This window comes from Mobula hypostoma, chromosome 4 (genome assembly GCF_963921235.1).
Source record: "Mobula hypostoma chromosome 4, sMobHyp1.1, whole genome shotgun sequence".
Classification (NCBI taxonomy): domain Eukaryota; kingdom Metazoa; phylum Chordata; class Chondrichthyes; order Myliobatiformes; family Myliobatidae; genus Mobula; species Mobula hypostoma.
This window is the reverse complement of record NC_086100.1, coordinates 183,523,647-183,595,735: the sequence shown is the minus strand read 5'-3', so window position 1 is coordinate 183,595,735 and position 72,089 is coordinate 183,523,647. Positions and strand designations below refer to the sequence as shown.

Genomic DNA, 72,089 nt, shown 5'->3' with positions numbered 1-72,089 from the left:
GACATCAGATAATAGGTTAGGCTGGGTTTATCCTATCTGATGCATGAGAGGCTGAGCAGAGAGCTGTCAGAGGTTTGTGAAGTTGTCAGGGGCATAGATAGGGTAACCAGTCTGACATCGTCATTCAGGTGCCTTGCCGTTCAGCGTGGGCAACCATGTCTCTCCATCCTTCATGGTCCCTGACCCTCGCAATTGTAGTTGTTGCCTCCCCTGTTTCTAACCATGATGTTATTCCATCTATCATCTCCATTCTCTGTCTGCCTCTGCTTCTTTTTCCTTCCAGCTTTCCAGGATGAGAGGGCAGTCTATTAGAAGGCACAGGTTTAAGGTGAGAGGGAGAAATTTAAAGCCAGCCTGAGGGAACAAGTCTTTCCACAGAGGATGGTGGATGTCTGGAATAAGCTGCTAGAAGTAGTAGAGGCAGGTACAGTTCCAACGTTTGAAAGACATTTGGGTAGGTTCTTGGGTAGGAAAGGATTAGGGAGATCAGGGCCTGATGAGAACAAATGGGATTTGTAGGCAGATGGTAAATTAGTAGTGGAGGTAGGTATCAGGGTCAAAGGGCCTGTTTCTTTGCAGTTGTTTTCCCTGTATCATGACCCTGGATTCCCCTCTGGGACACATTTTGCCTGCTTTCGCACTTTTGCTCTTACCCTCCTACACTGGACAGGATTTCCAGTGGTCCGAAGTTCCTGCCCTGCCAGCCTTCCCATTGAACCTCCCTGCACTAGAACATGGCACACAGAACAGTACAGCAGAGAAAGAGACCATTCAGCCCATTGTGCTTGGACCAGCCTAAACGCATCCCATCCGCCTACACATGTTCCAAATCCATCTGTTCCCTGCCTGGTCATGTGTCTGTCTACATGCCTCCATAACACTGCTGCCATGTCTGCTTCTATTATTTTCCTAGGCAACATGTTTCAATCACTTACCACTCTGTGTAAAAGAAATATACTGTCTCCACATTTCCTTTAAATTCCACCCCCCTGACCTCGCCTTAAACTTAACCCTCTAGTATTTGACATTTCCAACACTGGGGGAGAGAAAAAGACTCCATCTACCTCACCTACACCTCTCATAATATTATACACTTCTATCTGTTCACCTCCCCGCCTCCAATGTGTTGAATTGTTTACTCAATAACAAAGAACGCGAGCTATGATTATGGAGGTTCCCAAACTGGAGTCCATGGACTCCTCAGTTAATGACAGGGGTTCATGGCATAAAGATTAGAGCATTGTAGCACAGGTTAGTTTCATCCTGCTGATGCTGGTGTGACGGCAGTAGTACAGGTGTTGCTGTAGGCTCCGAAGTGAGAGGTAGAAATGTTCCAGGTTCATATGTATCCCTTCTCCAGCTACTCTACAACATAAGCTAACCTATTTTCTCTCTTGCTCATTTCTAAGTTAGGATCTTCAACCTGAAGTGTTGGTCTTTGTCTTTGCATGGATGCTGAGGGATTTTCACCATTTTTGGTTTTTTTTTGGTTCAGATTTTAATTTAATTACTCTCCATACCGTTTGTTCAGATTGATTAGCTCCGTCTATTGTTTTAGCGCTACGACTTGCCTTGATTCTCTTCCTTAATTTGGCAAGAGTGTCACCATCAGTTCGCTCTGAGGCAGAGGAGTCCAGAGGAATTTAAAGTCATTGGCTTTTCAGAATTAGGATCAGAATTATTATCACTGACTTAAGTTTAAGGGGGACATAAGGGAAAACTTCTTCACTCAGAGGGTCATGCATTAGATAGAGTAGAATAGAACTTTAAAGTCATTGCTCTGGACAAGAATATTGTGGCGCTACTCCAGTCCATGCAAAACAGATATTTACAATGCAAACACGAGGAATTCTGCAGATGCTGGAAATTCAAGCAAAACGCATCAAAGTTGCTGGTGAACGCAGCAGGCTAGGTATCATCTCTAGGAAGAGGTACAGTCGACCTTTCAGGCCGAGACCCTTCATCAGGACTAACTGAAGGAAGAGCTAGTAAGAGGTTTGAAAGTGGGAGGGCAGTTTCAAATCTCTTACTAGCTCTTCCTTCAGTTAGTCCTGACGAAGGGTCTCGGCCTGAAACATCGACTGTGCCTCTTCCTAGAGATGCTGCCTGGCCTGCTGCGTTCACCAGCAACTTTGATGTGTGTTGCTATTTACAATGCATGCGGTTTGGCTTATTAAAAAAAAATCCCATATTTACATGCAACAAGTGACTTTGATAATGCAAAACACTCAAAAGCCGTTGGCAAGCAAAGGGTGGGGTGTAGCATTATTCAGCTGCATACCAGCCCCTGGGATGAAGCTGTTTTTCAGTCTGGCTTGGTTAAGATGTTTTTGTACTCCTACCAGATGGCAGAAGATTGAACAGACAGTGTCTGGGATGGGATGGGTCTTTAATGATGTTAAAGGCATTGAGAGTTGTAGGTTGTCTCCAAGTCCAGTAGTTGAGTCTCAGTGCTGTACTGAACTGCCCTAATCAGAATCAGAATCAGAATCAGGTTTAATATTTCTAATATTTAATAATTAGATAATTAAAATTTTAATGTCACTGACATATGTTGTGAAATTTGTTAACTTAGCAGCAGCAGTAAAATGCAATAGATGATAATATAGAAATAAACAAATAAATTGATACAGTGAGTAAATATATGTATATTAAATAGCTAAATTAAAAATAGTGCAAAAACGGACATAATGAAAAAAAGTGAGGTAGTGCTCATGGGTTCAATGTCCATTTGGGAATCGGACGGCAGAGAGGAAGAGACTGTTCTTGGATCGCTGGGTGTGTGCCTTCAAGGTTCTGTACCTCCTTCCTGCCGGTAACAATGAGAGGAGGGCATGTCCTGGATAATGGGGGCCCTTAATGATGGATGCCACTTCTCTGTGACACCACTCCTTGAAGATGTCTTGGATACTATGGAAGCTAGTACCCAATATGAAGCTGACTAATTTTACAACTTTCTATAGTTTCTTTTGCTCCTGTGCAGTAGCCCACATACCAGACAGTGATGCAGAATTATTGTCAGAATGCTCTTCACAATACCTCTGTAGAAGTTTTCAACTCTCTTAGGTGACAAACCAAATTTACTGTTGGAGTACTTTGTGATCTGTCTTGCTGCATCTAGAGTACAACATTCTCATTCTGTCTGTCAGTACGCTGTCTATCGCACGTCAGTAAAAGTTGGCCAACAACTTTTGAGGCAGATTAGCTCTCCTTAAGTGTCTCAGCCAGTATAGCCACTGTTGTGCCTTCCCTACTATCAAGGTTGTGTTGATGGATCAAGAGAGCTCCGTGGTGACGTTCTTGAAACTGGAGATACTTTCCCTGACCTCACCATTTATTAATTGTAGGGCTTGTTCGGGACCTATTGCCATCCTGAAGTCAATTAGCATTTCTTTTGTCTTCTTAATGTTGAGTGATAGGTCAGAGAGTGGAACGAGCTGCCAGCACAGGTGGTGCATGCAAGCTCGACTTCAACATTTAAGAGAAGTTTGGAAAGGTACATGGATAGTAAGAGTATGAATGGCAATAGTCCGAGTGCACGTCACTGGGACTAGGAAGTTTAAATAGGTCAGCACAGACTAGATGGGCCTAAAGGCCTGTTTCTGTGCTGTACTTTTCAATGATTTATATGATGTGAAATTTGTTGTTCTGCAGAAGCAACACATTGTAAAATTGGTGTAAGTTACAGAGATAAATACATAGTGTAAAAGAATTGAACAAAGAGGGAGTGTTCATGGACCATCTAGATATCTGACAGCAGTATGGAAGAAGCTGTTTTTGAATCTCCTATAGTTCCTCTCTGATGGTAGTAATGAGAAGACGGCATTTTCCCAATGGTGAGTGTTCTTTTGAAGGGACAGCTGTACAAACCAGTAATGCTTGGATGCAGATTTGAGTGCATGCATACTTTAACTTGTCACGTGCTTTTGTTTTAATATGATTATGGAGCTGGGCATATTCTTGCCCAGAGTTACTCTTGCTTTGAGGTCAGAAGACATGAGCACCTTCAGCCTTGAAACTTCCCTGCCTTGCCAGTTGTAGGCTCCAACATTTGTGTGACTGGGCCCCAGGATTACACTGGATTTTTCAGATAATATAAAAATTATTGATTTTTGGGGAACTAATACGCAAAGTAAAGCTTTTAGCAAATTAAAAAATAGACAAACAATATGATTAAATCAGTCCATTAAGTAAAACGTTGACCATCGCTTTTCAGAGCCTCATCTTGTTGCAAGAGCTATGGGGGTTGATGGGAATTTTTAACCATCATTGGAAATAAAAGTTGGGTAGAGATTTTAAACAATATAATTTCATTTCAATCAGGTGTGGTTTGCTGAAATTTTCTGCCTGCAACACTGCATACAGCAAGAGTAATAAGCATTTGAGTATCTCCTTCATCTATGCATATTTTTATTAAACATTTACAGTCAAGCTGAGAATTACTTCAACATCCCTTATTTATATTAGGCGAGTGGTGTCACTGATTTGAAAGTGTATTTTTCTATTATAAGCCAACCACTGACTTGTATGAAAAGTGAATGATTAATTTCTGTTTGAACAGAGATTATACAAGAATGGTTTTAGTTTAGTTCTTCATTGTGACAGTTGGGCAAATATAATAAAATAAGGCCAAGAGTAACCCCATTAGGGTCTAAATTTATAAACAATGAAATTTTCCGCTTTAACTGAGATCATCCTATACGGTATAGGCAACTCAAAAGCAGGGAATTTTAATCACTTGAGTAAGGTCTGAAGTAAGTAAACACTTGCCCTTTTATATTCTTGTCAATTTATTTTCAGATTATATTTAAATACATGCATTTTAAAACTAATTTGAAATTCTGTATCAATCATTGTTTTATGTAAGGCGCCCCATAGTTAAACACATCTTTGATTCTGCTGTTATCGGGTAGTGGCTAGCATAACACTATTACGGTACCAGTAGTCATCGATCGGGATTCAATTCCCGCCGCTGTCTGTAAGAAGATATCTGTTCTCCCTGTGACCGCGTGGGTTTCCTCTGGGTGCTCCGGTTTCCTCCCACATTCCAAAGATGTACGGGCTAGGGTTAGTAAACTGTGGGCATGCTGCATTGGCACCAGAAGCGTGAAGACACATATGGGCTGTCTCCAACACATCCTCATGTTGGTTTCGACATAAGTAAGGCATTGTTTCAACGTTCTGATGTACATATGACAAATAAAGCTAATCTCTCTTTTAGCAGTACGAGGGTAAAATGCTTGGTACAGCTGGCTCTTATAATACAACACAGCTGCTTTGGTCAGGTCTGGTGACACTATCTCCATATAAGTTAATTTTTTAAGATTTATTGAGATACGGCAATGAGTGGGCCCTTCTAGCCGTACCACCCAGCAATCCCCTAATTTGATCCTAGCCTAAACACGAGACAATTTACAATGACCAATTAACCCACCAACTAGTATGTCTTTGGACTGGGGAAGGAAATTGGAGTACCTGAAGGAAACCCATGTGGTCATGGAGAGCAAGTTCAGACTCCTCACAGTGCAGGTATTTCTTCCTATTGTAAGATAAAATGAACATTCAGGGTTCCAATCATATTGTCAGTCAGTTTACCTTCTATCTAATTAATGAATTAAAACAGGCACATTGAACCAAAACATTATTTTTGTGTCAAGGTTAATGTAATCTCCTCTCATTCCTGATGCAAGTCACGTTGATCAGGATTACGACCAGCTCTACTTTTTGTTTTTCTTTCTCTGAAATGGAGTTTCTTGGCCTAAAGTTCATGGGCTGCAGTCAAATTAGTTCTCATTCAGTACATTTCAAAATCCCTGACAGATCAATGCAGTTCACAGTGTCATGTGTCACCTTAACAAGTGAGCATAATCTGGGGCTGCACAGTAGTGTAGCAGTTAGTGTAACACGATTATGGCGCCAGCATCCTGGGGTCAATAATGCTACTGTCCGTAAGTTTGTACATTGTCCCTGTAACTGTGTGGGATTCCTCCCGGTGTTCCAATTTCCTCCCACATTTCAAGGACATACAGGCTAGTAGGTTAATTGATCAAATTGGGCATCACTGGCTCATTGGGCCAGAAGGGCCTGTTACCGTGTTATATCTCTAAATAAATAAATACATCGTATAATCCAGACCCTTTCAGTAAACTTCACTCAATAACAAAGCCTTGCCAATCAAATATGCATGTCTGTTTCAGACACAGTAGGCTACCGGCAGGCAGTTTCAGTAATTGTACACTGCTGACTCTGATCACATTCTACATCTCCCTGCCTTAAGCTAAATGTCAGGCTGCAAATCATCCAGTGTACAGGAAAGAGGTGGATCAGTCCCAATTCCAAACCAATTACCAATGCTCCCAGAGGACTGTGGTAGCAGTTAGAGCTGACGGAAAATAAAACTTCACAGACTTTTCTGTGCTGGCCCGGTGTGCAAAACTAAAGGTGGTCAGAAAAGTGGGAGCTCCGGGTTACGAAATTTCACATAGTACTCCAGCAGTTGATGCACAGGTAAGGATCACGTATGGCTTTCATCTTTGTGGTTATTCTGAACATAATGCAGAGACAAAGACCAAATAGAGCAGGGTCCAATGCAAAACAATGGCAGGAAGACATTTATGAGGACAACCTTAAGCACAAAAATTCATTATTTAGGAAGAGTAAAATAAAAAATGACAATTCTCAAACAAATATCAAATATTTTTAAAGCAATTAAATCTGTCCTGAGTAATTAGAAAAGTTAGGCTAGTCAGAACAGAAATTGAATGTTTAAAACAGTGTTATAGTAAGATCATAAACGTAAGGCCATTCAGCCTATCAGGAATGCTCTGCTATGATCATGGCTGGTTTACTATACTTCTCAACCCTATTCTCTTGTCTTCCCCTTACTAATCAAAAATGGGCAAAGAAGTGGCAAATGAAATGCAATGTTGGAAAGCGTATGGTTATGCGCTTTGGTAGAAGAAATAAACGGGCAGACTATTATTTAAATGGAGAGAGAATTCAAAGATCTGAGATGCTACGGGACTTGGGAGTCCTCGTGCAGGATACCCTTAAGGTTAATCTCCAGGTTGAGTTGGTGGTGAAGGAGGTGAATGCAATGTTGGCATTCATTTCTAGAGGAATAGAGTATAGGAGCAGGGATGTGATGTTGAGGCTCTATAAGGCGCTGGTGAGACCTCACTTGTAGTACTGTGGGCAGTTTTGGTCTCCTTATTTAAGAAAGGATGTGCTGACGTTGGAGAGAGTTCAGAGAAGATTCACTGGAATGATTCCAGGAATGAGAGGGTTAACATATGAGGAACGTTTGTCCGCTCTTGGACTGTATTCCTTGGAGTTTAGAAGAATGAGGGGAGACCTCATAGAAACATTTCGAATGTTGAAAGGCATGGACAGAGTGGATGTTTCAAAGTTGTTTCCCACGATGGGGGAGTCTAGTACGAGAGGGCATGACTTAAGGATTGAAGGGCGCCCATTCAGAACAGAGATGCAAAGAAATTTTTTTAGCCAGAGGGTGGTGAATCTATGGAATTTGTTGCCACGGGCAGCAGTGGAGGCCAAGTCATTGGGTGTATTTCAAGCAGCGATTGATAGGTATCTGAGTAGTCAGGGCATCAAAGGTTATGGTGAGAAGGTGGGGGAGTGGGACTAAATAGGAGAATGGATCAGCTCATGATAAAATGGCAGAGCAGAGTTGATGTGCAGACTTCTGCTCCTTTGTCTTATGGTCTAAAACCTATCAACCTACGCTTTAAATTATTATTGCTGTCTGTGGCAATAAATTCCACAGATTCAACATCCTCCGGCTAAAGACATTTGTAAATTTAATCAATAGAGCTTTAGAGTAGTTAGAGCTGGAGTGAACAGAATGGTTCGAATAATTGAACGGTGATGTAAACTTTTGAACAGTGTCAAAATAAATATGACCGAGTTAAAACATACACTTAGTGGTGTCTGAATTTGGTACACCTGTACACCTCATTAATGCAAGTATCTTATCATGTGGCAACAACTTAATGCAAAAAGCATGCAGATATTGTCAAGAGGTTCAGTTGTTGTTCCGACCAAACAACAGAATGGGAAGAAGTGACATTGATTATGGAATGATTGTTGGTTTCAGATGGGGTGGTTTGAGTATCTCAGAAACTGCTGATTTTCACTCACAATAGTCTCTAGTGTTTATGTACAACAGTGTGAAAAACCAGAAAAAAAATCCAGTGAGTTGCAGGTCTGTGGGCAAAAATGGCTTCTTAATGAGAGAGGTTAGAGGAGAAGAGCTAGACTTGTTCAAGTTGACAGGTAGGTGATAATAACTCAAATAACCACACTTTACAACAGTAGTGTGCTGAAGAGTACCTCTGAATCTCTGACGCACAGCACATCAAACCTTGGAGCGATGCGCAGCAGAAGGCCATGAACATACACTTAAAAGCCATTCTATTAGGTACAGAAGGTACCTAACAAAATGGCCACTGAGTGTAAATATTGACAAAGCTGGGTATCTGAAATAAAAGCAGAAATTCTGGAACTACACAGCAGGCCCTTTCCCTTTTGTCGACACAAAATCACTGTTTTTGCCTTTTATTTTCTGCCTTTTAAAAGTTAATTCTTATTTTGATAATTTCTGGTGAGTGGTCATTGAATTGCAGCATTAACTCTGTTCAACGACTATTAACTGTTCCTCTCTTTACTAATGTGGTCTGACCTGCTTTTTTCATTTCTGGATATGCTGTCCATCTCTAACCACGAGTTCAATCCTTTTCCTTAGAAAATGCTTAAAGCTGAATTAAACTTTTCTCAGCCATGGTGAAACATTTGGCCTTGAGATGAGCTTCAAACCATATATTGATGTCATCATTAAGATTAACTTTGAAGAACATAGAATAGCACAGCACTGTACACCTCATATTCTGACGAAGGGTCTCGGCCTGAAACGTCAACTGCACCTCTTCCTATAGATGCTGCTTGGCCTGCTGCGTTCACCAGCAACTTTGATGTATGTTGCTTGAATTTCCAGCATCTGCAGAATTCCTGTTGTTTGAGTTTAAAAACACCTCATATTCTGTCTGGGTTGTCTCCAATCCGACGGTATGAACATTGACCTCTCTAACTCACATAACTTCTCCGCCCTCTCCCTTCACTTATCTTCCATTTCCCATATTGGCTCCCCACTCACCTCTTTTTCTTTCATTTCTGTCCCCCAACCTTCTTAGTCTGTCTTCTTCCCCCTTCTTTTCCTGATAAGGCTCTCAGCCTGAGATGTCGACTCCGTTCCTTTCCATCTCTGTTCCTCCAGCATGTTGCGTGTCAATATTGTGGTGACCTCTTAACCTGCTCCAAGATCAATCTGACATTTCCCTGTCACTTAGCCCTCGATTTTATTTCATCCATGTGCCGATCTAAGAGTCTCTAAGATCTTTGAAGCTTGTGGGACAAAGCACCTGTTCCTGCGTTGTACCATTCTATGTTTCGTGATTCAGTCCATCGCTAAGCACTCTAACTTTGACAGATATGCCATTGAAAATGTCCCGACCTGGTAAGGCCACACCAGGAACACTCCCCAGTTTTGATCACCTTATCCAATAAAGCAAAGCAGCATTGGAGGCAGTCCAAAAGGAATTCACCAACTAATTCCTCGGAACAGAGGCTATCAAGAGAGGCTGGGCATGTTGAGTCTTTATTTTTCAGAGTATAGAAGAACGAGGGAAGACCCTTTTACAAACATAAAGAACCCAGAGGAAGCATAACAGAGTAGATGATGGGATATGTTCTCAAATGAGTGAATTTCAAGGGAAGCGGCTGGTCGTTTAAAACAGTGGCACACAGGTATTTTTTCTTGCAGAGGGTGATGAATCTCTGGAATTCTCTACTTGCTCATTGGCTCATTATAATAAGTTAAAGGGCATATACAACTGGATGGTTCTTTAAGGTTGTTACAGCCAGGGTTGATAATAGGGATAAGCTCCCATACCTATTAAATGCTCCCAATGATGTGCACCTCAAATAGCCTCCGACAACCACATCCAAATCCTGGCCATCACGTGGGCCTTAGCTATCAAATCCGATGGATCCATTTCTATTGATGGGGGAAGAGGCAAAGGTGGGTTGCTGACACCATAAAACCAGTTGCTTCAGGGAGATGGAGCTTGCCAGCCATGGTTGACAGGTCATTTAGGAGAAGAAAAACTCTGATCTCAAACCTCTGCTGCCTTCAGGCTATGCCCACTCATGGAGAAGGCTTTGGGAGTAACCCTAATGTAAAAATCCAGAGCTGGAATCCCTAAGGCAGTCCTACACTGATTTGTAACTCTGAGTGGCAACTTCTACAACGCTGCCTGTGCAAAACTGTATCGGTCTCTGCTGCCCATGATGCTCATCAGCCACTTGGAGAGGGGGAGCCTGTTACATGTGCAACAACTTGCTCTCCATAACATAACGCCTGGCTTGCATATCTAGGATGCAACATCCGTAGTTGACCCCAACCAATGAAGTGCCTCAACAAGTAGATACATTGTTGAGGATCATGGGGGTCTGGCATAAGGAAGCTATAGATTAGCTATGGTGGGACTGAGTGGACCGCTCTTTATAATTTCTCAAATCTTGAATCCCTGTGAGTTTTGTGAAATGTTCCCTTCTTCGTGTCCTATGGGCATTACCTGAACTGCGAAACATTTCCAGCACCCCACATTTTCAATTCAGTGCAATGTAATAGAACCGGAATAGATAGAACTGGACTAGGACATTGGAGGAATAGTTGGAATGTAGAATAATTAAGAGTCAAAAAAGCAGTTCAGGACACCCTGCTTTGCATGACTTATGAAGTATCATTCTAGGTTGTCTTGGGCCTGCAGGGGAGGCCCTGCTTCTTATCCGATCTTCAGTGGCTACAGTTCTGCTTGTTTATTCATCCTCTAGCCTTGCTGGAGTTGATGGAGAAGTTCCTGAGAACATAGATACAGTACAGCAATAAGAATTTTCCCCAATGTTTGAATAATTCTCTCATTGTGATGATTTAAGACGTGCATATTCTCTAAACGTGTGAGCCGTAAGCTGTTCCCCAAAGAATCAAGGAGATGTCTGTTCTCTGTGTAAAAATGAACAGGCATATAAGAAAGGTGCGGATTTCATGGACTGCCACATCAGTGTTGGCCAGAGGAGCAGTGGGATCTCACCTTCTATCAGACAACCTATGTGGAGTGTTAAGACCAGCCTGTATTACCAACTCATAATTACCACTGAATGGAGTAACTGCCCAGGTTTTCATCATATCTTTAGTTTCAGACTCCTTTTAAATAACTTGATTTAAAATCCTCCAGGTACCAAGCTGCAATTTGAAGTTAATAATTAGCCCAGGGTATTTGGCTTACTTGTTTTATAAAGAGCCTGAATTGCCTACAACACCCTCATCCACTTGTTTCTGCTGTTCCTTTAAGTTTGGATCATAATTCCTCGAGGTTCACTTTTCCATCAGATTCCATCAGATTCCATCAGATTCACTTTTCTCATTGCATGCTCCAGAGGCAAAAATCAAACCTAATTTACAATGACAGTGGTAATGGAGATGCTTCCAACAAACTATCTACGGTGTTAATGAGGTGATGTAAGCCCTCTAACACAGACAAAATGCTGGAGGAACTCAGCATCTATGGAGAGGACTGAACAGTCGATATTTCAGGCCGAGACCATTCATCAGGACTGTAAGTCCTCTTGTTTCGTTTGTAACCTGATTCCAGTGAAACGTCTGAAACACGAGCATTATTTTTGTCTTTATAATATTATAGAGCAATATAGCATGGATGCATGCCTTTTGGGTCTATGTGTCCATCTTCATCATGGTGACCATCCAGTTATTCCCACTTTCCTGTTTCCAATTCCTGTACCTCAGTGCCCTGACTGTTGAAGGCTGTTTTCACCATCCTGTCTTCATAAGCTTCTGTGTCTCCTCTTCAGTTCTAATGATGAGCCTCTGACCTGAAACGTTAACTGTTTCCCTTCCCACAGATGCAGCCAGCCCTGTTGAGTATTTCCAGCATTTTCTGTTTTTGTTGGAATCTCTCAACCTGTATGACATTGGGATGTGTGGGGTTGGGTGGGTACTTAACCCAGAACACCCAGAGGAAACCCACCTGTGAGAACAGACAAACTTCACACAGCCAACGATCAGGATTGAACCCACCTCTCTGGAGTTGTGAGGCAGCAGCCACTGTGTCACCCAATGCTAACACAGGAAAATGCTGGGCTCATTCACTCAGAATCAGGTTTGATATCACCATCACCAACATATGTTGTGAAATGTGTTGATTTTGAGGCAGCCGTGCAATGTAACACATAATAATAGAGAAAACTTGCTGCGAATTATGGTAAGTATATATATTATAGGAGCGCCGACAAAAATCAACAGCAATGTAATTACTTCTAACGTACACTTAATTCCCACAGCAAACAAATGGCGACATCGTATCCCTTGACAGTCTGGGTGAATTATGACTATTAAAATTCAGGAGTCCTTACAATATATTAAATAGTTAACCTAAACAATTATTGGAAAAATAAAAATAAAATAAGTAGCGAGGTAGTTGTTTGTGTATGTGGCCTGGTTACACAACAATGCTATTAATAAAAACGCTGGAGACGGGAGCGAAGTTTCATGGTTCCTTACTGGCAGAATCCGAACTCGGCACACATGTACATATCAATGCACGCCTAACAGCGCATGCTCAATACGCACCTAACAGTGCATGCAACGACGTGATATTACAACATAAAGTAGCCCCTTATTATACTGCAGGCTATATGGTACACTCCTCCCCTTTTATTTTAATAGTGTATCAACTGCTTTTTTTTACTGGGGCACTATGCTAAACAAATATGTTTACCCTTAACATACAAATACCTACCATTTGTTTACTTAGTAACTTAATAATATCAAATTATAACAAAGTAACATAATAATATCAAATTATAACAAGCTTTTTTTTTAAATTTTGGTCTAAGACCCATCTATAACTCAAGCCTCTTGGGGGGGGGGGGTCTTCTCTGCCTCTCTGGGTAACGTCTGACCTGAAACGTTTGCTTTGGGGAATGAGTCTCCACAGGTACATCAGGTGGGTCCTTGGGTCCTCAGCACTGATGACAGGCTTATCTGTAGATGAGGCTGATGTGGTCACATCAAGAGTGTTTGCTTCTACGTCTGGGGAGTCCGGGCAAGATGTTGTTGTGTTTTTCACCTGAGCATCCAGGATTTGATCCACATGTCGTCTCCATACGTTCTCTCCCACCTGAACTCTATACATCAGTGGCCCGTCTATGGCGGAAATTGTACCCGGCTGCCACTTTTCAGTCCGGTAATCCTGTGCAAGAACTGACAGTCCCACACTGAAGCTCCGTGTTGACTTAGCATTCAAGTGTTTGAACTGTCTGTACTCTACATCACGCCGTACATTTAGTTTGAGAAGATCCATGCGGGACCTCAGGTTCCTGTTCAGAAATATCATCGCTGGAGTCTGATTAGTGGTTGCATGTACTGCATTACGATAGGCAAGGAGGAAGTTGTCTATCTTGTGTTGCAGTAGTCAATTTTTGCTGTCTATTGCCTTGATGGCTTTCTTGAATGCCTGCACAGATCTTTCTGCCAAGCCATTTGTGGATGGATGGTAAGGGGCTGATGTAAAGTGCTGATTCCATTGTTCTTCACAAGACTTTGGAATTCTTCAAAGACAAATTGTTGTCCATTGTCTGTGCAGATTTTTTCTGGTATGCCATTCCTGGCGAACATGGTCCTGAGAACTGTAATGGTCTTTTCCAAAGTGGTTGTCTTCATTTTGACGATCTCTGGCAATTTGGAATGTGCATCAATGGCGATTAAAAAGATAGAGTCCATGAATAGTCCAGCAAAGTCAATGTGCACTCGTTTCCATGGTGATGAGGGCCACTCCAACGGATGGAGAGGGGCTTGTGGTGGTGGGTTCTGGATCTTTTGACATCCAGAGCAGTTCTTGGTCAAGTCCTCAATCTGTTTATCAATTCCTGGCCACCACACATAGACACGGGCAAGACTTTTCATCTTCAAGGTACCCAGTTGCCCCTTATGCAGTTCCTCCAGTACTCTGGTATGTAGCTTGGGAGGAATCACAACTCGTGAGCTATACATTAGAATTCCTCGACACACTGACAACTGCTCCTTCCTCACTGAGAAGGCTGGAAACAATGTGTTACCCCTTCGCTGGCAATCCCTTTACAGTGATGTCATACACTTTTGACAACATAGGGTCATTGTGTGTTTCCCTTTCAATGAGGTTGTTTGTCTCTGGTAATTGTTCAACTATTGTTGTGTGAAAGACCTCTGTTGAATCCACTTGTTTAGTTATCTCAGAAGTGGGCAGTGGTAAACGTGACAAACCATCTACATTGTCATGTTGCTTGGTCCCCTTGTGTTCAATGTCATACCTGTGACCTCCTAAGAAAAGAGACCATCACTGCAGCCTTTGTGCTGTCATCGCTGGAACGTCTTTTCTTGGGTTGAAGATCGACAGGAGAGGCTGATGGTCAGTCAACAGGGTAAACTTTTGGCCATACAGGTAGTGACTGAATTTCTTGACTCCCCACATGAGGCTTAGGGCCTCTTTGTCAATCTGTGAGTAGTTGCGTTCAGCTGAAGCTAGCATTCTTGAGGCAAAGGCTATTGGTCTTTCTGAGCCATCTGGAAACTTTTGCAATAACACAGCTCCTATCCCATCGGGCGAGGCGTCACAAGCTAGTCGGATTGGTAAGGGGGGTCAAAGTGCGCGAGCACCCCTTCTGAAGTTATGAGTCTTTCAGTTTCTTGAAATGCTTTCTCACAGCTCTGAGTTCACTTCCATTGTGTTCCTGTCTGTAATAGTGCATCTAGTGGGTGTAGGACTGCAGATATGTTAGGCAAGAACTTGTGGTAATAGTTCACTAGACCAAGATATGCTCTCAGCTGAGACACATTTTCAGGTGGTGGTGCGTTAACCACCGCTTCTATCTTGTCTTGAGACATGTGTAAGCCATCCTTGTTGATCACATGCCCACAATATGAGATTTCCTTTTTGAAAAACTCACATTTCTGTTGATTAGCTCTGAGCCCATATTCTCGTAACCTGGTGAGCACTTGTTCAAGGTCAGAAAGATGTTCATTGTCATCTTTGCAAGTGACAATGATGTCATCCAGGTAACACTGAGTCCCTGGAATCCCCTGCAGGACCTGGTTCATTGCCCTTTGCCAGACTGCAGGAGCTGATGCTATCCCAAACACCAACCTGTTGTACTGGTAAAGTCCTTTGTGTGTATTTATTGTCAGGTATTTCTTGGATGCTTCATCGATTTCCATTTGGAGATAAGCCTGGGTCAAATTGATTTTTGTGAAATGTTCCTCTCCTGACAGGGAAGCAAAGATGTCCTCAATACGAGGTAGATGATATCGTACTGTGCGGAGAACTGGATTAACAGTCACTTTAAAGTCACAACATATGCGCACCTTGCTTGGTTTTCCTGGTTTTGTGCTGGAGGTTTTCTTCATCACTGGAACAATGGGTGTGGCCCATTCACTCCAATCCACCTTTGACAGGACCCCAGCCTGCTCTAGGTTCTTCAGATCTGCCTCTACTGTAGGATGGATTACATATGGCACTGGTCTGGCTTTGTGAAATTTTGGTCATGCATTTTCCTCAATCTCAATCCTTCTCTTCATACTCTGAAGTGTTCCTATTCCTTTCATGAACACTTCCTCAGCGTCAGCAAGTATATGTGACAGTCTCTCAGATGTAGCCTTGTTGCCCTCCTTTGCTGCCACATCCGGTGCCTTGATGGTGTGCCAATCCAACTGGATTTTCCTGAGCCACTCACGTCCCAGCAATGGTGGTCCTCTATTTTTCAGTACATAGAGGTTCAGCTGCTGTGTTTTGTCTCCGTAGGTAACTGTCACTTTAATTTTGCCTTTGGGATGCATGTTCTGTCCTGTGTAAACCTTTAGCAGTAATTTAATTCATTGCAGAGTTACGTGAGACAACAGTCATTTGTAGTCGTGTGCAGAGATCACTGTTAAAGCTGAGCCAGAGTCCAACTCCATTTTCAGTCTCAGGCCTGCCACTTGTGGAGTGGTCCATATTACTCTTCGATCATCTGTCTCTTTTACGCTCTGAAGTTGCAGACAAGACAATTCATTTTTGTCTGAGTCGTTTTCATTAGAACAGCTTTCTTTCATTTTGTGTACATTGTTGTGTTTTCCTTTCTGGGGTTTCTTGTTTCTCTGTATTTTGTCCTTTTTCTGCTGTTTACTAGCTTTGCAAACTCTGCCAATGTGGCCCTGTTTGCCACAGTTTCTGCATTCTTTGTCTTTGAACCAACGGTCATCAGGGTCATGTGACATGTTCCCACAATGGTAACATTTCTTTCTTTCATTTCTGTTCAGTGACATTTTATTTGTAGCATATTCCAGAGATTTTTGTTGTACCTCTGAAGCACCCCATGCTGCTGTTTCCGTTGATATTGCAATGTTCAGCGCCTTCTCTAATGGAAGGTCTTTTTCACACAGGAGCTTCTTCTGTGTGGTTTCACAGTGCATGCCACACACTAACCTGTCCCTCAATGCATCAGATAGACCAGCTCCAAATTGACAATGTTACGATAATTTGTGCAATTCAGCACGATATTCAGAAATGCTTTCATTTTTGCTCCGATTCCGTTTGTGAAATTTATATCTTTCAGCAATGACCAGTGATCTGAGGTTTAAATGCTGTTGGAGAGTGTCAACTATTTGCTTGAATGTTTTGTCAGCCGGCTTTTCAGGGGTTAACAAACACCGTAGCAGCCCGTAAGTTTTTGCTCCAATAACACTCCTTTCCATCCTTAACATCATTAGCCTCACAATATAACTCCATTCTTTCAATATAAGTTGCTCAGTCTTCAATGCCACTATCAAATGCTGTAATGGTTCCAATCATCGCCATCTTTATTATGTTCCAGTTCTCCCCTTGTTTTCTTTTTTTTTTGACTCACTTGTCCTTTTTGCTAGCGCAACGAGCGCACTGCGTCCAAATGCGTCTAGATTCTCTCTCTCTTCTCCTCTGAGTGTCATATCAACTAAAACACGGCGTTCCGATAAGATGTAGATTCATAATTTTTGTAGCCAATTTGTTGTGTATGTGGCCTTGTTATACAACAATGCTATTAATAGAAACGCTGGAGACGGGAGCTAAGTTTCATGGTTCTTTACTGGCAGAATCCGAACTTGGCACACACATATAGATCAAATACGCGCCTAATTGCACATGCAACGACGTGATACTACAACATAAAGTAGTCCCTTACTATACTGCAGGCTATACAGTACAGTGGTGTTCACAGGTTCAATGTCCATTCAGAATTCAGATGGCAGAGGGGAAGAAGCTGTCCTGAATTGCTGACCATGTGCTTTCAAGTTTCTGTACCTCCTTCCTGATGGTAACAATGAGAACAAGATATAAACTGGGTGATGGGGGTCCTTAATGATGGATGCCACCGTTTTGTGGCATCACTCCTTGAAGATGTCCTGGATACTGCAGAGGTTAGTGCTCATGATGGGGCTGACTAAGTTTACAAATCTCTGCAGCTTACTTTGATCCTTACAGCCCCTCTGACCATACCGGACGGTGATGCAGACAGTTGGAAATTTCTCCACAGTACAAGATAATAAGAGGAATAGATAGAGTGGGTAGCCAGCGCCTCTTCCCCAGGGCACCACTGCCCAATACAGGAGGGCATGGCTTTAAGATTAGGGGTGGGAAGTTCAAGGGGGATATTAGAGGAAGGTTTTTTACTCAGAGAGTGGTTGGTGCGTGGAATGCACTGCCTGAGTCAGTGGTGGAGGCAGATACATTAGTGAAGTTTAAGAGACTACTAGACAGGTATATGGAGGAATTTAAGGTGGGGGCTTATATGGGAGGCAGGGCTTAAGGGTCGGCACAACATTGTGGGCTGAAGGGCCTGTACTGTGCTGTACTATTCTATATTCTATGTACATCTGCAGAAATGTCCGGGTGTTTTTGGAGACATACCAAATCCTTTTAAATTCATAGTAAAATATAGCCACTGTCGTGCCTTCTTTGTAGCTGCATTTATATGTTGGGTCCAGGTTAGATGCTCTGAGATATTGATGCCCAGGAACTTGAAATGTGTCACCTTGCTTCACTTGAGCTCTGCAGCCTGGTTATGTTCTTCATTTGATTCAGCATGAATGCTGGCTCTTTCCGCCTCTCTGCGGTCACATGCAATTTATTGCCAAAAGATCCATGTTCATTTGATTTTCTATTCTGCTGAATGATGTGTTCCTTTTGATTTATTAGGCCAATCATCTTTGATCTTACTGCATTATCCTTTTACCCTTCGCTCACAGGATTAGTTGGGACATTAAAATAGAGCTTTCTTGCTTTATCGGGATGTATGTACAAAGTCTTGTGGAATTACATTGAAGATCAGAGAGTTATCCCTTGTGTCCTGGCCAGTGATCATCTCCCAGGTCATTTCCATATTGCTGCTTGTGGGATTGTGCTGAGTGGAAAGGTGATGATTGAACTTCTCGCATTACAGCAGTAAAAGCATAGCAAAAGTGTTCAGAAATCACTGCAGGACCCACGAAAAGATATTATGAAATGCAAACCATTTTTGTAAGTTCAATCAACAACAGTTCAACATGAAGTACTAGAAATAATAAGTATATGGGAGGGGTGGTGGTGTAAATAAAGTGTCTGTAAAACCCAGTCTCAGATGGAATGTACTCTAGGGTCTTAAAAGAAAAAAAGGAAGAGAACAATTTTCATTACTATGTTACTGTCAGGTCAGGCTGATGTGCTGCTGTTGCTTCAAGATACAGAAAACAGCAGACTGAATATGTCCATAGCACCTAGCTAACATCCATAGTAGACAGCTCAGAGTCATGCAGCATGGAAACAGGCCTTTTGGGCCAGCTGATTCATGCTGAACAAAATGCCCACTCTCATCTAGTCCCATTTGTTAGTGTTTGGGTCACAACATTATGAACTTCTCCAATCCACGTATCTGTCCAACTGATTCTTAAAATTTGCTTTTGTTACCTACTTCAACCTCTTCCTGTGGCAGTTCATTCCATATAGATACAACTGTTTGTGTAAAAAAAAGTACCCCTCAAGTTCCTTATAAAGCTTCCTTAAACCTGTAACCCTTAGTCATGATACCCCAGCACTGGGAAAATGTTCATTTTTTATTGCAATAGGAAGAGATACCTGCACTGTAAGGAGTTTGTACATTTTCCCATGACTGTGTGGGTTTCCTCCAGGTGCTCCAATTTCCTCCCACAGTCCAAAGACGTACTGGTTGGTAGGTTAATTGGTCATTGTAAATTGTCCTGTGATTAGGCTAGGTTAAAATGGGGATTTGCTGGGCAGCATGGCTCAAAATATCAACCGTTTATTCCCTTCCATAGATGCTGCCTGACTTTGTGGTGAGAAATTACTGGACATTAGAAAAACTGTTCATACTGTCAAATTGGAGACTACCCAGAAGGACTAAAAGGTGTTCTTCTCCTCATCTGTCTATGATTTCCACCCCCACCACTCCCCCCTTTGCTGAAATCCTTCCCCTTCTCTTTCTTCCGTGACCCTCTCTCCTCTCCTATCAGATTCCTTCTTCTTCAGCCCTTTACCTTTTCCTCCAATCACCTCACAGCTTCTCACTTCCCCACTCCGCCACCCACCTACCTTCCACCTTCTTACTTGCACTCCTTCCCCTCTCCCTATCTTCTTATTCCGGCTTCTTCTCACTTTCCTTTCCAGTCCCGATGAACGGCCTCAGCCTGAAACGCCGACTCTTTATTCTCCTCCATAAATGCTGCCTGACCTGCTGAGTTCTTCCAGGATTTTGTGTGTGTGTCATTCTGGATTTCCAGCGTATGCAGAATTTTTTTTGTGCTTCCTTTTATGTTAACTGTTTTCCCCAATTCTGAAATGCCTTTGACCTGAGATGTTAACTTATTTTCTCTCCATGGATACTGCCTGACATGCCAAGTATTTCCAGCATTTATAGATATTTCAGATTTCTCTAAAGGGCAGATTTTTGATTTTGGGTTTTGAATGTTAAGTACATTACTTTCAGTGTATAAATATCAGCATTTACTGTGTACCGCATAACTTTACTTAACAATCTCTCTGCTGTAACTCAGTCAGAATTGTTCAGTTTTGTCTACCCCTTTTGGATGGACTTGGATCTACCTCTGCATTGAGAATCTAGTCATTACCAAATGAGACCTGCAAGTCTCTCTCCCGATTTCACACCATCCAGAATTTCATTGCTGTTCCTTCATTACTGTTTAAGTTCTGGCCCTTCGACCCCAGTGACACTGAGGGTGCATCTTCACCGATCAGACTGCAATGGTTCATGACAACAGCTCACAGTCTCCATCACAAGGATAATAAATACCAGCTTTAATGGTCTCAGACTCTCAGTGGCCACTTTAACTAATGAAGTGGCCATTGAGTGTATGTTCATGGTCTTCTGCTGCTGTAGCCCATTCACTTCAAGGTTCAAGGCATTATGCATTCAAAGATGCTCTTCTGCACACCACTCTTGCAATGTGTGGCTATTTGAGTTACTGTCAGCTTGAACCAGTCTGACCGTTCTCCTTTGACCTCTCATTAACAAACTGCTTTCGACAACAGAACTGCCACTCATTGGATTTTTTATTGTTTTTTGCACCATGCTCTGTGAACTCTAGACACTGTTGTGCATGAAAATTCCAGGAGATTATCAGTTTCTGAAACATACAAAGCACCACGTAACCATTAGCTTGAAATTCAGCCAGAACGGACTCGAATAGCCTGAAAAACCTAGGTGTTGTGATAAACAACAGGAATTCTGCAGATGCTGGAAATTCAAGCAACACACATCAAAGTTGCTGGTGAACGCAGCAGGCCAGGCAGCATCTCTAGGAAGAGGTGCAGTCGACGTTTCAGGCCGAGACCCTTCGTCAGGACTAACTGAAGGAAGAGTAAGTAAGGGATTTGAAAGTTGGAGGAGGAGGGGGAGATACAAAATGATAGGAGACGACAGGAGGGGGAGGGATAGAGCCGAAAGCTGGACAGGTGATAGGCAAAAGGGATACGAGAGGATCATGGGACAGGAGGTCCGGGAAGAAAGACAAGGGGGGGGGACCCAGAGGATGGGCAAGAGGTATATTCAGAGGGACAGAGGGAGAAAAAGGAGAGTGAGAGAAAGAATGTGTGCATAAAAATAAGTAACAGATGGGGTATGAGGGGGAGGTGGGGCCTTAGCGGAAGTTAGAGAAGTCGATTTTCATGCCATCAGGTTGGAGGCTACCCAGACGGAATATAAGGTGTTGTTCCTCCAACCTGAGTGTGGCTTCATCTTTACAGTTGTGTTGTGATAACAATTTTAGGATTTAAAGAAGCAAATTAATATGGACGTGGTTAGTCCAGAGAGATAATTGCCCTTGAACATAAAAAAAAACTAGCTGTTATCAAGTATTTAGTAAGCACAATTGAAATGTCCAATTAAGCATAGTGAAAATGTCTCCTCTTAGCTATTTTAGATGGGACTTTCGGAGACATTATTGTTTTACCATTTTAACTTCGGAGCTCAAACAGATCTTGTCCTCTTCTGTATTTGTGTATCTGTTACTTGATAAACATCATAAATACTGTAACTGATATCTTGTGTGTTGCTGCTAAGGACTCTCTGATTATTTATTTGGAAACAGGCCTTACATGCTGAGCTGGAATTATTTTGGGAATTATTCTGAGAAAAACGACTTGGATTTCTGCCATCTTTTGCTGGTGTTTTTTTTTTCTCTCTGTCTCTAGAATTGGATGAGGTTGACAGAAGGTAAAATAGCAGCATGCATGCTAAATAGATCACTTTGCCTCTCAGCATACAAATATCCGCACTCATGTTCAATCTAACTTTCACTGCCAATCCCAAAACAGCAGAATAGGATAATTGCATCTCTGTTGCATTTTAACTCCTCACAGCCCACTTCAGGCCACACTATTAGCTGGCCTTGGGCTTATTTAGAAGGTGCATCCTTTTTACTAAACATTAGTGAAGAAACAATTATTGCTGTGGAGTCATACAACACGGTAACTGGGCTTGTCATCCACCATACCCATGTCTATCATCAAATACCCATCTATACTCATTCCTTTTACCTTGTGCATAATTTTCAGCATGTTAGTGATTCAAGAGCTCATTTAGATGACAAATATTTTGAGAAGTACTGCCTCTACACCCACTAAGGCAGTGAGTTCCCAATTCCAGTCACTCTCTGGGTGAAAAGAGTTCTTGCTCAGATCCATTGAACATCTCCTAACTTATCAAATCAAATCGAGGTTAATTATCATTCAACCATACATGGATACAGCTGAGTAAAACAGTATTCCTCTGGGGCCGAGGTACAATGCCCTTTAGCTTTAAATAGCTCTACAATGGGAAAAGCCTTCCTACTATATAGCATATTGGTGTCCTTACAAATTTGTATACCACTATCAGGTCCCTCATCAACATCCTCCACAAATCCAGTCTATCCATCCCAATTAATACCAAATGCTTCATCTTAGTTAATGCCTTGGTGTACCTCCTCTGCAGTCTCTCCATTGCAACTAGATTCTTCTATAGTTTGGTGACTAAAACTCTACACTGCATTCCAGCTATGGCTTAACCAATCAGAAAATAGAACCTTAGTTAATACCCTGGTGTAATTCCTCTACACTCTCTCCATTACAACGATGTTCTTCAGAAAGTTGTACCTGCTCTTTTTTTCTGTGCCTCAGCTAAAGGCGGCAACATCACGTAATGTCTTCACTGACTGAACACTTCTCCTGCTCATCTTCAGGGATGCTTGATGTATACTAAGGTCTGTCTGTTCCTTAATACCCCCTAAAACTCTATCATTCAATAAGAAAATAAAGTGAGTGAATAAGGGGCTTTGTTCTGACTGACCAGAAATTATTTATGACTACCCAGGTTCAGACCAGGTTGTGAGAATCTGAAACAGATAAGTGGAACATCAGAATGGAAACAAGCCCTTCAGGGCAATGACAGAAAAAAACACTTTTTCTTAACTCAAAGACTCATGGAAATCTGCAACTCTCTCCCCCACTCAGAAAATTATTGACAACTGCACAATTTAAAAGAATTGTGGGAAATAGTGGATGCAGGAAAGATGGTTCCAGTCAGTGTAAAATAGGAGCTGAAAATACAGTTAATGTTAGAGGTGCACTGCCAATGTTGGCCATGCAACATTCAAATGTAACCCAATTAATTACCTGAACAGAAAATTATGTTGCAGTGGGAAACAATAGGTGCTACTTGACCTGCTGAGTCCCTAGAGTTTTTCTTACACTCCAAGTTACAGCATTGATAGTCTCTCAGTGTCTCCTTTAATGCTTTTCCTTTATCCAATAGATTAGGGGAGGTGGTGTTGTGTCAACTCTGATTGCTCCATTACAGAAGGATGTGGGGGCTTTGGGAAAGAGTGCAGGAGAGGCTGAGCAGCATTCTGCCTGGATCAGAGTGGATTAGCTACAATGAGAGCTTGGACAAACTTGTGTTGTTTTCTCTAGAGAGTTGAAGGCTGTTGGAAAATCTGATAGAGGCATATAATATTATGATGTGCATAGATAGTCGGAATCTTTTTCTCAGTGTAGAAATGCCAAACACCAGAGGACATACTGAAGCTTTAAGGTGAGATTGGGAAATTTTAATGTAGATTGCAAGGCTGGTGGGCTGGGGAAAGGGTTGATAGGAATGAAATTAGTTAACAGGAGGCTGGATAGCGAGTGGGGGTGGTTAAAAAGGGGGCTCTGAGATTCTGGGTGGTTTAGAAGGAGAAAAAAAGGGGAGGAGTGGGGAGGTGGTTAACTGAAATTTGTAAGTTGAAGGCTCATACCATTGGGATGTAAAGCCAAGCAGAATTTGAGCTATTTTCCTCTCCTCAGTTGTGGCAGTATATTCTGCCTCACCCTAATGGTGGATCAGATCACAGATTGACAGGGCAGTGTGAGAATAGGAAATGGAGTCAAAAGTGCATGCAAACGGCAGCTCAAGATACCCACAGCAAACAAAGAGCAGGTGTCCCACAAAACAGTCACCTTTATGCTTAGTCTCACCCATGTAGAGGAGACCATATTGCTTCTTCACTTGATTTCAGCAGTCCCTGCAGACCCTGACTCTTGCCTCTCTTATACCGCCTATCTCCCCTCTATACTTTCTGCCCTGATTCTCTACCTGGAATTTTGTCCATTCCTCTGCCTCCACAGATGCTGCCTGACCTGTTGAATTCCTCCAGTGGTTTGCCCTTTAGTGCAGATTACAGCATCTGCAGTCTCTCAGTCTCCCTACTGAAGGTTTTCCTTTTTTTGTCAAAATAGAGGAAATGGTTTGTATAAGCCAGAGATTTACACAGAAAGAGACAAAACCCTGTTAAGCTTAATGAAAAAATGTACAGGTGCCAATTGGAAAAAAACAAAGAAGATGGAGGTTATTTTACAGATGTCTCCTGGTCAACTACCTTCTGGACTGAGCAAGTGAAAGGAGATTCTATTTAATAAACCAAATATATGAATGTAAAAGAAATATCTACAGCACAAAGTGCTCTTTATCCTATTTTCAGGATATCTAAAATGCTTTACAGCCAATGATTTCCTTTCGATCTGCAATCTCTGTAGTAAAACAGGAAACTATGTCAGCCAGTTCGTACACACAAAACTTCCAGAGGCTACAATGTAATAACTGAAAAAACAAAGAACTGCAGATTACAGAATTCTGAAATTACACCAGAAAATAGTGTATTTTTTTAGCAGGTCAGCTAGTATCTTCAGAGCGAGAAACAGTTAATGTAACAGATGACTGAATCCTCTGAAGAATGGGACACGTGTGATAATAACTATTTAACTAGTCTCTTATAACCAGCCTCTTATTTGCATCTTATGTTGATTAAGAGGAAAGATAGATGCTAATTTTAAGTCCCATCCACAGCTAATAATTGAGTATCTCCTTTATCATCACCTTAGGTTATTATGCTTAAGTATCTAAAGCAGAGTATTCTGATCTAGCCTAATACTTACAACCAACCTGTATATTAAATGAAGCTCAAAAGATTCTACAGGAACTGGAAATCCAGAGTAACACATCCAAAATGCTGGAGGAACTCAGCAGGTTGGGCAGCATCTACGGAAAAGTATAAACAGTCCATGTTTCGGGCCAAGAAGGGTGGCTCGATACATCGACTATTTATTCCTTTCCATGGATGCTGCCTGACTCACTGAGTTCCTGCAGTATTTTATGTGTGTTACTAATAAATTAAGCTCCTGTGGAGATGTAAGGGTGGGATATTTCCAGCCCAAACAAGATTAAGTGGCTAGTTACCAAGACGGAAACAGATAGTTCAGTTCTAATGAGTTTGACTGAGCATTGAGTGTGTGGAAACTGAGTCCCCTGAGAGATTACCGGAAGCAGGCAACCTTGGCAAGTTCAAGCACACAAACACAGCAATTTTTGGCAAACACACCATGAAGGGTGTTCTGTTGAATTTAGGATTTGGACACAAGGGGATGAGGCTGCAATGGCATTTCTGATCCGGTATATTCTACATTCCCCACCAAATGCTGGAGGAACTCAGCATGTCAGGAACCTGCTGTGTTCCTCCAGCATTTTGTGTGCACTTCTCTGGATTTCCAGTGTCTGCAGTATCTCCTGTGTCTATGTTCCATATCCCGCTCCTAGTTCAGAGTCAAACTGTGGCACAGTTGCAGAACATTGCTGATGCTGGAAATTCCAGGAAAGTCCAAGAGGACCAAGAAAAGGAGCTAAGGTTTCAAGGGGTCAAGCTATCATGAAAGTAAGAGACTAAACAAGACTTACTGGAGAATTGGAGAGTGTTCAGCCCTTGTCATTTACCAATTACTAATTGGCTTAACCTTGCCACCTGTACCAAAGTACAGTGAAAGGCTTTATTGTATGCCATCCAAACAGATCATTTCATACATAGGACGCCAAGGTGGTGGTGGTTGTTCATCACATCCAACGATGATAGGAAGCCAGTATAGCAGAGTTTTTAAAGTAGAAAAGCCATTGCGCTGGGACAGTTCCACTCCCTCAACCTCAGAGGTCTCGGTCTAGTGGAATGAACAAGTGTCACAAACAGGTATCTTCCTTGGTTGCAGTAGATGACCATGGTGTCTTCTGTGTCTTGTCCTGCCCTCCGCTGTCCATTGACCATTGCAATGCTGCCTTCCAGGTCATTGGATCTCACTGTAGATCTCGATCGCCCAGTCTGCCGGAGTTGCCTTAGCATGCTAGGGCAGACATGTCTCTATCTCAGTGGGGTATGAGGCCACCGGTTAGCCTCACCTGGCTTATCCTGCCTGTTAAGGCGGTGTACCATGGTGTGGCCGCTGTCCAGACAGTGCAGCTGAGGAGGAAAAAAATGGATCAGCCATGATGAAATGGTGGAGCAGACTTGATGGCCTAATTCGGCTCCTATGTCTTATGACCCTTATGGTTTTACTAAGCAACTTACTATTTCTGCATATGCTCACTGCCCAGTAACTCCCAGCATGATTATACACCGCCCACTTACAGCAAGATCAAATAGCTTCAGTAGCAACTTTATTACGAACAGGACATGAACCCGGTGGGGTGTTCTGCTGCTGTAGCCCAACCACCTCAGGGTTTGACATGTTGTACATCTGAGATACTCATCCGTACACCACCGCTGTAACGTGTGATAATTTGAGTTACTGTCACCTTCCCTTCAGCTTGAATCTGTCTAGCCATTCTCCTCTGACCTCTCTCACTAATCAGACATTTTCACCCACAGAACTGCCACTCACTGGATTTTAAAAATTTGTTTATTGCTTCATTTTCTGTAAAGGCTAGAGAGCTAGAGAGTGTTATCCGTGAAAATGCTAGGAGATCAGCAGTTTCTGAGATACTCTAACTACTTGTCTGGCACCAGCAATCGTCCCACAGTGAAAGGAAGCGTGCGCGAACCTTCATGGCAAGAAGACTGTGGGACGGGGCACAAGCCAATGTTTGACTCCATTTCAGTGACTGAAGCTTCCATCGTTCACCAATGAAAGTGACGAGGGGAATTGAAACATCAAGGCGAATGTGGAAAGTGTGTGCTGGCTGCCTGCCTTTCGACCGCTGGGAATCGCTCTGCGACTTGAGAGCGACAAGCCTGCCGCTGTGCCCGAAGAACGTTACCCAGGTTTTCAGCGTTTTCGATTTGGACTTGGGCTATGGACTTACTTCTTGCATTCTTTTGGATTTTTAAATTCTATGTTTTTCACCCAATCCTTCTCATGTTTTTATGTGCTGGGGTGGGGGATTTGGGGGCCGATATCCTTGTCCATTTTGTTTGTTTTTTTGTGCGGGGGGGTGGGGAGCGATTTGGCGGCTGATGATTGTGCTGCCGTCTTTTTCTCTCTTCATTCCGTGGCTATCCGGAGAAAAACTGTAGAGGTGTACACTTTGATAGTAAACGAACCTTTGAACTTTTGAACTGAATTAGATCACATCTCTTCCCTACTTTGATGTCTGGTCTGAACAACAACTAAATCTCTTGACGATGTCTGCATGTTTTTATGCATTAAGTTGCTGCCACGTGATTCATTGATTTACATTAACATCTGGTGTATAGGTGTATATTTAATAAAGAGGGCACTGGGTGTATAATAGCCAATTAATCTACTTCCTGGCATACCATTGGTATATGGAAGAAAATCAGAGGACTAGAAGAAGCCCACGTGGTCACTGAAAGAGCACATACCCTCCACATTCTTTGTGCTGCTTTTGAGCTTGTCATTAATAACCTGGAAGAAGATGGAATTGTCTCGTTCACAACATCCTGTGTGCCTATATCCAAGCCACCGGCTAAGAGCACATTAATATTCAGTTGGAAACTACTGTAATTAATAAACATGCATCTGAGGCTCTGACTCCAGTGGAATATTCAGAAAGAAAAGCTCAGTTTTCTGCAAGGTAATCTTTTCACAATATGCTTTTTGAAGACTCTTATCAGTTCCTGGTGCTGCTCTGTTGCGGAAACTGTAACCCTATTGAGAAAGAAACAGGCAGAGATGGTTGGTTTCAGCAGATTTTTTGCAGGAGCGAAAGGCAGAACAACATTAGACACCCATCAGTGTTTGCAAAGAATTGAGATTCTGAGCAGCACTGGATAAAGGATAAAGGAATCATAAGATCAAAGGACTATTTGACAAACCAACAGTTGTGAATAACATCAGAATCAAAATTTGGTCATATGTCATGACGCATGTCATGAAATTTGTGGTTACAGTACAGTGCAATACTTAAAAGAATATTTTATAAGCTACAATAAGAAATATATGAAAAAGTAAATATATAGTGTAAAAAGAGAGTAAAATAGTGAAGTTGTCTTCAGGGTTCATGGAACATTCAGAAATCTAATCGCAGAGGGAAAGAAGCTTTTCCTGAAACATGGAGTGTGTGTCCTTAGGCTCCTGTACCTCCTCGATGATGTTAGTATGAGAAAGGAGCATGTCCTCCATGATGTTAGTATAGGAAAGGAGCATGTCCTCGATGATGTTAGTATGAGAAAGGAGCATGTCCTCCATGATGTTAGTATGAGAAAAGAGCATGTCCTCCATGATGTTAGTATGAGAAAAGAGCATGTCCTCCATGATGTTAGTATGAGAAAGGAGCATGTCCTCCATGATGTTAGTACAAGAAAAGAGCATGTCCTCCATGATGTTAGTATGAGAAAGGAGCATGTCCTTGATGATGTTAGTATGAGAAAGGAGCATGTCCTTGATGATGAGTGTCCTTACGGATGGAATTTGTCTTCCTGAGGCACTACATTTTGATGACATCCTTGATGGAGGGGAGGGAGGCCTGTGCCCACATTAGAGGTGGGTGAGTTGATCCTGTGCACTGGATCCTCCATACAAGGCAGTGCTGCAGCCAGTTGGAATGCTCTCCACAGTACAGATATCTGCAGAGATTTGAACTGAACTCAATTGACTTTATTACTCACATCCTTCATATACATGAGGAGTAAAAGTCTTTAAGTTATGTCTCCGTCTAAATGTGTAATGTGCAATGTAGAGTAATTTGTAATAAATAGTATGTACAACAGGATAGTCAATGTAACATAAAAATGCAGTTGCATCAGCATGAATTAACCAGCCTGATGGCCTGGTGGAAGAAGCTGTCCCGGAGCCTGTTAGTCCTGGCTTTAATGCTACGGTACTGTCTCCCAGATGGTAGCAACTGGAGCAGTTTGTGGTTGGGGTGACTCGGGACCCCAATAATCCTTTGGGCCTTTTTTACACACCTGTCTTTGTAAATGTCCTGAATAGTGGGAAGTTCACATCTACAGATGTGCTGGGCTGTCCACACCACTCTCTGCAGAGCCCTGCCATTGAGGGAAGTACAGTTCCCATACCAGGCAGTGATGCAGTCAGTCAGTATGCTCTCAATTGTGCCCCTGTAGGAAGTTTTTAGGATTTGGGGGCCCGTACCAAACTTCCTTGACAATCTAAGGTAAAAGAGACACTGTTGTGCCTTTTTCACCACATAGCTGTTATGTACAGATCACGTGAGATCCTCAATGATGTGTAACTGAGAAGCTTAAAGCTGTTCACCCCCTCAACCCTCGATCCATTGTTGTCAATAAGGGTTAGCCTGTCTCCATTCCTCCTGTAGTCCACAACCAGCTCCTTTGTTTTTGCGTCACTGAGGCAGAGATTACTTTCTTGATACCACTGTGTCAGGGTGATGACTTCTTCTCTGTAGGCTGCCTTGTTATTAGTTGAGATTAGGCCAATCAGTGTGGTATCATCAGAATTTTAATTAGCAGATTGGAGCTGTGGGTGGTGACAACAGTCAAGGGTATACAGAGAGTAAAGGAGGGGGCTTAGGACACAGCCCTGAGGGGCACCAGTGTTGAAGGTCAGAGGAGCAAAGATAAGGGAGCCCATTCTTACCACCTGCCAGCAATCTGACAGGAAGTTCAGGATCCAGCTACACAAAACAGGGTGATGGCTGAGGTCACTAAGGTTCCTGTTGAGCCTGGAGGGAATTATGGTTTTGAATGCTGAACTGTAGTCCAAGAACTGCATTCTCATATAAACATCCTTCTTCTACGGGGGTGTAAGGATAGTACGTAGAACTGTGGCTATTGCATCATCTGTCGATTGGTTGTGTTGGTAAGTGAATTGTAGGGGGTCCAGTGTGGGCGGCAGCATGCTGCAGATGTAGTCCTTGACCAGCCTCTCAAAGCATTTGCTTATTATTCAGGTGAGTGCAACAGGACTCCAATCTTTCAGACATGTTTCTTTGGTCTTTTTAGGTACAGGAACAAAGGTGGATGTTTAAAAGCATGAGGGCACTCTACAGTGTCTTTGGTGACATACCAAATCTCCTCAAACTCGAAATAAAGAAATGCCTCCTTTGTGATTTTTTCAATATGCTTTGTCCAGGTTAAGTCCTCTGTTATGTTGCTCACCTTTTCCACTACTGGCCCCTTGATAAGGACTGGGGTTTGTTCTGCTGACTTTCCCTTCCTGAAGTCCACAATCAATTCCTTGGTCTTACTGACTTTGACATTGAGTGTCTGATGTTGAGTGCAAGGTTGCTTTTTTGACAACACATTGTATGATTGGAGGACTATGTCAATAATTTAAGAAACTAGAGCCTTGAAAATCCCTCTCTAGACACACTAACTTAATGTGGAATGTGCCACCAAGTACAGGTATACAAAATGTGATTGGATGAGGAGAAGCAGTGGATTATGAATGGCACAGTAATTTTGTTTTCCTGCTGTATTTCCACAGATTGTTGGTGCCAGACAGGAAGGTTTGAATATCTCTGAAACTGCTGATCTCCTGGGATTTTCACACACAACATTCTCTAGAGTTTACAGAGAATGGTGCAAAAACCAAAAAAAAAAATCCAATGAGCAGTAGTTCTGTGGGCAAAAACACCTTGTTAATGAGCGAGCTCAGAGGTGAATAACAAGACTGGTTCTAGCTAACAGGAACTCAAATAACCATGCATTGCAACAGTGGTGTGCAGAAAAGCATCTTTAAATGCACAACACATCAAACTTTGAAGAAGATTGGATACTGCAGCAGAAGACCATGAACATACACTGAAAGGCCACTTTATTAGGTGCAGGATTTATTTAATGAAGTGGCCATTGTGTGGTGTTACCAAGGAGACACAAAAGAGTACAGATGGTAGAATCTGGATCAATTTAGAAACAAATAATCTGCTGGAAAATCTGATGCAGAGTGTTAACCTGAAGCATCAACAATTTCTTTCTCCACACAGGTGCTCCTTGACCCCCTGATCTCCTCTGGTAGGTTGATTGCTAGCCTCGTTCACGTCTGATCTCAAGGGTAAGTGTAGTTAAAATGTAGATAATCTGACACTAAAACCTTACTTCATTATTGCCAATTCATCAAGAGGTTTTCATTAAACCTGTTTAATTATTGTGTCAGGTCATTATCCTGATTCAACTCCATTATAAGCCAGCAGATTCAGAATTCTGTTGGAGCAAGTTAGGTCTGTAATTTTCAACACATCCATCTACCTACATATACTAATCAAATCCATTATAACATGTTTTTGAAAGAGTTAGTTGTGTTAAGATCAAAGTTTAAAGTACATTTTTTTTATCAAAGAATGTATACTAAACACAACTTTGAGATTCATTTCCTTACAGGCAGCCACTAAACAAAGAAACCCAATAGAACCCATTAAAAACAAAGAAAACTGTCAAACGTCCAATGTGCAGAAAAAAATTAATTGTGCAAACAACAAAAGCAAGCAAACAACTGAATTTTACGAGAGTGAGTCCTCAGCTGTGAAGCCAGTAACCCGTTGCTTGCAGGCTGCAGCCTCAGTTCAGCGCAGAGACGAGAAGACCTCACGGAGTGGCGAGCTAAATCAGCCCATCCCTCGCCTCCTGCCCTGACACCTTGCCCAATTCAATCTGGCCCGGAGCTTAGATCGTCCAAATCTCGGGTCGTTCCTCAGACTCAGACCTGGGCCCTGCCACTTTGCCGCGCTGTCAGACCCAGGCCCAACTGTCACAATTTGGCCCGTACCCAATCTTTCCAATTCAATTAAGACACCAAGCACTATTGCTAGGAAGTAACCGAGAGGATTGGATTAAATACCAGCGTAACAAATTGGAATCAGAAGCAAGTTGAAAACTATAGTAATAGTAGTTCTTCTCATTAAAAGTGATCATTGTTGAAAAACTTCAATTGGGTCAGTAGTGGGAGCGGAAATTTTCTTTCATTGCTTGATCAGACCCATTTCAGATTCTCATCCCACACCAGTTCAATTGGGTCTTTTCTGCCTGATGAGGTGAGCTAGGAAATCATTCATTTTCTTCAGAACTTTGGTGGTGGTTTCAGCTGAGAATGACTATTTGCACATTTAGATTTAGATTAAGATCTATTTATTACAGGCACATCAAAACATACAGTGAAATGAGTTGTTTGCATTAGCAACTAACACCCCCAAGGATGTGCTGGGGCAGCCCACAAGAGTCACCGTACATTCCGCACCAATAGCATGCCCACAATGCTCATCAGAATATGGAGTGCGCTGGAGGTGGTGTGGCGTGGTGTCCAAACTGGAGCTGGTGCTGCCCCCTAGTGTTCACTCACCAGAAATCAAGCTGTATTGTGTTTGTAGATTTCTACAACATTCATGGACACAGGGCGTTTGACTGTAATTTTTGTGTGATTCTATTGTACTGACATCAGATATGTGCTTGCTATCTTATATGTGCTACATGTGCTTTGTGCTGTGTGTTGACTGTTGCTACTGTGTGCTGCACTTTGGTCCTGGAATAACACTGTTTCATTTGGCTGTATTCATGGGTATTTATCAATTGTTGAATGACAATTAAGCTTGAACTATTCCAAACAACAAAGCAACAATAGCAAAACAGGCCCCAATCTTTCCTCCCTTCACCCATCACCAATGGTCATAACAGTCCTCTAACCACAGGACAGAACATTTTCCTTAGCATCTAGCAGACAATGGCTCACCCAGCTGACTTCCAGAGATTTGCAGACCCAGATTCTGGCGACTGGACATTGACTTCTGGATTCCCAATTGACCTTTAGGTTTCAGACCTCTGATTGAACTTTGGGGTTTTCGGTCTCGACTTCTGGTTGACTTTTGTGCTTTGATCCAGACTTCGATTGAGCTTCGGCTATCAATCTTTGGCGTTAATCCCGGATTCATAAATGATGGACGAAGACCCTGGATGAGGACCCAAACACTGATAGGTGCTGGAAAATAGCCAAGGATGGCCTCTAATACTGCCTTTGTTGGAAATGCCAATTTCATGAGGTTATGAATGAGATGTATTTCTTCCCATTCCCCTTTCACTCGAATTCTCCTCCTTCATCTGCTAGCAGTCTCATCTGGAAAGAAGTTATGGTGCCAAACTTACAGTTGAAGTCAGAAGTTTACATACACCTTAGCCAAATACATTTAAACTCAGTTTTTCACAATTCCTGACATTTAATCCTAGAAAACATTCCCTGTCTTAGGTCAGCTAGGATCACTACTTTATTTTAAGAATGTGAAATGTTAGAATAATAGCAGAGAGAATGATTTATTTCAGCTCTTATTTCTTTCATCACTTTCCCAGTGGGTCAGAAGTTTACATACACTTTGTTAGTAATTGGTAGCATTGCCTTTAAATTGTTTAACTTGGGTCAAACATTTTGGATTGCCTTCCACAAGCTTCTCACAGTAAGTTGCTGGAATTTTGTTCTATTCCTCCAGACAGAACTGATGTAACTGAGTCAGGTTTGTAGGCCTCCTTGCTCGCAAATGCTTTTTCAGTTCTGCCCACAAATTTTCTTCGGATTGAGGTCAGAAAATGATGTCAAATCTGGTTCATCCTTGGGAGCAATTTCCGAATGCCTGAAGGTACCATGTACATCTGTACAAACAATAGTACGCAAGTATAAACACCATGGGATCACGCAGCCGTCATACCGCTCAGGAAGGAGACGCATTCTGTCTCCTAGAGATGAATGTACTTTGGCGCGAAAAGTGCAAATCAATCCCAGAACAACAGCAAAGAACCTTGTGAAGATGCTAGAGGAAACAGGTAGACAAGTATCTATATCCACAGTAAAACGAGTCCTATATCGACATAACCTGAAAGGCTGCTCGGCAAGGAAGAAGCCACTGCTCCAAAACGGCCATAAATAAGCCAGACTACAGTTTGCAAGTGCACATGTGGACAAAGATCTTACTTTTTGGAGAAATGTCCTCTGGTCTGATCAAATAAAAATTGAACTGTTTGGCTGTGATGACCATCATTATGTTTGGAGGAAAAAGGGTGAGGCTTGCAAGCCGAAGAACACCATCCCAACCGTGAAGCCTGGGGGTGGCAGCATCATGTTGTGGGGGTGCTTTGCTGCAGGAGGGACTGGTGCACTTCACAAAATAGATGGCATCATGAGGAAGGAAAATTATGTGGATATATTGAAGCAACATCTCAAGACATCAGCCAGGAAGTTAAAGCTCGGTCGCAAATGGGTCTTCCAAATGGACAATGACTCCAAGCATACCTCAAAAGATGTGGCAAAATTGCTTAAGGACAACAAAGTCAAGGTATTGGAGTGGCCATCACAAAGCCCTGATCTCAATCTGATAGAAAATTTGTGAGCAGAACTGAAAAAGCGTGTGTGAGCAAGGAGGCCTACAAACCTGACACAATTACATCAGTTCTGTCTGGAGGAATGGAACAAAATTCCAGCAACTTACTGTAAGAAGCTTGTGGAAGGCTACCTTAAATGTTTGACCCAAGTTAAACAATTTAAGGGCAATGCTATCAGATACTAACAAAGTGTATTTAAACTTCTGACCCACTGGGAAAGTGATGAAAGAAATAAAAGCTGAAATAAATCATTCTCTCTACTATTATTCTGACATTTCACATTCCTAAAATAAAGTAGTGATCCTAACTGACCTAAGACAAGGAATGTTTTCTAGGATTAAATGTCAGGAATTATGGAAAACTGAGTTTAAATGTATTTGGCTAATGTGACAAGAATACACATAGATGCTAGCTGTCCTGTGTGATCAGCAGTTGGTCTGCCACCTGTCTTCGGGAGAGAGAGAGATAAGGAAGACAATGGAGCAGCATTTGGAGATGTGTAATGAAGGAACGGGAGAGAGAGCTGTCTGGAGCGGCTCCCCCTTTGAACCCTGAACTGTTTGAAGTGATGGACAGGCGATACCCCAGCAGGGGGATAAAAAGGGACAGGTTCGCTAAGGCAGGACACACACGACACCCGAGGTAACGAGACCCTGGAAGCGGTGCCCCCCCGCAAGTCAGCGGGAGTCGTTTTGGAAGGCTGGTTGCGGAACCAAGCCATAGACGCACAGGGTGGAAAGGTACGATCAGCGGGAACCCGGTGTGTGTCCAGCCCTGCTTGGGTGCCAGGTTCACTGCAGAGGATCGACCGCATCTGGAGGAGAGGTCACAGTCGGTGACCTCAGGTGACATCACAAAGGACTCGCCCAAAAGCTGCTTATGAGCAATATCGCAGGTCTGTGTGTGGAAGCCGTTTTGAATGATCATTCGTTCTCGTTCTCTCTCCTCCTCCCCCCCCCACATTGTCCATCGCCATGGCAACGATTACTGTGAACTGAACTAAATTGAACTGGACTTTGTGTCACTTTGAAATTGGTCATTTACCCCTAGACAACGATAGAGCTTGATTGATCCTGTTATCTTAGTTCTGTGCACATGTGTGTTTATCATTGCTGAACTGTTGCATTTATTATCCTTTCGATTACTGTGTTGCTTGTTTCTTTAATAAAACTTTCTTAGATCTAGTAATCCAGACTCCAACTGAGTGATCCATTTCTGCTGGTTTGGCAACCCAGTTACGGGGTACGTAACACTAAGATGTATGTAAAATTCTGACTTCAACTGTATCTTTAATTGTGTTTGATGTGCTGATCCTAAGCTCATTGGTATCTGTCCAAACCTTTGACTCTCCACATTATCACTTGCCCTCCTTGTCTGATCACTTACTTTTCCATTACCAGGTATCGTTAGGTTGAAAGGAAAGGTTAAAAGTTTGAGAGAGCCATGGTTTTCAAGAGATGTTAGAAAATTGGTTCAGAAGAAGAGAGGGATCTTAATAAATATAGGCAGCTTGGAGTTAATGAGGTGCTCGAGGAATATATAGAATGTAAAAAGAATCTTAGGAAAGAAATTAGAAAAGCTAAAAGAAGATACGAGGTTGCTTTGGTAATTAAGGTGAAAATAAATCCAAAGGGCTTCTACAGTTATGTTAGTGGCAAAAAGATAGTGAGGGATAAAATTGGTCCCTTGGAGAATCAGAGTGGACAGCTATGTGCGGAGCCAAAAAAGATGGGGGGGATTTTGAACAATTTCTTTTCTTCGATATTCACTAAGGAGAAGGATATTGAATTGTGTAAGGTAAAGGAAACAAGTAGGGTAGTTATGGAAACTATGACAATTAAAGAAAAGGAAGTACTGGCACTTTTAAGGAATATAAAAGTGGATAAGTCTCTGGGTCTGGACAAGATATTCCCTAGGACTTTGAGGGAAGTTAGTGTAGAAATAGCAGGGGCTCTGTCAGAAATATTTCAAATGTCATTAGAAACGGGAATGGTGCCGAAGGATTGGCGTATTGCTCATGTGGTTCCATTGTTTAAAAAGGGTTCTAAGAGTAAACCTGGCAATTATCGGCCTGTGAGTTTGACGTCAGTGGTGGGTAAATTGATGGAAAGTATTCTTAGAGATGGTATATATAATTTTCTGGATAGACAGGGTCTGATTAGGAACAGTCAACATGGATTTGTGCGTGGAAGGTCATGTTTGACAAATCTTATTGAATTCTTTGAAGAGGTTACTAAGAAAGTTGACGAGGGTAAAACGGTGGATGTTGTCTGTATGGACTTCAGTAAGGCCTTTGACAAGGTTCCACACGGAAGGTTAGTTAGGAAAGTTCAATCGTTAGGCATTAATATGGAAGTAGTAAAATGGATTCAGCAGTGGCTAGATGGGAGACGCCAGAGAGTAGTGGTGGATAACTGTGTGTCAGATTGGAGGACGGTGTGTAGCGGTGTGCCTCAGGGATCTGTACTGAGTCCAATGTTGTTTGTAATATATATTAATGATCTGGATGATGGGGTGGTAAATTGGATTAGTAAGTATGCAGATGATACTAAGATAGGTGGAGTTGTGGATAATGAAGTAGGTTTTCAAAATTTGCAGAGAGATTTAGGACAGTTAGAAGAGTGGGCTGAAAGATGGCAGATGGAGTTTAATGCTGAAAAATGTGAGGTGCTACATTTTGGTAGAACTAATCAAAATAGGACATACATGGTAAATGGTAGGGCATTAAAGAATGCTTTAGAACGGAGGGATCTAGGAATAATGGTGCGTAGTTCCCTGAAGGTGGAATCTCATGTGGATAGGGTGGTGAAGAAAGCTTTTGGTATGCTGGCCTTTATTAATCAGAGCATTGAGTATAGGAGTTGGGATGTAATGTTGGATTTGTATAAGGCATTGGTAAGGCCAAATCTGGAGTTTTGTGTACAGTTCTGGTCACCGAATTATAGGAACGATGTCAATAAAATTGAGAGAGTACAGAGGAGGTTTACTAAAATGTTGCCTGGGTTTCATCTCCTAAGTTACAGAGAAAGGTTGAACAAGTCAGGTCTTTATTCTTTGGAGTGTAGAAGGTTGAGGAGGGACTTGATAGAGGTGTTTAAAATTATGAGGGGGATTGATAGAGTTGACGTGGTTGGACTTTTTCCATTGAGGAGTGGGGAAGATTCAAACAAGAGGACATGGGTTGAGAATTAGTGGACAAAAGTTTAGGGGTAACATGAGGGGGAACTTCTTTACTCAGAGAGTGGTAGCTGTGTGGAACGAGCTTCCAGCAGAAGTGGTTGAGGCAGGTTCTATGTTGTCGTTTAAAGTTAAATTGGATAGATATATGGACAGGAAAGGAATGAAGGGTTATGGGCTGAGTGCAGGTTGGTGGGACTAGGATAGGGTAAGAGTTCGGCACGGACTAGAAGGGCCGAGATGGCCTGTTTCCGTGCTGTAATTGTTATATGGTTATATTGTAAGTTCAGATGCTGAAGATCACTTAATTCTATCAAGTGTGGATTATCTTATTTGGGTTCTGTACTTTTATTATTCATAATGGCTACACTCAGTCTTCTGAGCAAATTGCTAAGTATTATTTTACTCATTAAATTATCTGCACGGCTGTCAGATATTTCTTACCTTATGCCTGGGACAGGTCCCTGTTTCTTTTAATACCACAGACATAATGACAGGATCACTCTTAGCTACCAGTTTCATTTCCTACTCCTTAATTTAATTGGACTGTGAGAGCGATATATCTCTGCTGCAAGGAGTGGAGTCATGAAGGAACAAAGGAGCCATGGGTTTACGCAAATTTTATGCAAATTCTTTACTTGAGGAAGTCACTAGATGTTTCGCAGGCAACAAAGTGTTTGCACTGTTGCAATGGAGCGCATCTCATTTGTGGAGAGCAAGATCCTAAACTCAAGAGCATGGTCATTTTTTAGCAGATATTGGGGTCACTGAGGAACTGTCCACCGTCTGATTTCTGAATGGAAACTAAACCCATGAATACACCTCACTACCTTTTCGTTCTCTTATTGCACTACTTATTTAATTTAACTTTATATATAAATACTTCTTTCTGTAATTCAGTTTTTATTATTATGTATTGCAATGCACTGCTGCTGTGTAACAACAAATTTCACGACATAATCCTGTGATATTAAACCTGATTCTGATTCTGAAACTACCCTACTCTTTCAAAAATAATCACAAGGTCTATGAGGATAGATGGCACAATTGTTAAAACCAATGGAAAAAGTAAATTTATTACCAAAATACACTTATGTCACTATATACTACCCTGAGATACATTGTCATGTGGGCATTCACAGTCGAACAAGGAATACAGTAGAGTCAATGAAAAACTCACTCAAAGACTGACAAATAACCAATGTGCAAATAAAAACATAAACAGATAAATAAACAAATACAGTTAATATTGGGAACATGAGATACAGGAGTTGCAGAGTTCTTGAACGTGAGTCCATAGGTGGTAGAATCGGTACAGATTATTAAGCATGGAAATAGGTTTTATGGCCCAAATTGTTATGCCAACCAAGTAGTAGTTCATTCCTTTAAAGAAAGAACATAGAATGAACCTGTACCTCCACAGGAAGGCCCTGAGTTATGGTCTGCATTACTAAGAAACTTTTGCATTTGAGACTTATGTCCTTAACCTCTGACTTGGAAACAGGAATGTGCCTGTCTCGTCCCAGTTTCAAGTTGCTGGTGCCAGTCTGGTGCACAAGACAAAATTATGATGAAGACATACAGTGCAGATAGTGTGTAGAATGTGTGAAAGTGGGTAATATATGGGCAGTGCGCAATAGGAAAGTCAGGTTTGATTTCTGTTTGGTAATGGCTGCTCAGTGAAACACTGAATGTAGCAGGTTAATACAATACACCATGTGGCTAATGAGGCAGGTATTGAAATTGTGGTAAACAGGTGAAAGCACATTTATTTGAGTGGATTCAAGTCAGAAAAATGATCTTTCATTATCACTGTCTGCTTCGTATCACCAAGTCAATTTAGGATCAATCTACCTTGCTGTGCAAGTTGATTGGGTGGTTAAGAAGGTGTTTGGTGTTATTGTCTTCGTTAGTTATGAGATTGAGTTCAAAAGCACCAACCAAATGTTGCAGCTCTATAAAACTCTGATTAGGCCATACCTGGAGTATTGTTTTTAGTTTTGGTCACCTCATTACAGGAACCCTTTGAGAGGGTGCAGAGCAAAATTATTAGGATGCTGCCTAGATTAGAGAGCATATCTTATGAAGAAAGGTTGAGTGAGCTAGATCTTTCCTCTTTGCAGTAAAAGAGGATGGGTGGTGACTTGAAAGAATTATATAAGATGATAAGAGACATGGATGGTGTGCAAACATGAGGAATTCTGCAGATGCTGGAAATTCAAGCAACACACATCAAAGTTGCTGGTGAACGCAGCAGACCAGGCAGCATCTCTAGGAAGAGGTACAGTCGACGTTTCGGGCCGAGACCCTTCATCAGGACTAACTGAAAGAAGAGCTAGTAAGAGATTTGAAAGCGGGAGGGGGAAAGGGGGAGATCCAAAATGATAGGAGAAGACAGGAGGGCGAGGGATGGAGCCAAGAGCTGGACAGGTGATTGGCAAAAGGGATATGAGAGGATCATGGGACAGGAGGCCCAGGGAGAAGGAAAAGGGGAGGGGGGGAAACCAAGGGGAAGGGCAAGGGGTATAGTCAGAGAGACAGAGGGAGAAAAAGGAAAGTGAGCGAAAGAATGTGTGTATATAAATAAATAACAGATGGGGTACGAGGGGGAGGTGGGGCATTAGAGGAAGTTAGAGAAGTCGATGTTCATGCCATCAGGTTGGAGGCTACACAGACAGAATATAAGGTGTAGTTCCTCCAACCTGAGTGTGGCTTCATCTTTACAGTAGAGGAGGCCGTGGATAGACATGTCAGAATGGGAATGGGATGTGGAATTAAAATGTGTGGCCACTGGGAGATCCTGCTTTCTCTGGCGGACAGAGCATAGGTATTCAGTAAAGCCCCCCCCTCCCTCTGCTTTCCGCAGGGATCGCTCTCTACGCGACTCCCTTGTCCATTCGTCCCCCCATCCCTCCCCACTGATCTCCCTCCTGGCACTTAAGCGGAACAAGTGCTACACATGCCCTTACACTTCCTCCCTTACCACCATTCAGGGCCCCAAACAGTCCTTCCAGGTGAGGCGACACTTCACCTGTGAGTCGGCTGGGGTGATATACTGTGTCCGGTGCTCCCGATGTGGCCTTCTATATATTGGCGAGACCCGACACAGACTGGGAGACCGCTTTACTGAACACCTATGCTCTGTCCGCCAGAGAAAGCAGGATCTCCCAGTGGCCACACATACATCCCATTCCCATTCTGACATGTCTATCTACGGCCTCCTCTACTGTAAAGATGAAGCCACACTCAGGTTGGAGGAACAACACCTTATATTCTGTCTGGGTAGCCTCCAACCTGATAGCATGAACATTGACTTCTCTAACTTCCGCTAATGCCCCACCTCCCCCTTGTACCCCATCTGTTATTTATTTTTATACACACATTCTTTCTCTCACTCTCCTTTTTCTCCCTCTGTCCCTCTGACTATACCCCTTGCCCATCCTCTGGGTTCCCCCCCCCGTTGCCTTTCTCCCCGGACCTCCTGTCCCATGATCCTCTCATATCCCTTTTGCCAATCACCCATCCAGCTCTTGGCTCCATCCCTCCTCCTCCTGTCTTCTCCTATCATTTTGGATCTCCTCCTCCCCCTCCCACATTCAAATCTCTTACTAACTCTTCCTTCAGTTAGTCCTGATGAAGGGTCTCGGCCCGAAACATCGACTGTACCTCTTCCTAGAGATGCTGCCTGGCCTGCTGCGTTCACCAGCAACTTTGATGTGTGTTGCTTCCTTATTGTTTACTAATTTTGTGGAACACTGCCACAAGAAAGTAGCATCCATCATCAAGAACCCTACTATCCATGCCATGCTCTCTTCTCACTGCTCTCAGTGGGTAAAAGGTAGGAACTTGAGGTCCTACACCACTAAATTCAGGAAGGGTTATTACCCTTCAACCATCAGGCTCCTGAGCCATCATGGGTAGCTTTACTCACCTGGATTCACCTTCATGGATTCTACAACTGGTGCTCTCAGTTTATCTATCTATCTATCTATTTATCTATCTACATATTTATATATTTTGTATTTGCCCTGCCAACCATTAAGCATGTTTATATGTTTATAGAAAAGCGGTATCCATCATAGTGATCCCCACCACACAGGGCAGGCTCTCTTCTCGCTGCCGCCATCAGGTAGAAGGTACAAGAGCCTAGGAACATGCACCAGCAACTGTTCAATAACAGTTACTACCACTCAGCTATCAGACTCTTAAATAAAAGAGGATAATTACACTCACTTGCTCCATCATTAAAATGTTCCTACAATCAATTATCTCACCTTAAGGACTCTTTATCTCATTATCTCATGTTCTCATTACTTATTGCCATTTATTTATATTTGCACAGTTTGTTGTCTTCTGCACTTTAATTGATCGTTCATTGATCCTGTTATAGTTACCACTGGTAGATTTGCTGAGTAAGCCCATAAGAAAATGAATCTCAGGGTTACAGGTGGAGAAATATGTGCACTTTGATTAATAGCGTTTACTTTGTGTTATGTACTTTAGCACATTGGTTGTTTGTCCGTCTTTGTGCAGTTTTTCATTGATTGCATTGTATTTCTTTGTACTATTGTGAATGCCTACAAGAAAATGATTCTCAGAGTAATACATGGTGACATGCATGTACTTTGATAAAAGAAATTTGTTTTGAACTTTGAACATGGATCAGTTTTGACCATACATCTTCTCTGGTATCACCTCTAGTCCCATCAGGCTGAGTGCGAGCGCTCCCCAAGGCTGTGTGCTCAGCCTACCGCTGTTCACACTGCCGGTGCATGACTGTGTCCTGGTTCAGCTCCAGCCGTGTCATCAGGTTTGAGGATGATACAACAGTGGTTGGCTTCATCAGCAACGAGGATGGGTCAGAGTACAGAGAGCAGCTGGTGGAATGGTGTGAGAGCAACAACCTAAGTCTGAACCCAGAGAAGACCAAGAAAGTCCTTGTGGCCTTCAGAAGGGTGCAGATGAACCACCCACCTCTTTGAATACATGGCTCCTCCGTAGAGAGAGTTAAGTGCATCAATTTCCTGGGAGTTCACATCAAGGATTACCTCACCATGTCCCTCATTATCACCTCCCTGAACGGTGCACAGCAGTGCCTCAACTTCCTAAGGAGATTGAGGCTCCCCCACCCCCCATCTTAACAGGATTTTACAGGAGCACCATTGAGGACATCCTGACAAGCCTCAGCTCCATATGATAGGGGAGCAGCCAAGTATCAGACCATAACTTCCTACAAAACACTGTGAGAATGTTTGAGAGGATCCTGCTGTCCACTGGGGCCACTTATTCGGAGCCTGCATACACAGGGTCCTTAGTATTATCAAGGGTCCAGCATCTTCTTTGATATTCTACCATCAGACAGGAGACTCCAATGCATAAAAACAGCAATGGTCAGGATGGGAAACAATTTCTTCCCTCAGGCCATTAGGCTCCCGAATTCCCTGCCACGTATCATTCAAAGTGCTTCGAGAGATTGGTTATGGCATATATCAATCACAGCCTACCGGTCAACCTCAACACTTTGCAATTCGCCTACCGGAGCAACAGGTCAACGGCAGATGCCATCTCTCTGGCCCTACATTCCTCCTTAGAACACCTGGAGAATAAAGACGCATACGTAAGGCTCCTTTTCATTAACTACAGCTCTGCCTTTAATACCATCATTCCAAATAAACTGATTCCTAAGCTCCAGAACCTGGGCCTTAGCACTCAGATCTGCAGCTGGATCTTCAACTTCCTCACAGACAGGACCCAGGCTGTAAAAATAGGGGACAAGCTCCCCTCTACAATCACTCTGAGCACTGGTGCCCCACAAGGCTGTGTACTCAGCCCCCTGCTGTACTCACTGTACACCCATGATTGTGATGCTAAGTTTCCATCAAACTCAATATATAAGTTTGCTGATGTCACAACAATTGTAGGCCGTATCTCGGGTAACGATGAGTTTGAGTACAGAGAGGAAATTAAGAACCTGGTGGCATGGTGCGAAGACAATAACCTATCCCTCAATGTCAGCAAGACGAAGGAATTGGTTGTTGACTTCAGAAGGAGTAGCAGACCGCATGACCCAATTTACATCGGTGGTGTGCAAGTGGAACAGGTCAAAAGCTTTAAGTTCCTCGGGGTCAATATCAGAAATGACCTGACTTGGTCCAACCAAGCAGAGCTCACTGCCAAGAAAGCCCACCAGCGCCTTTACTTCCTGAGAAAAATAAAGAAATTTGGCCTGTCCCCTAAAACCTTCACTAAGTTTTATAGATGCACCGTAGAAAGCATTCTTCTAGGGTGCATCACAACCTGGTATGGAAGTTGTCCTGTCCATGACCGAAAGAAGCTGCAAAAGATCATGAACACAGCCCAGCACATCACGCAAACCAATCTTCCATCCTTGGACTCACTTTACACCTCACGCTGTCGGAACAGTGCTGCCAGGATAATCAAGGATACGACCCATCCAGACAACACACTTTTCGTCCCTCTTCCCTCCAGGAGAAGGCTCAGGAGCTTGAAGACTTGGACGGCCAGATTTGGGAACAGCTTCTTTCCAGCTGTGATAAGACTGCTGAACGGATCCTGACCCGGATCTGGGCCGTACCCTCCAAATATCCGGACCTGCCTCTCGGTTTTTTTGCACTACCTTACTTTCCATTTTTCTGTTTTCTATTTATGATTTACAATTTAAATTTTTAATATTTACTAATTTTTACTATTTTTAATATTTAATATTTGTAATCCAGGGAGTGGGAAGTGCAGAATCAAATATCACTGTGATGATTGTACGCTCTAGTATCAATTGTTTGGCGACAATAAAGTATAAAGTAATAAAGTATTAAGTGTCACCAGTTAATCTGTTCCGTACCTTACAATATTTAACTTATGCACATTCATTTTTTTCTTTATGTATAATTCATCTGTATATTTTATCCTTACTTTCATTAATTATTGTGTGTTATATATGTTTTACACCCTGGTCCAGAGAAACATTGTCTTATTTGATGGTATACATGTATATAGTTAAATGACAATAAACTTGACTTGACTTGATATTCCTCCATTTCTTTCAATCTCTGTCCATTTAAGAAATAAAATTCCAATTTACTTCAGTCTCCCTCTTCTACCTGCCCAGTGCTGAGTGAACTGAAACAGCTTCCCCGTGACTGCCCATTCCTCCCCACATGAAAGCCAGCCATATAGCTATTCTTTCAAGTTAATTTAAATCCACTGACCCAAAATTATGAAAATCAACTTAATCAGATCAAAACTGCAAGTTGCCTCTGTCTCCAACTAAATTGGATTAAACTGGATGATCTCAGATTGATCCCCAGACTCAAGGGTCAGTAGTTTGATTGAAATTGAACAAGAAAGCCACAGAAAATGATTTACTGTAATGATATAAAATTTCATTAAAAGCGCCACATATTTAATAACGAAATACAAGAAGTAATCAATGCCAATAGAGGCATAATGTAACTAATATTTTTGCTTCTGATGTTTCTATAGCCCAAAAGCTTTTTATTAAACACAAATTAAAGAAAAAAATCAAAAGTTGCTGTTCCTATTTCTTCATCCATCGATACACAAAACTGCAATTAACCATGCTGAACTCAGCCAGTTGAATAGATTGCATCATCATGCCAGAGAATAGCCATTGACAAAATTCAATAAGAGCCACAAGAGCCTGATAAAACGAGATGAAGTCTAAACATATAGATCACATTAATTAAACACAAACTCACCTTCCCCAATCCATAACTCTTAAATGAACCAGAGTCAAACACAACAACCTCATTCCTTGAAACATGGCGTTTTCAAGGAAACAGGATGAGCTTTTCACATTTTTGTGTCAGCACAGTAGCCTCGCGGTTAGCGTACAACTACTTTAACACCAGCAACCCAGGCTCAATTCTCACCGCTGCAACGACTTTGTATGTTCTTCCTGTGACCGTGTGGGTTTCTTCCGGGTGCTCCAGTTTTACCCGCATTCCAAAGGTGTACAGCTTAGTAGGCTAATCGGTCAAAAGGGTGTAATTGAGCATTGGGCCAGAAGGGCCTGTAACTATGCTTCATCCCTAAACTGAAAAAAAAAATGCATTTAGCCCAATCTTGCTTCCTGTAACTTCAGGACATTCTGTAGTTATACTAACCTGCAGGACATTAGTAATGTGGAGTGCTGCAGGCCTGATTCACTGGTTTATTGGCAGACTGCAGGAGAGCTGCTTGGCCTTAGTCATAGCAAGGACTAGGCCTCAAGCTGTGCTGTCGCCAGTTTGCAGCCATCCAGGAGAGGGGCATTGGAGTTGGCGCTGGCGGCAGAAGACAAGTTGTATTGTTTTCAGCTGCTGCAACATTCATGCACATACACTTAGACTGATTTTTGAGTGACTGTATTTTACTGCTGTCTTATATGTACTATACGTGCCTTGTGCTGTGTATGACTTTTGCTATTGTGTTTTGCACCTTGGCCCCAGAATAACACTGTTTTGTTTGGCTGTATTTATGGGTATACATCTATGGTAGAATAGATAGATAGATATACTTTATTAATCCCGAGGGAAATCTGGTTTCGTTACAGCCGCACCAACCAAGAATAGAGCGTAAATATAGCAATACAAAAAACCCCAACAATCAAACAACAAAATGCAAAACTATGCCAGGTGGAAAATAAGTCCAGGACCATTCTATTGGCTCAGGGTGTCTGACCCTCCACGGGAAGAGCTGCACGTTCAATGGCCACAGGCAGGAACGACCTCCCGTGCCGCCAAGTGTTGTATCACGGTGGAATGGGCAGAAGTCCAACTGTAAAAAGTTCAATATCCAGTCTGCAAACACGTTCCTCGATCGTAATATACCCCAGATTGCACCATCCGTTGTTAGCCAGATCAGTAAGCACCCCACTCCTTCACGTGGCTTACCGCTCTCGGTGCACTTCTGGTCAACCGGAACGGTATTACCCACCGAACAACTCTTCTCCAAATGTCTCTGTTGTCTCGACCCGGTCCTCTTTCCTCGGCTTTGTGATCTCCCTCTGTGTGTTTTCCTCCGGATTTCAGCAGGGGTGTCTGCCGCTCTGTTCGCTAAACCGGCCGGAATTTGCTGGTCCATGGAATACCCAATGTGACCTTGCTTCTGTCCTGAGTGTCGGTACGTAATCACTTCCAGCGCTAAAGAAAACCCAAGTAAAACTCTCTCTGCCAGCATATTAGAGAGGGTGCAGATTCGACGTGTTACCATGAGAAAAAAATACAAAAAAGTATTATAAATTAAAAAGTAAGAAGAAGGAAGTAAAAGAATAGATCGGAACGGCTGTACCAGGCTGCATGTACGACCGGCGCATGCGCACTGTTGTGACTATAAGACTTGAACCTGAGCTTGAGGATTACTGTGGGGGTGCTAGGCACTCTATTAAGAGTCACTCCATTTCTTAAAAAATAGTACTTCAACCTTTAATTACCACTTGGCTCCAAAATTTTGCTGCAAATTCATTCTGACCACTATGTGCAAAACCAGTAAACAAGTGATATATTATTTCAGTAAGCCAAAAAAATAGTTGAGGCTAAAATCAACCTGTTAATGATGGCAGTTTCCAGTTAATGGCACATCACTTTATTTACTCGGTCTGATGTCCAACTTGTGTGTGATTAACATGCCGGTAGTTGCTAGCAATGTTTTACCACTTAGATATGGCACCATCATAATTCTAGTCACTTCCTGAACTATTTTCAGTTTTGATGTGGCTGGGGCAGTAGCATAGCAGCTAACACACTTATTAAGTGGCACTCAAAGAGGGCTCTAGTTTTAATACAGAACCTTGAAACTGAACAACAATACACTGGCCCACTTTCCTTTGAGATTACTCCATCTCGACCATCAGGTTCAGGAACAACCACCGTGTCCCTGAACCAGTATAGGTAATTTCACGCACCTTAACATTGAAATGACCTCCACAAGTTATAGACTGATTTTCAAGGATTCTACAACACATGTTCTCAGTATTATTTAGTGTATATTCATTTCTTATTTATTATTGGCATGATTTGTCATCTTTTGTGCTTAGGATGTTTGTCACTCTATGTTATGTGGGTTATATTGTATTTATTTTTGTGTAAATGTCTGCTAGAAAATGAATCTCAAGGTAATATATGGTGATAATACTTTGATAATAAATTTACTTTGAACTTTGAAACTTGATCCAAGAGTATTGGAATTCACATTTTATATTAATTCCACTCACTCACATCCTCTGAAGGGCAACTTTATTTCATTTTCCTTCCTTCTTATAATCTATCATTCAAAGTTGCCCAAGGTCACCATTTTTCTTACTGATGGTGTTTAACATAATGGGCTTTGGTTCTTCTTCTGGGTGTCCCAATAGATGCCAAAATATTGTATTATGTATTTCGGTATCTTTATTCCCCAAGACGAGATTAATTTATGTATCCTGCTGCAGCTCATTAGGCAGCTCTCCGGCCTTTGAATCAGAATCAGGTTTCATGTCACGGTCATATGTCATGAAATTTTTTGTTATGCAGTAGTACATTGCAATAATAATAATAAAAAATTGTAAAAAAAAAATCCGTATAAATTACCGTCCTCCAAGAGGACCACAATCTTCTTGTTCCTTGGATGCTTGTGTGCCTCTGTGACCTGGAGGTCTACGTTGGCTGGAGTCAGGGCTTTATTCTTTGGCTCTTGGTAGGGTCACCCATGCCAAACAGGTTAAAGAGTAGAGACAAGGCTAAGAGTGGTCCTCCATTCCACCAGGTTCAGGGGTTCAGCTCAGGGCTAACAACCCTTACAAGTAAAACAAAATTGTTGCAGAAATAGCAATGGAGAATACTTCTACATCTGAGTGCAATGGTAGTCCTGAATCTCCACCCCGGACTTGCATGACTGACAGTAGTGAAAACCTAGAGGAAGCTGCTACTGCCATGATGAAGGAAGCCCTGAACACCACCAGAGATGGAGGACCTTCATTGTTGCCCTAACCACCAACGGTGTAATGGGCAGCAGAAAGGTAAGTTGTATTTAAAACGTTAGATTAAATAAACAGTAAAAAAAAAGAAATGAAAGTAGTGAGGTAGTGTTCACGGGTTCAATGTACGTTCAGAAATCTGAGGGGAGGAGACTATTCCTGAATCACTGAGTGTGTACCTCCTTCCTGATGGTAACAATGAGAAGAGGACATGTCTTGGGTAATGGGGGTACTTAATGATTTAAGGCTCCTTTTTGAGGCATCACTCTTTAAAGGTGTCCTGGATGCTGGGGAGGCTGGTGCCAATGATGGAGCTGGCTGAGTTCACAACTTTCTGCAGCTTAGTTTGATCCTGTGTAGTGCCCCCCTCCCCACCCCCCATATCAGATGGTGATGCAGCCAGCTAGAATACCCCCCAAGCTACATCTGTAAAAACTTGTGAGTATCTTTCGTGACATACCAACTCTTCTCAAATTCCGAATGACATACAGCGGCTGCTGTGCCTTCTTAGGAACTGCATCGATGTGCGGGGCCCAGGGTAGATCCTCAGAGCGTCATAAGCGGGTGGCTGGGAATGGACCCAGGTGCAAGACACAGGCACTGAAGTACTAGGGACAGGACTAGGATACAGGATGAGGGCTAAGACATGGACATGAAAACCGGGAACCTGGAACAGGACTGGACAAGAGAGCTAGGAGCCAGGGCTTGGACTCTGAGCCAGAGACTGGACAAGGGCCCAGAAGCTGGGTCTTGCCTCTGGCTCAGACCCCAGGACTAGGCAGGGACTTGGCTGGCAGGCAGTGCGAGGCTTGAGACAAGAGACTTGAGGCTTGGGGTCTTGAAGCATGGCTTGGGGCAAGGCTCGGCTAGAGACGAGGTGAGGCTTGGCTAGAGACTTGAGGTGAGGCTTGAAGCTCCTCCTGGGCGTGGATCTCCACCTGACGGAGGCAAGGGACAGGAAGGGACAGAACCCACCGCAGGGTAACGGCAATCTGGCCTGACTTACCCGACAGAGGGCAAGGGACAGGAAGGGACAAGAGCCACCGCAGGGTAACGGCAATCTGGCCTGGCTTACCCGACAGAGGCAGGGAACAGGAAGGTACAGGACCCACCGCAGGGTAACGGCAATCTGGCCTAGCTTACCCAATGGAGGCAAGGGATAGGAAGGGAGCTAGGTACAGGGTGGCTCCAAGACAAGACTTCAGGCAAGATAAGGCGAGAGTTACCGGTAAGACAAGGCAAGGCTTCAGGTAATGCAAGGCGAGGCAAGAACTTCAAGGTGAGGTGAGAGTTACCGGCAAGACAAGGCAAGGCTTCAGGAAAGGAAACAGAAGGCAGGGGAAGGGATACAAGGAGTAAGGACAAGAACAATCCAGCACTCCGCCTTGGTCTCTGAAGGTATTTATGCAGCCAGCTCCAACGAGAATCAGCTGCCTCAATTAGTGCTAAACAGGAACAGAAACAGGTTAGAGAGGAAAACCTGGAGCATGGGTCGATGGATCGGACCGTGAACCGGAATGCGGACTTCACAGACCGGACCATGACACAGAGATGTTGGCACATAGGAATTTGAAATTTCTCACCATTCTGATCTCCGATCCCTCGATGGGGAATGGTGTGTATGCCCTTGTCTTATCCTTCCTGAAGTCCACTATCTGTTCTTTTGTCTTACTGACATGTTGTAATTGAATCAGAAGATAGTAATGTGTAGAATCTGGAATGAAGTGGTGGGAATGTTGGGGGAAAAGAAAATCAGCTTTATTTGTTACATGAACCGAAACACTGAAGCATCCTGTGAAATGCGTTGTTTGCGTCAAATCATATCAGCAAGGATTGTGATGGGTGCAGCCCACAATGGTTGCCATGCTTCCAGTGCCTTCATAACATGCCCACCATTCACTAACCTGAAGCAGTATGTCTTTGGAATGTGTAGGAAACAGGATCTCCCAGAACAATCCCATATGGTCAGAGGGAGAATGCACAAACTCCCTATGGAAAATGACAGGAATTAAACCCTGATCAGTGATTGCTGGTGCGGTAATAGCATTATGCTGATCATAACGCTAACATTAAATAGCAGGGTTTTAGTAAAAAGTGGATGCTTGAAGTTTGGCACCAACACAGAGGGCCAAAGAGCCCATTTCTGTCACAAGCAAGAGAAAACCTGCATCTGGATACACACATAAAATGCTGGAGGAACTCAGCAGGCCAGGCAGCATCTATGGGAAAAAGTATAGTCAACGTTTTGGGCTGAGACCCTTCGGTAGACTGGAGAAAAATAAAGATGAGGAGTAGATTTAAAAGTTGGGGAGAAGGGGGAGAAAAACACAAGGTGATAGGTGAAACTGGGAGGGGGAGGGTTGAAAGAAAGAGCTGGGAAGTTGATTGGTGAAAGAGATACAGGGCTGGACAATGGAGGTCTGATAGGAGAATCTGTTTCTGTGCTGCGTTTCTCTATGATTCAATTATCTCCATCATTCAGAGAGGAGGACCCCTCCACTGTCAAACTACGCTACTCTTTTCGATGAGATATTCCACTGAAGCCCCACCTGCTCACTTAGGAAGACAGGCGAGAGTCTGTGCATCATTTTTCAAAGATGTGCTTTCTCTGATGCCTCCACAACCAGTAACAGATATTCCAAGGAGCTGTGTGGTGCTGGTAAATTTGTGTTAATGAAGTTATGTGCAGGGTTTTGCTGATATTTCCATTGAGTCCTGCTGCTTCAAAAATTTGACCACTCAATATTCAAAGCATTGTGTGTTTCTGAACAGTCTGTTTGTGTAAAAGGCTATTTTCCATTGCCCAGCTCCCAATACATATCAAATAGGGCTGAGCTCAGGTCCCACAGAGGACGGGTTGTTGTAGGGGAGAGAAACCTGGAGGATCCGGTGGGATCATTTGACAAGGTTAATGGATGGAGGGCCAGAGATTGCTGTAAGGACTGAGCTGAGAAACAGACTAGTGATGGGCTGGTTTGGTCAAAAGGTGGCATTCAAGCAAACATCACAAGTTGGTAAAAAGATCTTTCCCATGACATTCAGGCAACACAACCCCCCACCCCACCTCCACCAAGGAAGAGCTGTCATGATGGTTCAGTACATTGCCCAAGGCAGATGCACCTGAATTAGGTTCTTCTTGAACTAAGACCACTGCAGACGTGGTCCCCTTTAAGAATATAGAAGAGTCCAGCACAGGAATAGGTCCTTCAGCCCACAATATTATGTAATACTAATTAAACAAGTAATAAAAAGCTTACCTAAATCAATCCCTTCTGCAAATACAATACCAGCGTCCCTCCATTTTCTGTCCATTCGTGTGTCGATCTAAAAGCCTCTGTCATACCGGACTCCTCCATCACCGCTGGCAGCACATTCCAGACGCTCACCATTCCTGTGGTGAAAAAAGAAATTATCATGCACAACTCATTCTTATTTTGAATGCATACCTTCTGGTAGTAGACATTTTGACCCTGGAAAACATTTAATATCTGACATTTTCTAGCTTTTCTACTTTGTCGATGCCTCTCATAATTTTGTAAAATTAATCAGGTTTTCCCTCAGCCTCCACCACTCCGTAGAAATCAACCCAAGCTTGTCCTTATAGCTCATGCATTCTAAATGAGATAAAACTCATCTTCATCCTCTTCAAAGCCTCTAATTCCTTCCTATAATGTGCAGATCAGAATGGAATGAATAGTCCAGATGTGACACAACTACAATTGCATTCAGCTGTAAAAGAACTTCACGAAACTTGAACTCAGTGCCACATCTAATATAAAAGCAAGCATGGCATGTGCCGTCTTCAACTCTTTCTCAGCCTCTTTCAGCGAGCTATGGACTTGGATGCCAAGCACCCTCTGTTATGTATCTTGTCATTAACAGATTAACGCAAACACGAGGAATTCTGCAGATGCTAGAAATTCAAGCAACACGCATCAAAGTTGCTTGAGAACGCAGCAGGCAAGGCAGCATCTCTAGGAAGAGGTACAGTCGATGTTTCAGGCCGAGGCCCTTCATCGGGACTAACTGAAGAAAGAGCTAGTAAGAGGAACTAGCTAGGAAGAGCTAATCTTCCTTCAGTTAGTCCTGACGAAGGGCCTCGACCTGAAACGTCGACTGTACCTCTTCCTAGAGATGCTGCCTGGCCTGCTGCGTTCATTAACAGATTAATGTCCCTTTGCATTTCACTTCCTGAAGTGCAACTCCTCGTATTTAGCTAGATGAAACTCCATTTGTCCATATCTGCAACTGAATATTCTACCTTGAGATTCATTTTTCTTGCAGGCATCCACAGTAGAATAAAGAAACGCAATAGATCAATGAAAAACTACACACAAATACTGACAAGCAACCAATGTTCCAAAGAAAAGAAATTGTGCAAAGAGATAAAATATGATAACTAAATGGTAAATAATTAATAGTGAGATCATGAGCTGTAGAGACATTGAAAGTAAGTCCATAGGTTGGGGAACCAGTTCAGTGGTGAGGTGAATGAAGTTAAAAAGTGAGTAGAGTTATTTCTTCAGCGGTTTGAACGGGGTATGACTGCACAAGTGCATGGTGGTTGGCCAGTGAGAACAGCGGGAAGAGTTTAAAAAGAAGGCAGATTTACGGAGCGGGCGATGGTGTTGAGGCCAGGTAGGATATCTGTTTGAAATAAAGACAGTAAGTATGTGTGTGAGGCTGGTTTGATGTGCTCAGCGTCAGATGTGCGAGGTCCTGGAAACTCCCGGCCTCCAGGACAACCACATCTGCACCAGATGCGTCGAGCTGCAGCTCCTTAGAGACCGCGTTAGGGAACTGGAGCTGCAGCTCGATGACCTTCGTCTGGTCAGGGAGAGTGAGGAGGTGATAGAGAGGAGCTTTTGGCAGGTAGTCACCCCGGGACCATAGGAGACAGACAAGTGGGTAACAGTCAGGAAAGGGAAGGGCAAGAATCAGGTACTAAAGAGTACCCCAGTGGCTGTCCCCCTTAACAATAAGTATTCCTGCTTGAGTACTGTTGGGGGAGACAGCCTACTTGGGGGAAGCAACAGTGGTGGCACCTCTGGCACAGAGTCTGGCCCTGTGGCTCAGAAGGGTAGGGAAAGGAAGAGGATGGCAGCAGTAATAGGGGTCTCTATAGTTAGGGGGTCAGATAGGCGATTCTATGGACGCAGGAAAGAAACTCGGAGGGTAGTTTGCCTCCCAGGTGCTAGGGTCCAGGATGTTTCAGATCATGTCCAGAATATCCTGAAGTGGGAAGGAGAACAGCCAGAGGTCGTGGTACATATTGGTACAAACGACATAGGTAGGAAAAGGGAGGAGGTCCTGAAAGCAGACTACAGGGAGTTAGGAAAGAAATTAAGAAGCAGGACTGCAAAGGTAGTCATCTCGGGTTTACTGCCTGTGCCACGCGACACTGAGTATAGGAATAGAATGAGATGGAGGATAAATGTGTGGCCGAGGGATTGGAGCAAGGGGCAGGGATTCAGATTTCTAGATCATTGGGACCTCTTCTGGGGCAGGTGTAACCTGTACAAAAAGGACGGGTTGCACTTGAATCCCAGGGGGACCAATATCCTGGCGGGGAGGTTTGCTAAGGCTATTGGGAAGAGTTTAAACTGGAATTGCTGGGGGGTGGGAACCGAACTGAAGTGACAGAGGGAGGGGAGGTTGGCTCACAAATAGAGAAAGCTTGGAGACAGTGTATGAGGGAGGATAGGCGGGTGATAGAGAAAGGATGCGCTCAGACCGATGGTTTGAGATGAGTCTATTTTAATGCAAGGAGTATTATGAATAAAGCGGATGAGCTTAGAGCGTGGATCAGCACTTGGAGCTGTGATGTTGTGGCCATTATAGAGACTTGGATGGTGCAGGAGCAGTAATGGTTACTTCAAGTGCCAGGCTTTAGATGTTTCAGAAGGGACAGGGAGAGAGGCAAAAGAGGAGGGGGCATGGCACTGTTAATCAGAGATAGTGTCACGGCTGCAGAAAAGGAGGAAGTTATGGAGGGGTTGTCTACGGCTCTCTGTGGGTGGAGGTTAGGAACAGGAAGGGATCAATAACTCTACTAGGTGTTTTTTATAGACCACCCAATAGTAACAGGGAAATCAAGGAGCAGATATGGAGACAGATTCTGGAAAGGAGTTAAAATAACAGGGTTGTTGTGGTGGGAGATTTTAATTTCCCAAATATTGGTTGGCATCTCCCTAGAGTGAGGGGTTTAGATGGGGTGGAGCCTATTAGATGTGTTCAGGAAGGTTTCTTGATACAATATGTAGGGAAGCCTACAAGAGGAGAGGCTGTACTTGATCTGGTATTGGGAAATTAAACTGGTCAGGTGTCAGGACTCTCAGGAGGAGAGCATTTTGGATACAGTGATCACAATTTTATCTCCTTTACCATAGCATTGGAGAGGGATTAAGACAGACAAGTTCGGGAAACGTTTAATTGGAGTAAAGGGAAATATGAGGCTATCAGGCAGGAACTTGGAAGCATAAATTGGAGACAGATGTTCTCAGGGAATCGTACGGAAGAAATGTGGCAAATGTTCAGGGGATATTTTCGTGGGGTTCTGAGTAGGTATGTTCAATGAGACAGGGAAAGATGGTAGGGTAGAAGATCCGTGGTGTACAAAGGCTGTTGTAAATCTAGTCAGGAAGAAAAGTAGAGCTTATGAAAGGTTCAAAAAACTAGGTAATGATAGGAATCTAGCAGATTATAAGGCTAGCAGGAAGGAGCTTAAGAATGAAATTAGGAGAGCCAGAAGGGGCCATGGGAAGGCCTCGGTGGACAGAATTAAAGAAAATCTCAAAGCATTCTACAAGTATGTGAAGAGCAAAAGGATAAGACTGAAAGAATAGGACCAATCAAGTGTGACAGTGGAAAAGTGTGTACGGAACCTGAGGAAATAACAGAGGTACTAATGAAAACTTTGCTTCAGTATTGACTATGGAAAAATGATCTTGAGGATTGTAGAGATGACTTGCAGTGGACTGAAAAGCTTAAGCATGTAGATATTAAGGAAGAGGATGTGCTGGAGATTTTGGAAAACATCAAGTTGGATAAGTCACCAGGACTGGATGGGATGTACCCCAGGCTACTGAGGGAAGGGAGGGAGGAGATTGCTGAGCCTCTGGCAATGATCTTTGCATCATCAATGAGGACAGGAGAGGTTCCGGAGGATTGGAGGGTTGCAGATGTTGTTTCCTTATTCAAGAAAGGGAGCAGGGATAGCCCAGGAAATTATAGACAAGTGAGTCTTTCTTCAGTGGTTGGTAAATTGATGGAGAAGATCCTGAGAGGCAGGATTTATGAACATTTGGACAGGTATAATATGATTAGGAATAGTCAGCATGGCTTTGTCAAAGGCAGGTGATGCCTTACGAGCCCGAATGAAATTTTTGAGGATGTGACTAAACACATTGATGAAGGTAGAGCAGTAGATGTAGTGTATATGGATTTTAGCAAGGCATTTGACAAGGTACCCCATGCAAGGCTTATTGAGAAAGTAAGGAGGCATGGGATCCAAGGGGACATTGCTTTGTTGATCCAGAACTGGCTTGCCCACAGAAGGCAAAGAGTGGTTGCAGACGGGTCATATTCTGCATGGAGGTCAGTCACCAGTGGTGTGCCTCAGGGATCTGTTCTGGGACCACTACTCTTTCTGATTTTTATAAATGACCTGGATGAGGAAATCGAGGGATGGGTTAGAAAATTTGCTAATGACACAAAGGTTGGGGGTGTTCTGGATAGTGTGGAGGGCTGTCAGAGGTTACAACAGGACATTGATAGGATGCAAAACTGGGCTGAGAAATGGCAGATGGAGTTCAACCCAGGTAAGTGTGAGGTGGTTCATTTTGGTAGGTCAAATATGATGGCAGAATATAGCAATAATGGTAAGACTCTTGGCAGTGTGGAGGATCAGAGCGATCTTGGGGTCTGAGTCCATAGGACACTCAAAGCTGCTACGCAGGTTGACTCTGTGGTTAAAAAGGCATTCGGTGCATTGGACTTCATCAATCGTGGGATTGAGTTTAAGAGCCGAGAGGTAATGTTACAGCTATATAGGACCCTGTTCAGACCCCACTTGGAGTACTGTGCTCAGTTCTGGTCGCCTCACTACAAGGAGGACGTGGAAACCATAGAAAGGGTGCAGAGGAGATTTACAAGGATGTTGCCCAGATTGGGGAGCATGCCTTATGAATATAGGTTGAGTGAACCCGGCCTTTTCTCCTTGGAGTGACGGAGGATGAGATGTGACCTGATAGAGCTGTACAAGATAATGATCATGGGGATATTCAGAGGCTTTTTCCCAGTGCTAAAATGGCTAGCACGAGAGGGCATAGTTTCAAGGTGCTCGGCAGTAGGTGCAGAGGAGATGTCAGGGGTAAGTTTTTTACGCGGAGTCGTGAGTGCATGGAATGGGCTGCCGGCGGCAGTGATGGAGGTAGAAACGATAGGGTCTTTTAAGAGACTCCTGGATGGCTACTGGGAGCTTAAAAAAATAGAGGGCTACGGGTAAAGCCTAGGTAGTTCTAAGTTAGGGACATGTTTGGCACAGCTTTGTGGGCCGAAGGGTCTGAATTCTGCTGTAGGATTTCTATGTTTCTGTGTTTCTATGTTTAATCTCATTAGTTCTGGATGCTGATAGTTGAAGGGTAATAACTGTTCCTGAACCTGGTGATGCGGGACAGAAGTGCTCCTGTCCCTCCCTCACTAGTTAGTTTCTCAAGTGCCCTGCTTAGACAAGGATTAATAGCACCTCCCAAAGGTCAATCACAATGTGCAGAATCACAGAAATTGTGATCAGTTGCACATGGCATAATTCCAATCAAACTCACAATGGGCTCAGGAGAAAGTCACAGACCAGCTTCACAAAAGGTCCATTACTTTTCTTTGCAAGTGATTGTATCCCTGCGATTGTTAGTGTTGTTCAGAAGGTCTATAAAACTCTGATTAGAAAACAGTTGGATATTGTGTTCAGCTCTGGTCACTTCATTGTAGAAAAGATGTGGAAGCTTCAGAGAGGGTGCAGAGGAGATTGACCAGAATGTTGACTGGATTAGAGAAAAGAAGTCTTATGAGGGAAGGTTGAGCAAGTTTTGGAGTGAAGGAGCATGAGAGGCGACTTGATAGAGGTGTACTAGAGTGGATAGATGAATTAGTGGGTACTTTGCATCCGTCTTCACTATGGAAGACACGAGCAGTGTGCCAGAGATCTGTGAGAGAGTAGCAGCAGGAGTCAGTGCCATTGCTGTTACAAAGGAAAAAGTGCTCGGCAAACTGCAAGGTGCTAAGGTGGATAAGTCACCTGGGCCAGATGGACTACATCCCAGAGTCCTGAGAGAGGTTGCTGAAGACATAACAGATGCATTGGTCATGATCTTTCAAGAATCACTTGATTTTGGCATGGTCCCAGAGGAATGGAAGTTTGCAAACATCATTCCACTCTTTAAGAAGGGAGTAAGGCAAAAGAGAGGAAACTATAGGCCATTTAGCCTAATTTCAGTGGTTGGGAAAGTGTTGGAGTCGATTATCGAGGATGATGTTCCGGGGTACTTGAAGATTAATAATAAAATAAGTCAAAATCAGAATGGCTTCTGTGAAGAGAAATCTTGCCTGACGAATCTGTTAAGAGTTCTTCGAGGAAGTAACAAGCAGGGTGGACAAAGGAGAGGCAGTGGATGTCATTGATTTGGATTTTCAGAATGCATTTGATAAGGTGCCACATATGGTGCTACTTAACAAGATAAAATCCTATGGTGTTACAGGAAAGATACTGTCATGGATAGAGGAATAGCTGACAGCAGATGGGAATAAAGGGGGCCTTTTCTGGTTGGCTGCCAGTGACCAGTGGTGTTCCTCAGGGGTCAATATTGAGACCTTTGCTTTTCGCATTGTTTGTCAATGATTTTGATAATGGAATTAATGGCTTTGAGGCAATGTTTGCAGATGATATAAAGATAGGTGGAGGGGTAGGGAGTGCCGAGAAAGCAATGTGATTGCAGCAGGACTTCGAAAAATTGGAAGAATGGTAAAAAAAATGACAGATGGAATACAGTGTTGGAGAATGTATGATAATGCATTTTAGTAAAAGGAATAGTAGTTTGGACTATATCTAAATGGGGAGAAGGTTCAAACAACAGAGGTGTGGAGGGACTTAGGAGTCCTCGTGCAAGACTCTCGGCAGGTTAATTACAGATTGAGTCTGAGGTAAAGAAGGTAAATGCAATGTTGGTATTTATTTCAATGGAATAAGAATATAAAAGCAAGGAGATAATGTGGAGCCTTTATAAAACACTAGTCAGGCCACTCAGAGCATTGTCAACAATTTTGGACCCCATATCTCAGAAAGGATATGTTATCATTGGAAAGAGTCCAGAGGAGGTTCTCAAGGATGATTCCAGGAATGGAAGGATTAGCGTATGCATTTGGCAGCTTTGGGCCTGTAGTCACTGGAATTTAGAAGAATGCGTGGCAATCTCATTGAAACCTACCAAATGTTGAATGGACTAGATAGGGTGGATTTGGAGAGGATGTTTCTTGTGGTGGGGTTATCCAGAACTAGAGGGCACAGCCTCAAAATTGAGGAGCGACCTTTTAGAACAGTGGTAAGGTGGAATTCTTTTAGCCGGAGAGTAGTGAATCTGAGGGATGCTCTGGCACAGTCTGCAGTGGAAGCCAAGTCCGTGGGTGTATTTAAGGCAGAAGTTGATAGTTTCCTGATGGGTCAGGGCGTGAAAGGATATGGTGAGAAGGCAGGTGTATGTGGTTGAGTGGATCAGCCATAATGGAATGGCGGACAAGACTCGATGAGCTGAATGGCCTAATTCTGCTCCTATGTCTTATGGTCTTATGGTCTTAGGGGCTCCACAGGGGACTGTCTTGTCTCCCTTTCTCTTCACCATTTACACCTCGGACTTCAACTACTGCACAGAGTCTTGTCATCTTCAGAAGTTTTCAGATGACTCTGCCATAGTTGGATGCATCAGCAAGGGAGATGAGGCTGAGTACAGGGCTACGGTAGGAAACTTTGTCACATGGTGTGAGCAGAATTATCTGCAGCTTAATGTGAAAAAGACTAAGGAGCTGGTGGCAGACCTGAGGAGAGCTAAGGTACCGGTGACCCCTGTTTCCATCCAGGGGGTCAGTGTGGACATTACAAATACCTGGGGATACGAATTGACAATAAACTGGACTGGTCAAAGAACACTGAGGCTGTCTACAAGAAGGGTCAGAGCCGTCTCTATTTCCTGAGGAGACTGAGGTCCTTTAACATCTGCCGGACGATGCTGAAGATGTTCTACGAGTTTGTGGTGGCCAGTGCGATCATGTTTGCTGTTGTGTTCTAGAGGCAGCAGGCTGAGAGTAGCAGACACCAACAGAAGCAACAAACTCATTCGTAAGACCAGTGATGTTGTGGGGATGGAACTGGACTCTCTGACAGTGGTGTCTGAAAAGAGGATGCTGTCTAAGTTGCATGCCATCTTGGTCAATGTCTCCCATCCACTACATAATGTACTGGGTGGGCACAGGAGTACATTCAGCCAGAGACTCATTCCTCTGAGATGCAACACAGAGCGTCATAGGAAGTCATTCCTGCCTATGGCCATCAAACTTTACAACTCTTCCCTTGGAGGGTCAGACACCCTGAGCCGATAGGCTGGTCCTGGACTTATTTCATAATTTACTGGCATAATTTACATATTACTATTTAACTATTTATGGTTCTATTACTATTTATTATTTATGGTGCAACTGTAACGAAAACCAATTTCCCCCGGGATCTATAAAGTATGACTATGACTATATGGTCTTCTAACAGCCAGAGACTATTTTTCCAGGGTGGAAATGGCTAATACGAGGGAAGGGCATAATTGTCAAGTGATTGGAAAGAAGTTTTGGGGGGATGTTAGAGGTAAATCCTTTACACAGAAGTTGCTGGGTTATCGAATGCCCTGCTAGGGGTGATAGTAGAGGCAGATAATTGGAGGCATTTAAAAAACACTTAGAGAGGTGCACGGTTGATAGAAAATGAAGGACCATGTAGGAGGGAAGGTTAGATTAATCTTAGAGTAGATTAAAAGTTTCACAATCCATTGTGGGCTGAAAGCCTGAACAGTGGTGTAGTGTTCTATATTCTATGTTCTATAAATTATGTAGTCTATTAAAAAAACAGCACTATCTGATCCAATTGGGAGGCAAGGATTTATTATTCTATTGCTGTGGGTAGGAGTTTGCTGTGTTTCCTACATGACAATTGTGATTACCCTTTGCTTGATATTAATTGGTCATAAACTGCTTTTGGGACAAGCCGTGGTTCTGGAAAGGATGTTTGAAATGCTAGTCTTTGTTTAATCTTTTGCATTTGCTAATGGGTTATAGAGCTGTTGACTTCCTACGTTTTATCCATCATTCTCAGCGGTGAAACAAAGCCATGTTGTGTTACTAATTATGTGTCTTAAAAGAGATAAATGGATTAGATTGAAGCAAATGCATATAAAGGCAAGTACATTGCTCAGATTTGACTTCTCCAGCAAAGAACACACTGTGTGAAGTAATGATCATTCCTATGATCTATCTGACATTGTTAATGCAGTATGTCACATCTAAACCATTCTCTCACTCACAGATTATAGATACGATGTAATTGGTATACAAGTTCTTTTTAAATGTTCTTTCAATTATAAAGATTCTTCTTAATCCTGTACATTATTTCAGCCCTGGGTATGTTGTTAGCTGAACAAAAAAAGCCATTATTCTATGGATTAAAAAGAACCGTTTTTTGAGAATAATGTTTAAATAATCAGTCATTTGTTGCTTCAATATGGAGACTACTGGAAAAACCAGCATTTATTGCTTTGGGAAGGTAGCAGTGGTTAATTACTTGGAAAGCTAACTCCCATGGTGTAGTCAAGTGGGAGTTCCAGATTAGACTCTGTGGTGGATGAGAATTTGTTCCCATGCATCTACAACCTCCTATGTATCCTACCTGGCACTGAAGGTCATGGGCACACTGTTGTTGAATCAGAATCAGAATCTGGTTGTACACATATGGAGTATCATGAAATTTGTTGTTTTGTGGATGCAGTACAGTGGAATACATTAAAAAACTATAAACTACGATCAGAATTATATATATATGGTATAACCTCCCTCACCGAGCTCGTATGCAAACTTGGAATATTAGCCGACTTTGCTAACAGCCAAGTGACTCAGCAGCAAGACGGCCACCTTTCCTAAACAAGGTAAGTCTAGAGTCAGTATGATTTGTTGGAAAGTTGGGATATTTCAATTAACGGAACCCCGACTTGAGCGAATTCTATGCAAGTACCGCCCCTACACAATTGTCAGTCGGCAAGAAATAACCAGACCGTGCACCGCATACAGTTATAAAGACAGTGTGTTTACTAATTTTAGCTTTATCAAACAGTTAGTAAAAGAAAAAAAATGAAAGGGCCTGCTGCAATTAAACCAGTCTGAACGTACTCGTGCCATCGGAGCTCCTATCGTCCAAAATCTGGGTATGCCCATTACCTACGGCGCTGAATTCTCATCATGATTCACCGGTAGAACTTCCCATCTTGCACTCCTTTGTCTTGCAAAGAACTCCTTGCAATTATGTCTTCCAGATAGATCAAATCCTACGGCCATCTCTCTGATCTTCTCTTCTCTGCATCTCCCGCCAAAGGACCACAAACCCCACCAGCGTCTGTCACAAATACCTCCCTACCCATGTCTCTGTAAAACCTTCTCCAAGTTCCACCATCCTGATTGGTTGATACAACATTTCTCAGTTGAACTCATAGCCCCTTATCTTTAGCCGAAACCGAAACATTCTACCAGTAGGACATATTCCTTTTACAGAAAGCTACTAAATGAAATACCTTACAGCATTAGAAATTAAAATCTTAATCAGGGAGTTACAATATAATTAAATTAAATAAGTATTGCAAAAATTTATACTATATTCTTGGTTGGTGCAACTGTAACAAAACCCATTTTCCCTCGGGATTAATAAAGTATGACTATGACTATGACTATGAAAAGAGAGCAAAATTAGTGAGGTAATATTCATGGGCTGTTTCATTGTCCGTTCAAAAATCTGATGGCGGAGGGGAAGAAGCAAATCCTAAAACATTGAGTGTATGTCTTCAGACTCCTGTACCTCCTCCCTGATGGAAGCAATAAGAGGGCAAACCCACAGGACCATCGGGAGAACATACAAGCTCCTTACAGGCGGTGGTGAGAATTGAACCCAGGTTGCCTGTACTGCAAAGCATCGTGCTAACCACTATGCTACCATGCCACTCCCAGATGACCTGCATGATGCTTCTGCAACACTTTAGCTCTCAGGTTGAATAGTAAAATAACTCTCAATCCCCATATAAGGGAACTCCCATCAAAGGCAGGTTCATCCCAGCACTGGTAAAAATGGGGGAACAGAAATTTCTGCTGCACACTCCAGCCATTTTGAGTGACCATGTAGCCCTGAGACAGTGTGGGATCTTTGCTGGTTTCCCTTTGGATCATCTCTGCTATAATAGGGAGACTTTCAATTTGTCCTCTTTTGTAAATTTTCCAGGTATTTCCTTTTCAAAGGGTAATCAGGGCAATCCATCCGCAATTCCATGATTAGTTGTCCTCTAGAATTTGATCTTGTAATCGCTTCGCCAAGAAACAGCCCATCTCTGCATTCATGATACTGCTGTTAGTGGAACACTCTTCTGTGGATTGAAAATGGACATCAGTGGTTGATGATCAGTAATGAGGGTAAGCTCTCTCCCATACAGATACTTGCTGAAATGTTTTACACCCCAAACCAGACTCAAGGCCTCTCTGTCAATCTATGTGTAAATTTTCTCTGCAATGGTTAGGGAACACAATGCAAAGGCTATAAGGCATTCAGTTCCATCTCTTATTACATGTGACATGACTGCACCTATACCTTAAAGCAGGGCATCACAGCGAGCTTCACTGTCTGACGTCACCATTTGTTTTGCTTTTGGAAGCCACCTCTCACTGCTTTGTCTATTGCCATTTCTTCCTGATCAGTAGTAATCAGTTTAAGAGGTGGAGCACAGTAGCCAGGTTTGGCAGGAACCTGTTATAGTAATTGACCAATCCTAAAAAGGACCGCAACTGTGACACATCCTTTGGCCTTGGGGCATCCACCATTGCTTAAATTTAGTCAGCATGTTGCGTCAAAGGAAATTCATGAAAATGATTCCACGGATGAATGGCTTGTTATATGAAGAGCATTTGATGGCTCTGGGCGTGTATTCACTGGAAATCAAAATAATGGGAGGTAACCTAATTGAAACCTATTGAATGTTGAAAGGCCTTGATAGAGTTGATGTGAAGAGGGTGTTTCCTTTGATCAGAGACTCTAGGACCAGAAGACAGCTTCAGAATAGAGGAGCATCCTTTTAAAATGGAGATGAGGAGAAATTTCTGTACCCATAGTGTGGTGAATCTGTGGAATTCATTGCCAAAGGCAGCTGTGGAGGCCAATTCTTTATGTGTATTTAAGGCAGAGGTTGATAGATTTTTGATTGGTCTGGGCATGAAGGGATACAGGGAGAAGGCAGGAGATTGAGGCTGAGAAGTTAGCTAGCTTTGCAGCACCTGGTTAATAGCTTTCTGCTAGAGTGCAGGTGAAATGGGCCCCCCTTCTCTTTGATTGTGCTTACGAAACCTAAAACATTCTACAATCAACAATGGTTTTGGTTCTAACTGTTCCTGCATTATGTCCGTGATATCAGCAAAGGTCATTTTGACTGATTTGTTTGGCGTAGTTAAACTTCTCGGCAAACTATACCCTTTTCCACCTATGGCACTCAATTTTCATTGGCTATTTCATTTGCTTATCACGATCTCCCCTTTATAAAGTCCACAACCAACACCTTGCTCTTCGTAACGTTGAGTAGGAAGGTTGTTTTTACAGTACTACTTGACCTGCTGATCTATTTTGCTCCTGCACGCCTCGTGATCACCATCTGAGATTCTGACAGCAGTGGATGAATTTATAGATGGTGATGGAGCCCAGCCACACGGTGAGGGGTGGCAGTCATGAGGCAGTCACTGATGTCCACAAACTTCATCCTTGCAATCAATGTGAGAAAGTGTACTATTGTTTTCTTAAGTGGCCAATCTAACCATTTGAAACTTGTGCAAATTAGAGCAACATGTGGAATGGATATGAGGTGGGTGCAGATAAAAGGGTCAAATTCAACCCTAGCAATGGAGCGCAGCACAGAGATGTCTGAGTTTATTGAAATAGTTTTCCTATTTTTTACATTGCTATGGAGTGTCACAGGGTGGCAACTTTCTGCATGCTACAATTCACAGGCAAATCAGAGCAAAGGGCAACCTTGTCATTTATTCTGCTATAAAGCAAATGTGCTCTCCGATTGTCGATATTCTGGCACAAAAAAGGAGCTAACAAACGAGACGCTTGGGTTATGTTATGGCCCCTAGGCTCTTTGCTTCTGCAACAGCTCACCAATCATGAGAGAAATTACACGCCCGTCATTTCTGAGGACACTTGGAAATCTTCAGAAACATCTTCTCAGAATGTTATTTGGACAGCTTTCTTTATACAGCATATCCCTAATGAAAGAGGTGCTTGAAGTCATGCTTCCTGCTAGGATGTTCAGCAAAGACATATAAAAATTCACATTGAACAAACAAAGAGATAGCTTGAGTATTCAAAGAGCCACAACGCTGCTGTCCAAGTCCCTTCTGAACTTAAACATACGGCTTTGATCGAGTATCCTTGTGAGGAATATAACAAGCTAAAAATATGAAAGCAATACAAACTCTCATTTTAATATTCAGCAGAACAGCTGGAAAAGCAAGGCATTCTAAAATAAACAATGTTCTTTCTCTTTAAAATAAGAGCAATTGAAAAGAGAGAACAGTTCGATTGGTCTAGTTACTAAAGGATTTAAAGACAGAGCATGTAACATAACTGATTTGGAATCAGGGTAGTTAAGGAGCGAAAGTCTGTGAGAGTATGGACTGAGCTATTACCTTTGACACCTCCTCTTTCATAACATTTATTTCTTTATTTGTCTCATTACCACCCTCTTTCATCTTGGCTTCCTTATTATCTTCTTGATTTATTCTCTCATGCCTATCACATAGAGCATAGTACAGTTTGTCGGCCCACAACGTTGTGCTGGACTTTTAACTTACTCTAAGACTAATCTATCCATTCCCTCATGGATAGCCCTCCATTTGTTTTCATCCATGTGCCTAAGAATTTCTTCGATGTCCTTTTGCCACCACCCCTGGAAGTGCATTCCTTGTGCTCACCATTCTGTATAAAAAACTGAACTCTGGCATACTCCCTATAGTTTCCTCCAATCACCTGAAAATTATGCCTTCTTGTATTAGCTACTTCCACCCTGAGAAATAGTATCTAGCTATCCACTCGACCTATGTCTCTTATAATCTTGTACACCTCTATCGTCTCCTCTCATCCTCCTTTACTCCAAAGAGAAAAGAACTACCTCACTCAACTTTTCCTTGTAAGACATACTCTCTAATCCAGCCGGTATCCTGATAAATCTCCTCTGCGCCCTCTCTAAAGCTTCCACACCCATCCTATAAAGAGGTAGCCCATAAATGAACACAATATTCCAAGTGTGGATTAACCTGGTTTTGAAGCATTGCAGAATTGCCTTACAAGAAGCCACACAGGACTTCCCCATTTTTCTCTGCTCTTTGCTTTCCTACCTTGATATTTAAATATAAATGTCACACTTTTAACTTTGTTTATAAAAATGGAAATTATTAATGTTGATTTCTGCTTTCCTCTCTGCAGATGCTGTGGATGTCAGCCTTTTCTATTCACTTCCTTATATTTCTCCCTCACAATCAACAACTCTGAGTAAGTTATTGACCATGGCAAGCAAAGGAAGTTAATCTGAAAACACCTCCACGTTCTTATAAAATATACCTCCATACATCTGCCTGAATTATTAAAACCAAATTCCCAGCATCTTCACAGAGTTTCTTCATTTACACCAATTCACACAGGGTCTCAAAGAGTTAAAGGTGAGGCTGGCAGAATATACATCATATTTTTCTCTAATGTCTAACAGTTATAAACCATAAGTGATTCCAGCACCCACACCTCCTTCAGATGTGAACTCTGATTCTTTGTTTTATGAGCAGTTTCATGGACCATTGCCCTAATCTGTTCCAATATGTAACCTCCCTTCGCTGCTGTCCACAGTACATTATTTGTTGGCAAAGAAAAAAATGGTGAACTGCAACCAAGTTATTTTACAATAACTAAGCATTTTTTGTTCAAGGGAATGAACAGTACACAACAATTTGACATAAATGTTGCTAGTGATTTATCCTCATTTGAATCTGTGCTTATTATTCCAATCCAACAGCAATTATCTTAAAATTCCTACAGTATAATATCTCAAACAGACAATACATCTTAAAAAAGACAAATACAGGCAAGGCTAATTTCTCAATATTATGACATTACTGTATATATTTTGTTTATATAAGACTGTCCCTGAGTCAGACATTTGGAGATCCAAGTCACATTTTGGAGGTTTGAACACTTCATCGTCACACTTTCACGCCATACTGTGGGATCACTGCCTTGTCAGATGCACTGACACTTGGGTATTATGGAACATAGAATATTACAGCCCACAACGTTGAGTTAGAACCCACCTGCTCTCTGAGGCACAAAGGATTCCTATATGACACATCAAAGAATCTTCCCCCAAACGTCTCGGCCAATACCTACCTCCCCAACAAAACTGACCTGTTTGTAAGAGATGACTGGATGCAAATTGCCTACCCCTTTTTTTCTACCTTTATAATTCAAAATTTGTTAAATAATTGCGTTGTAAAGATTGTTTCAGCATTTCATGCTGTTGCCTCAGTTCCAGGTACATGGGTTTGATCGTGAATTTGGTTGCTGCCACTGTGGGTATTGCACAGTGACCATTGACTGTATAGGCTTCCACTGGGTGCTCCAATTTCTACCCATAGCACAAAGGTGGGCTAATTGGCTGTTGTAAGTCACCCATTCATGTTAGAAAGTGACAGGTGAATCAAACAGGTTTGATGAGAAGGAGAAAGAGTGTGTGTGAGAGAGAGAAGAGAAATAAAGAAGGAAAGGCTCCCCAGCACAGGCCAAAAACCCACTTGTGCTGTCAATTTTTTTTAAAGTTCTGTTTTTACTTTTGTGAAATCACATACCTGTTTTTTATTCAAAACAACAAATTTCACGACACATATGTATGTCACCATATACTACCCTGAGATTCATTTTCTTGCAGGCATTTGCAGTAGAACAAGGAAATACAATAGAATTTAAAAAACTAATACACACAAAGACTGACAATGTTCAAGAGAAGACAAATTGTGCAAATACAAAAAAAAAACAAATAAAGAAGACCAAATAAGATATAGGAGCAGAATTAGGCCATTTGGCCCAACGAGTCTGATCATCCATTTCATCATGTCTGATCCAATTTTCCTCCCAGCCCCAATCTCCCGTCTTCTCCCTGTATCCCTTCATGCCCTGACCAATCAACAATCTATCAACCTGTGGCTTGAATATATATAAGACTTGGCCTCCACAGCTGCCTGTGGCAAAGAGTTCCACAGATTCACCACTCTCTGGCTAAAGGAATTCCTCCTCATCTCTGTTCTAAAAGGATACTCCTCTATTGTGAGGCTGTGTCCTCTGGTCTTAGACTTTCCCACCATAGGAAACATCCTCTCCACATCCACTCTATTAAGGCCTTTCACCATGCAATAGGTTTCAATATGGTAACCCCTCCTCCTTCTAAATTCTTCTGAATACGGGCCCAGAGCCATCAAATGCTCTTTATATGACAAGCCATTTAATCCTGGAATTATTTTCCTGTACTTCCTTTGAACCTTCTCCAGTTTCAGCACATCTTTTCTAAGACAAGGTGCCCAAAACTGCTCACAATACTCCAAATAGTTTGTAAAGTCTCAACATTACATCTTGCTTTTATATTCTAGTCCACCTGAAATGAATGCTAGCATTCTATTTGTCTTCCTCACCACAGACTCAACTTGCAAATTAAGCTTTAGGGAATCCCACACAAAGACTCCCAATACCATGTGCGCCTCAGTTTTCTGTATTTTCTGTCCGCATGGTAGAAGAAATGAAAGGATAGACTATTTTCCAAAGTGCATGACCTTATACTTCCTGACATTGTATTCCATCTGCCATTTCTTTGACCATTCTCCTAATCTGTCTAAGTACTTCTGTAGCCTCTTTACTTCCTCAAAACTACCTCCCCCTCCACCTATCTTCATATCCTTTGCAAACTTTGCAACAAAGCCATCAATTCCATCATCCAAATCATTGATATATAGTGTAAAAAGAATCGGTCCCAACACAGACCCCTGAGAACACCACTAATTACCAGCAGCCAGCCAGAAAAGGCTCTCTTTACTCCCACGCTTTGCATCTGCACTGCTTTATCCATTATAGAATCTTTCCAGTAATATCATGGGTGCGTAGCTTTTGAAACTGTCTCATGTGTGTCACCTTGTAAGAAGTGTTCAGAAAATCCAAGTACACAACATCAACTGATTTTCCTTTATCTATCCTGCTTGTTTGCTTTTCAAAGAATTCCAACGGATCTGTCAGGCAAGATTTTCTCTTGAGGTAATCATGCTGACTATGGTATATTTTATCATGGGCCTCCAAGCACATGGAGGCCTCATGAGACCTCATCCTCAATAATCGATTCCAACATCTTCCAACCACTGAGGTCAGTGTAACTAGCCTATAGTTTTCTTTCTTCTGCCTCTCTCTTTTCTTGAAGAGTGGAATGACATTTGCAATTTTCCAGTTTTCTGGAACCATTCCAGAATCTAGTGATTCTTGAAAGATCATTACTAATGCCTCCTTGATCTCTTCAGCCACCTCTTTCAGAACCCTGGGTTGTACACCATCTGGTCCAGGTGACCTATCTACCATTAGACCTTTGAATATCCCAAACAAGTTCTTTCTAGTAATGGTAACTTCACACACTGCATGCTCCCTGACACTTGGAACTTCCACCATACTGTTAGTCTCTTCCACAGTGAAGACTGATGCAAAATACTCATTTAGTTTGTTCACTATTTCCTTGTTCCCTCATTACTACAGCATTATTTTCCAACAGTCTGATATCTACTCTCACCTCTCTTTTACGTTTTTTGTATCTCGGAATCAGAATCGGAATCAGGTTTATTATCACTGGCATGTGACATGAGATTTGTTAACTTAGCAGCAGCTGAAGAAATTTTTAGTATCCCCTTTAATATCTTCATCTTCTTAATGACTTTATAGTTGCTTTCCATTGATTTTTAAAAGCTTCCCAATGCTCTAACTTCCAGCTATTTTTTGCTCTATTATATGCCCTCATTTTGGCATTTATGTTGGCTTTGATCTTTTGTTACCCATGTTCTTGTCATCTTTCCTTTAGAAAACTTTGTCCCCTTTGGGATGTATCCTGTGCCTTTCAAATTGCTTCCAGAAATTCCTGCCATTGGTGCTCTGCAGTCATCCTTGCCAGTGTTCTTTTCCAATCAATTCTGGCCAGCTTCTCTCTTATACTTCTGTAATTCCCCGTACTCCACTGTATTACTGATACACCTGATTTAGCTTTTCCTTCTCAAACGTCAGGGTGAATTCAATCATATTATGATCACTTCTGCTAAGGGTTCTTTTACATTAAGCTCTCTCTAATCAATTCTGGTTCATTGCACAGAACCTAATCCACAATAGCAAATCCCCTCGTGGGCTCAGCCATGAGCTACTCTGAAAAGCTACCTCGTAGGCACGCTAGAACTTCTCTCTCCCAGAAACCCGCACCAACCTAGTTTTCCTAATCGACCTGCATATTGAAATCCCCCATGACGATTGTAACATTGCCCCTTTGGCATACATTTTCTATGTCCCATTGTAATTTGTAGGCCACATCCTTACTACTGTCTTGGGGTCTGCATACAACTCCCATCAGGGTCTTTTTACCCTTGCAGTTCCTTATCTCTATTCACAATGATTTCACAGCTTCTGACCCTATGTCACCTCTTTCCAGTGATTTGATTTCATCTTTTATCAACCGAGCAACGCCACTCCCTCTGCATTCCTGCCTGTCTTTTCGATACAATGTTTATCACTGGACATTAAGCTCCCAGCTGTAATCTTCTTTCAGCCATGATTCAGTGATGGCTATAACATCATACCTGCCAATCTGCGACTGTGCTGCAAGTTCATCTGTCTTATTCTGTACGCTGCGCACATTCAAATGCAACAGCTTCAGCCCTGTATTCACCCTTTTTGATTTTGTCTGCCTTTTCATTTCAACTCATCCTGTTGACTGCAATTCTGCCTTATTAACACATTGCCTCTGTTTGTAAACCAGCTACCTCATCTTCAGTACTATCATCCACCTTTCCTACAATACTTCTTGCAGTAATAAAGAAATATCACCGACAGCATGAGTTGGAAAGTCCTTGAAAGTGAGTCTATAGGCTGTGGAATCAGTTTAGTGTTGAGGTGAGTGAAGTTATTCATGAAGATTCGGGAGCTTGGTGGTTGAAGGGTAATAACCGTTTCTGAACCCGACAGGTGTCAGTGACAATAAACTTGATTCTGATTCATGGTTATACCAGAGTATCTGTGTGTGTATGACTATAACTAACAATATAGTTAAGTGAAAATGCATTTCACTTGTAAGGGAACGCTTTGCGGGGAGGCACGGCATTTCATTGGTTTGTATAACGTTTTGCAGCTTCAGTGATCAGTTTCAATCCTCCCACTGTTTGTAAGGAGTTTGTACGTTCTCTTCATGGCTCCCAAAGTTCAAAGATTCAAAACTTCAAAACACATTATCAAAGAATGTCTTTCAGTTATACACCTTGATATGTGGCTGCTAACAGGCAGCCACAAAGCGAGAAACCCAACTAGCCAAATTTTTTAAAAAGACCAAAAACCAATGGGCAGAGAAAGAGAGAGGAAAAGAAACACAGCCTGCAAACAGTAGAAGCAAGCGGACAGCATCCCAAACCAGAATTGAGTCCCAGATCTGCTCCTGCAGCAGCCGGAGTAGGCCCAAGCCTCGGTCCCTAGTTCATCACACCAGCGGGACAGAAATGCCCAGCATCAGTTCACAGTCTTGGCGCCACAGAGAAAGGGATAAACATTCGCGGGGG

At 42.6% G+C, this 72,089-nt stretch overlaps 2 long non-coding RNA genes across 2 annotated transcripts; one reads left to right on the top strand and one right to left on the bottom strand.

Moving 5' to 3' along the window:
• Nucleotides 1-46,842: 46,842 nt before the first annotated feature.
• Nucleotides 46,843-53,230, bottom strand: LOC134344992 (uncharacterized). The gene is made up of 4 exons (XR_010017584.1): nucleotides 53,140-53,230; nucleotides 52,136-52,269; nucleotides 50,462-50,592; nucleotides 46,843-47,094 (listed from the first exon to the last, which is right to left on the bottom strand). It is a non-coding gene; the product is annotated as an uncharacterized LOC134344992 (long non-coding RNA).
• A 144-nt stretch (nucleotides 53,231-53,374) lies between these two features.
• LOC134344990 (uncharacterized) lies at nucleotides 53,375-66,778 on the top strand. The gene is made up of 3 exons (XR_010017582.1): nucleotides 53,375-53,516; nucleotides 63,448-63,635; nucleotides 66,694-66,778. It is a non-coding gene; the product is annotated as an uncharacterized LOC134344990 (long non-coding RNA).
• Nucleotides 66,779-72,089: the final 5,311 nt, after the last annotated feature.